Source organism: Calypte anna, chromosome 1 (genome assembly GCF_003957555.1).
Source record: "Calypte anna isolate BGI_N300 chromosome 1, bCalAnn1_v1.p, whole genome shotgun sequence".
In the NCBI taxonomy this organism is placed as follows: Eukaryota; Metazoa; Chordata; class Aves; order Apodiformes; family Trochilidae; genus Calypte; species Calypte anna.
In genome coordinates, this window is record NC_044244.1 from 65186599 (window position 1) to 65258687 (window position 72089).

The 72089-nt window shown below is 38.0% G+C and overlaps 2 protein-coding genes across 2 annotated transcripts; both read right to left on the minus strand.

The window, feature by feature from the left end:
* Nucleotides 1-4451: 4451 nt before the first annotated feature.
* TBC1D15 (TBC1 domain family member 15) lies at nt 4452-39678 on the minus strand. The gene is made up of 17 exons (XM_030449349.1): nt 39424-39678; nt 31811-31909; nt 31481-31555; nt 30615-30753; nt 28069-28279; nt 22554-22656; nt 21420-21617; nt 19750-19878; nt 18161-18264; nt 17769-17863; nt 16281-16397; nt 14251-14351; nt 13449-13548; nt 12971-13068; nt 9164-9280; nt 8532-8618; nt 4452-7843 (listed from the first exon to the last, which is right to left on the minus strand). The coding sequence occupies exons 1-17, from the start codon at nt 39448-39450 to the stop codon at nt 7637-7639; spliced, it is 2007 nt and encodes a 668-aa protein (XP_030305209.1). The 5' UTR covers nt 39451-39678; the 3' UTR covers nt 4452-7636.
* A 10813-nt stretch (nt 39679-50491) lies between these two features.
* Nucleotides 50492-63503, minus strand: RAB21 (RAB21, member RAS oncogene family). The gene is made up of 7 exons (XM_030447890.1): nt 63029-63503; nt 56566-56625; nt 56271-56378; nt 54710-54773; nt 53860-53914; nt 53348-53436; nt 50492-51967 (listed from the first exon to the last, which is right to left on the minus strand). Exons 1-7 carry the CDS (start codon nt 63173-63175, stop codon nt 51828-51830), a joined length of 663 nt encoding a protein of 220 aa, XP_030303750.1. The 5' UTR covers nt 63176-63503; the 3' UTR covers nt 50492-51827.
* Between the last annotated feature and the right edge of the window lie 8586 nt (nt 63504-72089).

Genomic DNA, 72089 nt, shown 5'->3' on the forward strand with positions numbered 1-72089 from the left:
AAATCTCATTTTACTTCTGGCTCTCCCAGATCACCAGCAAGTCTTTGTCTACAGGTGTCCTACAGGAGGAAGGAGAACTTTCAAGTCATCAAGTGACAGGACCTAGAAAGAAAATGAAGGTATGAAAACATGAAATAAGCATAAAGAAAGCTGGACTTCACAAGGATCTAAAAATTAACTTTATTCAATATAAGGTCAAAAGCCAAAGAGAACAGATAAATTTATTACTAATGCAAGAAATGGCGACACAAGCAGAAAATACAAGTCTGAATACCTAACCAGATCACAATTTAGTCGGTAAAACGAGGACTTTGTGAAATAATTGACAGGTGGACTAGCCAAAGGAGCTTCTTCAACAAGGAAAGAAAAATGTGCAGATGGTTCTCAGATTACCGAAGACATACACACCAACTCTGAAGTCCATTTTTCTGAGTGATTACTGAAAAATTTGATGAGAATGTAGACTTTAATCACTAAGATATGGGAAGCACCGGTTTTCAAACAGCCAGCAAAACAATCTCAAGTTCTAGTAGCACTGAGGAGATTTTAATCAGCAGCTGCTGGGAAATTATATCTACCAAATGAGAAACAGGTTAGGAAGATCTGGGAATACAAATACTAAATTTTGATACAAGATTTGGAAGAAAATAATGAAAGGAAAGGCTCTGGTATATTTTATTTGCACCCACAGAGAACTGGTTGAAAATATTATGCAGAAAGTGGACTGTAAGAATAAACATCAAATTAATGCACAATCTTCAGCAAAAAAAAAAAAAGGCTTTGAGAAGAGAGCAGAAATTGACAATTTCAGAGGACTTCAAGAAATTCAGTTGTTACAACCCTCAGTGGAAGGAAGCCTAGAGCAGAAAGGCAATTCTTTCCTTGCTTCAGGAAAAAAATAGTTTTATAGAAACATTAATGTTTAAAAAGACCCTGAAGATCATTGAGTTTAAATGTTAATCTAGCACAACCAACTTCACCACTAAACGATGTCTCTAAGCACCATATCTGCACATCATTTTAATACCTCCAGTGATGGTGACTCCGTGGCTTCCATGGACAGCCTGGTCCAGTGCTTGACAATCTTTTTGGTAAAGAAAGTTTTCCTAATATCTAGTCTATATGTCACCAAGAAAAACTTGAGGCAATTTCTTCTGGTCCTATTGGTTGTTGCTTGGGACAAGAGACCAACCAGCACCTCACTACAGCCTCCTTTCAGGGAGTTGTAGAGCATGGCGAGGTCCCCCCTCAGACTCCTTTTCTTCAGAATAAACAACTGCAGTTCCCTCAGCTGCTCCTCATAAAACATCTTCTCCAGACCCTCTGCCAGCTGTGTTGCCCTTCTTTGGACACTCATCAGGAAACCATTTCACTATAGAGGAAGGGCAGTCTTCTACTACACTTTACTCCATTAGTTTGTTTTTACCTTCAATTCAAGAAAGCTCTTCAAGACCAATGCCCAAAGGTGGCATAAATCCCTGTAACCTAAAGGACACGTGGAGTGTTTTAGAAGTTTCTGGTGTTACATCTCATTGAGTTATGACATGCAACAGAACAGCTGAATGCAAGTTGCTTATATGTAATGCAACTATTTTTTGTAATAGTTTGCATTGTGTTTTGTAAGTTTGCGTTTAGTTGCAATACAGCTACTTTTTGGTATCATGTCTAGACGAGCACTTCAAAAGTGTCCTTTTCAATAGCAAGTATTTATTCTTTCCTAACATGATCTCAGACATACTCTCGATGACATCAACAATGGCTGTCATCACACCAAATGGGGCCAGGCTGAAATTTCCTCATAGGTGGTCATTTGGTGCTGTGCTTTGGGCTTATGCCTGAAACATCATTGATAACACACCAAAGTTTGGGCTCTTGCTGAACCCTGCTTGCACAGCATTGAGGCTCTCTCATTTCTTCCCCTGGGGTGGGCAAGAGGTTGAGAGCAGACCAGGACAACTGACCCAAACTGACAAAAGTGACCAGGGACCTGCTGGAGTGAGTCCTGAGGATGGCCACAAAGATGATCAGAGGGCTGGAAGATCTCTCAAATGAAGACAGGCTGAGAGAGTTGGGGTTCTTCAGCCTGGAGGAGGTTCTGGGAGGTGATAGCAGTGGTCTTCCAATACCTGAAGGGGGCCTACAGGAAAGCTGGGGAGGGAGTTTTTACAAGGGCATGTAGTGATAGGATGGTTTAAAAGGGAAGAGGGGAGATTTATGTTACACAATAGGAAAAAAATTCTTCCCTTTGAGGATGGAGAGACACTGGCACAGGTTGCCCAGGGAAGTTGTGTCTGTCCCCTAGCTGGAAGTGTCCAAGGCCAGGCTGGATGGGGCTCTGAGCAACCTGGTCTGGTGGGAGGTGTCCCTTCCCATGCAGGGGGGTTGGAACTAAATGATCTTTAAGGTCCCCTCCCCAACCCAACCGTTCTAAGATTCTACATTCCATACCATATCCCACTGTACTCAGCAAAAAAAGATCAGGGAAAGGAGAAGAAAGCAAGGACAGTTGTGGTCATGGCATTTATCTTTGACAGGAACCGGTGCCTGGTCTGCCTTTTTTCCTTGCAGGAGCAGCATTTGCCTTCCCTGGGAAACTGCCCTTGCCTCAATCCAGGAGCCTTCTTGCCCTCCTGTTTTCTACACATCCCATGGGTGAGGGAAATGGGCAAGGAGCTGACCGGAGTGTTTGGCTGCTGGCCAGGGTAAGCCAGGACACACAGAGAGTACAGAAGTAACCATCACTTGCTGAACTGCTAAGCTTGGCAAAAACTTCAGCTCTACACAATGGAGCTCTGCAATCAATAATGTCACATATGTTAATAATATGACACATACATAAAAACAGTCTACGAACTGATGCTCAGGTAGGGTACACACAGCCTTTATAATGAAAATATATACTGTAATTGAATTCCTTCAAAACATAACCCATTTAGAAAACTTCATTTATTGAAATTACACGGGCAGTTTGAAATACGTGTTGGATTCAATTGTGTAATTAATTGTGAATGAGGCAAAAAGTGAGGTCCCACAATATATTTGTTTGCAATTCATGAGGAAATACAATTTGTGCCAAAGCTATAGCGATTTACCTTGAAAAATAGCAGACATTCTTTAAAAATATTTAAGATTAAAATCCCCACTTGAATTAAAATGAAACTGAAACTTGATTCATACAAGGCCTGCACTGCAATACATCACTTAATTGCACAGCAGACATTTTCAAGTCCCACTAAATATCACATATGAAGCACAGTTCATCTTTTCACACCACAAAAAAGGGCATTTGAAAGCATCTTCAAATAGAAAACCATCTTAGAAATCTGTCTGTCAAGTGCTCAATTATGTACCTGTATCTCTTCACCTTATCAATTCTTCTTTGCAGTCATGTCACACAACTGCACACACAGAACCAAGGGTAAGGATTTCCTTCTTTAATCCACGACACTAAAGAGCAGCTCATGGAACTTCTCTCTAAGAACTACTCTCTTTTTAATTTTTTTTTTTCGTTTGCTGGGGGGTTTTTTTGTTTGTTTTTTCTGGGTTTTTTTATGTGTGTGTTTTTTCTTTTTTCTTTTTTGTTTTTTTGTTTGTTTGTTTTGCTTTGTTTCACAGAGATGGCACCATGCATTGACTACAAATGTTCAGAGAACAGATTTGAAAAATAAATTTTAAGATAGTGAGCCAGCCACAGACAAAATCATGTTACAAGCCATTCGTTTACAGCCCATGGACCAAACCTTAGTTTTAAATAGCATCCATACAAGAGTATGAACTAAAACTGAGTGTGAGGAAGTCAACACATTTCTTAAACAAATTATTACTCCTGCACAGAGCCCACTTAAAAATGGAAGTGGAAAAAAGTACTTAAGTTGAAGCAATTCACAGAAGCATTTTTAAAATTTCACTAACCTCTTTTAGCACTGTCATTTCTGTTAATAAGGAACACTTTGAAGACAGATTTTTACCTACAGAAATCCAATACCAGGTTTGGTAAGGGTCAATTTGCATCACACCAGGAAGCATGAATTGTACAAGCAGTACTAAAAATTGTTCATGGTCCAAATTCTGAATGCCAAATTGGCAATAAAACTATTTTGAAGTTAGGCAAGATGCTAGTAACCAGAAATTGTTTAGAAAAGTGAATTAAAAGTTTCTCACTTATTTCAAGCTACGACAGCTCTTAAAAAGTGAAAGCTATAAGAATACCTTTTAAGGCTTTCTGAAATGTTTCAGCAATAGAGCTTTAATTCAGTACTCAAGATTATATCTGAAAGTAGTGAGGAATCGGGTTTCTCACTGCTTTGGCTGACTGTGGCCAAAGAATTTTATAGGGTAGTATGTGAGGAAAACCTAGAGAATAACTGAAGAGGCACCTTTAACATCTTAAATTTGTCCCCTAGAAAACCACAAAGTTTTCAAGTCAAAACATATCAGTGACAAAACTGGCATTGTTGAACATACCACCTTAATTTTAATTGAATTACAGGTCAAACCCAAAACATTGCTAATACAATCAACATCACAGTGTTTCCACATCTGGTTATTAAGGCGATCAGGACGTGTTATAACATATATATAGCCTTTATATTCCTTAGGAAAATTATCTACAAAAAATTAATACAAAACCTCAACACTAGACTGTGGATTGAAGGCCACTGGCTACAATGAACAGGACAGGCACACATTTGCTAAATGTGAAACGTGAAATGTGAAAACAGCTGAAGTGGTGATTACTATGGGAAATGAAGTAAAGCACCACCCTTTTGTTTTGTTTTTTCTTTCACCTCCCAGTATCAAAACCATTCCATAAATATTCACAATGGTCAAATCTTCCGTGAATTTTCAGTCAATTCTCCTCTTGTGTCCCAACAGAAAAGCTCTGAAGAATGTACTTTCAAAACAAAATTGCCCTAAAAAAATATAAAAAAAAATGTCTCAAGTAAAGACCTACATAAATGTAATTTTTACCTTAGAAAAGGTAACACTGGAATACTGCTACAATTGAGAAGCATGAAGTTTTAAATGCTGACCCCTAGAAGAAAGTTACCTTCAAGTTAAGTATTAAAGAACAAAACAGGTTTGCAGGAACTAAACAAGTATTGCCTTTTTACAGCTTGACAGCTGTAACCAGAAAAAGCAGAGTTAATTCACATTAGTTAATTCTAAGTAGTCTAAATAATTCATGTACAAATGAAGTATGTAATTACATATACAGAACCTCCAACCCAGGGCATTTTTTCAGCCATCATGATCCCAATGAAGGCCTCTCACAGTGTTTCCAGTCTCATTTTAAGACTAAAGCCATCCCTAACAATCAGGAATAATTTAGTGGAGAATGAGGTTCCTCTTGATTCCAACTCTTTGCAAGGCTGCCTGTCAGCAGGAAGGGTGCATACAATGAACAAGGGACATCTGATCTTACTGCAGGGAAGCAGAGCAAGCCCACTTACTCCAAGCCTTCCACAGCAGCTGCTCACTGTTAACTCAGGAACAACCTTCTCATCCATGACATCTGAGCACTTAATACAAAGGGGATAGATCAACAAGGGCTGGTAGTACTTCTTAACAGCCATAGCTGTAATTCTAACAGAATTCCACTTAAAATATTTTTCTCAGTAATTTGAATATTAATATTCAGTCAATAATATTTTCTTCAAGATCTTCAATATGCTGCATATCACTTTTTGACGCTGTATATCCAGAATAACTCAGAAACATTCATAGCTAATTGACAACTCACTTGTTGCATTTGTTTTTATTTCCCTCCCCCCTTCCATCCCCTTCCATAGTTTCATCTCAAAATAATTTTGACAAAAACATTTTGCAAGTGCACTTCAAAGCGAACTAGAAATACTGACTCACCTAGTATTTGAACCAAAGTGTCAATTATATGAAGTTCTTACAGCTTTATGTATTCTGTGCCACATTAAATGACCCACTAAGAAGCACAATGTTCCAGTGAACAAAGACACAATGCTTCACAGTAATTTCCTGGATAGGAAATGAAAGGCTACAGATACACTGAGCTGTGAAACCTTGACTTTCACCATGCAAGACTCTTCTTATTAACTGATGAGAGATAGCACATTGGTGATATTAAAAACAAAATCTAAACTGATTCAGCTCTCCATTATTAGTTCACAACTGAGCCAAAAAGTCTGATTTGGTCTCAAATCATTGTAACAACTTGATTGATCTATTAGAGCCTTTTTGTATTTCTTGTATTTGCTTTAGGTGGTACAAGAAACATTTGCAAAAGTAGACTGCTCCAGAAGAGAACCACCAAATCCCAGCACATCAACAGCCTAGAAATAAAAGATATGTTCCACTCTGCAATAAACAAGTATTCCCACTGCTCTCCATTACTCACAAAATATATCAATGGACTAAGCACTGTTAGCTGTCCCATCTATCTCATGTACTTACATCAACGAGACTAGATATTTTTCTCTAAAAATGATTTAATTAAAACACTAAATCAGCTTTGATTTTTATTTTTTATATATACAACAGTTACCAAATAATGAATAAACTGATTCAGTTCTGTTAAATTTCACATAACGTCAAAGGACATCAGCATGGAATCAAATAAACTCACATTGCCTTTTGCATATACAAAAAATGCATTAATGATAACTGTGATTATTATTTTGGTTTGTGGTTTATGGGGGTTTTATAACCTGTTCATTAATTCTCCAAATAATCTTGGCATAAAAACAGTGTAGAGTAGTTAATTCATCAGTTCATATATTGGCAAAGATAAACATTAGTAAAGTGTGCAAGAAATCAATTGCAAAATTACCTCAAGTGGACTGAACGTATTTACATGAAAGTTATCATCAGTTTTAAAAGTCCTTGAAAAAGAGCACAGGTTGGAGCTGTGCATTAATTTGCCCAAACTGATTCATATGAATGAGCAGTCAAGTTTATTCAGATATTGAAAACGTGACTCTCCTTTTAGTATTCACAAACATTTGTGTATATAGTGTATGCATCTAAATATATATATGCTTATATAAAGTGAAGATATGTTAATGTAAAAATATACTGTTCAACCACTCCCAATTACACAAAATTCAGTATAAGGACATTAAACTGTATAAGTTTAAATTTCCATTTCAAATCTACATTCAACCAGCAACAAATACTTAGAAGTATTTTTGTAAACATTTCATGGGGTAAAACCCACTCATTTACAAAATGATCCTTCTTTAACACATCAGCATCTCTTCAGCTTGAAAATTTTGTACAGCAGCATTAGCTGGCCTATTGTGAACCTGCTCAAATCCAAGAGCTCACACTCTCTTTGACCACAATGTCTGAAAGCTCAGCAAATGCAGATTTCTTTAATTCACTCTTAATTACCATCCATTTCCAGTTCACCAGCAAAAAGAAAATGCACTTGGCTACAAAAATATTAAGGAATGTTAATTGAAAACAAAAGGCTATTTTGGTAGAAGAAACTACAAAAATAGTTGAGTCATGTTGTAAAGCTTTAATGCAAGAGCATTACAGTACAGATTTTCTTTCCAACCTTAAAGCTTAATCAACACTGAATTTAAATATACATCTCTCAAGTGCTCAAAAAAAACCTGCTCAGTAATAAGTCTTTCTTCAGTTTAACCACCTGCAATTATGCAGGTGCCAGGCTCTGCATCTCAGGCATCTCTTGGGTGCTGTCTCTCGTTCCATTGGCAGCAGCTACAGGTGTTGATACACTCTGATACAGTGACGTTGAGCAACTCGGCACAGCTCCACTTTCATCTTCTCCAGTATCTGAGTCTGGTGTTACAGAACTGCTTTCTATCCCTAGGATCTCACTAACTGCTTGAGGCAATTCCTAGGAAAGAACAAGAGGTCAAAAAAGGACTAACTGTAATTACAAAAAGGTTAAAAAGGTCCTCTACCAGTCAGTCCCCCATGCCCAGTAAGTAATCAATCCTCTGAGCTGTACCAAAAGCATTTCTCTCAGCCATAGTTCCATTAAAGTTAGTTTTCTGTATCTGCTTTTTGAAAAGACAGCAAAGAAGACAGGCTCAGGAATCAATTCCTGATTAAAAATATAATCTTAGTTACAAAAAAAATGTCTAAACATCTATAATAATTACACTTCATATTACTGAAATTATTGAAATTTTACTGTGTGAACCATTACTTTCTGCCTAATGAGACTGCTATGCTTTCAGTGCCACGCACCTTTCACCTCATCCGCACAGAAATTCAAATTACTTGTACTGCAGTTATGAGTTAAGAGTTACAGTAACTACAAGTTGCCGTAGTTACAAGTTAAGAGTTAAGAAATGGCAACTAAAAGGCATGATCCAACTTTCCACTGTAAACAATGTTACTCTCTAAAGATCAATCACTCTTACTTATCGGCTTTTCTAACACAGTTGCTGTACAGATGCAGCACATGCTTTATCATACCCCGGTATTTAGTTATTTCCCAACACATACATGTACAATTGCAGACAAATACATAGTATTATAGTCTATAAATACAGAAGATATATGCAAAATATCTTTACCTTGCAACTCATCATCTGCATAGAAATTGCTTCTGCTTTGCAAAGTATATATTCCACATCAATTTTCATAGACAGATCATTGACATGCTAAAAGTATATTCACAAAGATTAGTTAAGTGTGATAAACTGTAAATATGTTTTACTGTAATATACATTAATACTGCACTGCTAAAAAGTATCAGCTTATAAGCTTGTCCTTTAAGCTATGAAGTGCTAGACATACTCAATTTGCTTTGACAAATGGGTACTGAAAGCTGCAGTATGCAAGAGCTGGCCTTCATCAGTATCCAAGATCTGATGGATCCATGTACTTCGAAATCTAACAAATTCTATAGCCCTCCTAGATACCCACAGCTCACATTTTTAAAGAGATAACAAGATTACAGATGAAAAAGCAAAAAGAAAGATTAAACATATTAAGCAGTAGTCTATGGGAGAGAACATTTTTCCTTTTCTAAATGATCTTAGCACAGAACACAGACATCAAACCAACCATCTTAAAAGCACAGACACTTAGTTCCCAGTAAACCCTTTACAATAGAACACATCTTTCCCCCCAATATATAATAGAAACCTATCACATTAACTAAAAAAGCCAATTAATATTTTAAAAATCCATAAGGATTCAGTACCTTTAATATTTCATTGAAGCCATAGTGCTTCTCCATTATTTGCTGTTTTTCAGATTCTAAGATAGCACAACAAAGGAGAAGATGAAAATTCTGGCAAGGCAGTTCCGTCCACATGACCTGTTAAAATATGAACACCACTTTTGAAATGCTTATGCTCTTCCTCTGAAAAGAAAGACAGTTCGTGGAAAATAAGTAAGCCCACAGCTGAGTGGTTTAATTAACAATAAGCTATTTCTGAAGGCAACTCGAGCTTGCAGTCTTGTGAACATGTGTGTTCAGCCTCAAGTCATGTGAAATCCTCTTACTCAAAATTAAGAACTACACAGAAGCAACTAAAACTAGTAAATTGTGTGACTAAGTGTGTCTGCATTAGGAGTGAATTGGTAGAACTGTGTCATGCTCAGCAATCCCTCAAAAAGATTTTATCAGTTATAAATAAGGTGCTGAAATTCCTCTAAATCACCCTACTACAGGAGCCCAAATACATGTACATGTAGGTATTAGGCATGGGCAGGTGTTACTTTTTGTCTGATGAGATGTTGGACTTTGGTGCCCAAGAAGCCACAGATAATCATCCTCAGGCTACCTGGGACTGAAATGTGCATCCAAAGCATTAATACCCTATTTTAGCATGTTCATGAGAGCAAAATCTTGAAAAAAGTATTTGATGAGAATGTGTATGGTTTGCACAAAGCTGAAGAACAATTCTGATGACAAAAAAAAAGAAATAAATTGCTTGTCTAAATTACTCTGGCAAAAAAATAAAGGGGTTTGATCTATAGATTTACTCTCAAAAAAGGCAGGTGAAAAAGCAGGTTCATTTTAAAAAAAGAAGGTTCAGTCCTAGTTCACTAGTAAAAAGATTTGTTGCTTTATTATTGATATAACACAGCCTTCAAGCTCAACATGACCTTACTTGAACTTGTATCACGAGTACATGTAGCCTATAAGAGGAACTGCATAAATCTGAAAGATACCCAAACCATGTTCACCCAAAATAAAGTGCAATTAATATTGAATGTTTCAAATTAAGATTCACTTCTATTAGTCCAGAATTAAAAATATCTTTTTCAGGTATTGGATATTCTCTTAAAGAATACTTTCAACTCTAGGCAAAGGGCTAGAATATAAATAGGCTGCTAAACTACATCATACAAAATGCCTATAGTCTACACACAATTACTTTGTAAGGTTTTTTTTAATTTTACCTGATAAGAAAAAAATACGAACTTCACAGGGATGTGAACATCAATTTTGCACATAAAGAGAGCAAACTACTGCCTATACATTCCCAGCATGCTCAGATTATCATGGTACATGTACCATGAATCATCTACAACAATCACTAATGAAGCACATCAAACAACAGGCTGCCTCTTGGCATTTAATCTAAAACAGAACATAAATGATGAAAAAATAATAATGTAGTACATAGAGGAAATCAACCCAAAATATAGAACTGTGTTGTGTCTAATGGTTACCTTTTTATAGATAGTAACAGAATACTTAACTTTCATATCTATAGTTTCATGCTACCCTACTGGAATATCTGCTTTAAGAAGCATTTGCTTCAAGCCATAACTTAAGTGGAAGCTAGATGCAGCTTCAAGGGTAGAAGAAAGCCTGAAACACTGACAATGATGTTCACAAATATTTTCTCTTCTCTGAGGAAAATTAGCAGCCATCAACCATTGCTAATATCGGCTTCAAAAAAGCCCCATACATTTTGTCACTATTTTTGATGCAGCTTTCAAAATCAAGAGCAGATCATGCACTTAAGATTATGTATGTGAATGTGTAACAGCAGCATCACAAAGTGAATGAAAAAGAAAAATAGTATTTAAATTAAGACTATAAAAATAATACCACTTAAGTGCAATAACTCTTTCCCTCCTATTTCTTTCTGATAAAGCTGTATAAATAAGGACACATTTGTTCTACCTCAGCAATCATGAACATTCTTAAGTAGTACTAGCATATATGTCAAGTAATTGATCACTAGGTCATCCTGGTTTTATACTATGTGAGCTGTAGCAGTATAACACTGGAGGTAAGAGTGACCTAGCTGTGTTGTTACCAAAAATTTCAATTTTTTTTCTACCCAGTCTTCTACAACCATCTTGATAATGAAGCAGCTCACTGTATAAAAGAAAGACCAAGGTCTTGCTGGAATTACCAGGTAAGTGTCTGCCCTTCCAGTGTGAAGGAGGAACTGAGCTGGTTTTAATTTTGGGGTATGTAAACAGCGGTTCAGCATTCTGTCTAACTGTGCTGAGTCTGAGAGACACTGCTTAAATGTACTCCAAATAACCCCACCCACAGACAGAGAAGTTTAACCTGCATTCCTGTTTATATAAAAGTTGTTGCATATAGCACTGCCAGTATCTGCAATCACTTCATTTGTCTCAACTGCTCACACAAGGGGGAACACAACCTCTCCAGAGCATGCACTGCCTAGCACACCCTGCTGCACCATGTTGTGATTATGTAACCACTCATTTTTTCTACCAAAATCTGATTATTAAGGCCTCAGTAAGTTGGAAGGCTTGGTTGTAGCCTCTACTCTAGCTGATGGGGACTGGTATGTCACAGAATAGTTTGGGCTGGATGGGATCTAAAAGATACGTAGTTCCTGCCATAGGCAGGGACATCTCACACCAGAGCAGGATGCTCAAAGCCTGGAACACTTCCATGGAGAGGGCACTCATATCTCCTGTCTCTAAGGTGACGTCTAATAACCATTCTGGTGAGCTATCTTTTTTCTTACAAAGAAATCAAACACTTGTATTAAGCATACATTATTATGTGCTAGAAGGAACCTACAAGGCTATTGTATATCAAAAGGTTTCCATCACCTTCCTAAGACAGAAAAAATACACTTGAGTTAGAAATATAGTGTGTTTCTGTTCTGTATGCACACAAATAAAGATACAATAGAAAAGAGGTGATAAAAACATGCTAGACAGGGACTATAAACTGTAAATAAAAATACTGTTGTCATCAATTTAAAAAGAAAAATTAGTCTTTAAAACATACTGAGAAGATGACATTACACTGGGGAGGGGGAAGAAATGAAATGGGTAAATTTTTTCCCAAAAATCACAATAATTTATACCTCAGAGTAAAAGAATTCTTTTGGGTACCTTATTTATGAATGTTTTGCATAAAATGTTCAGTCCCCTGTAAGTGACACCTCAGTACTCTATGATAGCAAATTCAACAAATTAATGATAAAAAGCTAAAAATGTTAAAACTGTCTAAATATAGGCCCTCCACTTTTGGGGACTCTGTTTTCATTAGTGGAAAAAGTGAATAAAATCAACTCGTTTTCATTATACCAGAAACAACAATATTTTTCATTATAGCACAAAACTTATGCATCTTAGCCCTCCTCTTTTCATGACCCTTCCATTCCCCAGGACAACTCTATGTGATGTAGAAGTACTACCAATATCAAGGATTAATCAGACACACATACAAATGCTATTTTTTCTTGCATATGCTCTTTTCCATTAAAAGTTAACTGATAATCTCCCCTTACTACTTTCATTCAAGAGCCTAACCTCAGGGATCCTGTCCAAAGCTTTTTGGAAAAGTACCCACCAGCACAAGTATTTTTCCATTCATTTCCCAAGTTGTTATTTTTGTTAAAAAGACATAACATATGCTATTGTCTTCTCATCATTGAACTAAATTATTTTTTTTTAAAAATCTATTAAGAGTATTAATCACATTGCAGAATGACCCACGCTTTTTGTTCTAAAGACCAAAGACTGCTGGAGTTTGTGTGATGCAGTATCTTCTTACCTCCCAGAGTCGAAGAATATCTTGAAAGCTAAATTCCCTTTTAAATCTGATAAGAAGCCATCGGAAGCAAAAATAAAGGTAGCCTGAGTCTTGAGATTCTAGGAATAAGAATGTTACATTTCATAAACACACAATTTGTTTTAAACAATAGATGGGGGTGTGAGTATAGGGGAAAAACTATTACGAAAACATCACAATATACAGGTACATAATCACACCATTGATTTTAAAGATGGTTGCCCCTTTTCAGAATCAAATGTATTTGCCAGAAGATGGCATATATTTGAAATCAGTAACAACATCATTCTGTTTTTCTATAGACATGGAACAATTATTGAAAAAAATTAGGTGTTATTAATTTACAAGTCCCTGTATTCGTATAATATTACTACTGGAATTAAGTCTGCAGTCTGGGAAGCATATCAATGTACACAGAATGTAGCACATTGTTTTAGCTAATGTGCATGAATACACCTACCTAAATAACTGCAAAATCCACTGTCTAGTAAACGAAGCAAAGCACTCAGTTGAACTAGTTGTGTCTTCATACCCTGCATCTGTTCTTCAAAATTCTGATGCTGGATGGAATAAAATATTAGGACTGTCATTTTTATTATAACTTTGAGATTTACAGGAATTTTTAATTATTAAAAAACATTTTGCTGTAGCAACAGTGGCTCTCATACTTATGGTATTTAACATATGAGTATTCAACTATATTCCTACCTAATGAAATGTCAGCTTTTTACTGAAAGGTTTAAGTGAAGGAGTGAACTGTATTTCTTTGATAACACTTTTGTACGTAATAAATGATGTTTTATACTGGCCTATGCTCTGTACCTCCTAATAGCACCACTGCACTCAGACCAAAAAGGTCACTCTCTTTACTGTCATAGCAGTCACATACTCCTTTGCCACATGCACAACTCATAAGAGCTTCCATTTCTGGAAAGCCTAAATTGTACTAAACGAATACCAAAAGGTCAAGTATGACAGGGAACAACTATCTTGAAAAAACTCCTGCTAGGGGATTTGTCTGTGAGGGCTTTGAGTTACTTTGGAATTTCTAAGGAACTGAATTTGTCTATATAGTGCACACTGACAGTGTAACAAACCCACCATAACACCTATGTCAATTAGAAAAAAATACATTTACTTCAAACATAAGATTATTGCTTTAAAAGAATTTAAGAAAAATAATGGAATTCGTGAAATAAAATTAAACCTAAATACAATCCATCACTTATCTGTTTATATCAGGTAAAAAAGCCTTATTTTACCATTTGTTCCATGTATGTTACAAAGCACCAAAAGGCATCTACTTCATTCTCCATAACATACAAGACAGGTGAAAGCAAGTCGCTCATCCCCTGGACATAACCTTGATGGAGAAAAAGGAAAAAATTGCAAATAGGAGGGTGATTAAACTCAGCAGTTAAACATTAAGTTTTCCAGTGTGCTGAAGGACCGGTGAAATGAAAGTCTGCATTCCAAGATTGTACAAATACTGTAATTTTCCAACTCAACCACCAGTAAAGACATCTTGTATTAATAATAACCAACACCCAGCAGATCTAACAAGATTTAGCAGCAGTTTCTGCCAGTCTAAAGAGGACATAAAATGAACACATTGTTTTAGTAGTTGTTAAAATAGATTTCTGGTAAAAAAAAAGTTGCTATTTAGAGTTCAAAGGCACATATTGATATTTTTAAGAAGATTAAATATATACCTAGCACAATCACAAATATACATTCATATTTATTCTTCTCCTTGTCTGCATTTGGTTACTTTCTTCTATACCTTAAAAATCTTTTCATGTATTCCCACTTTTTTTTTCCTCCTCAACTGCAGATTTTCTTTTGAAACAGATTTGAACAAATGCTGAGTTTTAGTCCCAGGAAAATATACAGTACAATAGGTTGTATGAAGAAAATTTCACAGGTAACACATCTTTTTCTGGCACTGCACATACTTTAAGGATTCCTGTATTTAGAGAAGTAGGGATTGTTCAGCTTGGAGGATATTTTAAATACATTAAAGCCTAAGACCATACATGTACCCAAGCAGCCAACAATGATTTATTGCTTTATATTTATTTATTATTTATATTGATTTATAGTTATTAAACTATAGAATGGGATTGAGGGAATTAATGTTTATGAGAAGCACAGAACAGACTCATACCCAGATGTGATTCAAAGAAGTACTTCTAGGTTTCTGTGCCCAGAAACTCTGCATTAAGTTCATATGCACTAGAAAGCATTCACATGCCTTATGAGCAAAGCTTCCATGTAAATTAACAATAAAATGGCATTTTAAAGCATATAATTTTCATAAACAAAGTTTTAGTTTATACATTTATTAAATATTGTATAGTTTTTAATGCTTCTTCCAGCTTCCTTGTCTGTAATTAACAACCCATTTAAGAGGAGCAGAGGACAAGGTATTTTGGAACTCATGTTCCTCCTTTCTTACTCTTCCAACTACTTTACCACTGATGCTCAAGTCAGATTATCTACTGCCCTATTGCCTATGATCTCCCTAAGTAAGAGTACAACTATCAACAGTTTGGTTCAAGACACAACATTTCTTAATTAAACTCAAGCTTGAATGACTCAATTTTTTAATTATTCAATTATAATTGAATAACTGAGAAGAGGATTGGAGTCAGTGACTGCAAATATGGAGCAGAAGTGAGAAGAAAAATAGAACAAGGAATAGAAAATAATTGAAAGGATATCAGAAAACTGTTTTGTTCCCCAAACACTTAATTATATAGCCAATTAAATGCATTAAAAATACGCTCAAAACAGTTTAGAAGTATCTTAAAAAATAAAAAAAATCCATTAGCACAGACCAGAGGAATTCCTTCAGAAAAATATTGTATTGACAGTTATTCTGTCCCCTTCCCTATCTGGCAGTTTGTGACATTATTCAGGCCTCTCTACAGCTGCTGTTGAAGGACTGTACCAATGCCTGAATAGCTTAGAAGCCCTGAACAGATGTAATGTTAGATGTAATATATTTTCATTATTTTTGCCTGTTTATAAAACAGAAGACTTATCCATTGTGTATATTTAAGCCATCTAAACAAGGTTTTACTAGAAAGGGCAGTAATCATGTTTTAATTTCACTTATATACCACTGTACCTTAATGAAATAAGATGAGAAACTGAATGGGGTTATCTACATTATTAAAAAAAAATCTTGAAATTTAGTCAACAGTTTGATTGTATTAACAGGTTTTAACATAAGCACAGCTGCATCAGAAACTAAAAAGGCCTTTACAATCAGAAGAATACAACTTACCTAAGTCAAAGTCATACATGCAATAGGTCATCAAAATATCATGAAGTAAAATCAATCCTGAATTATCATCCCCTTCGTAGAATTTATTTGTTCGATCTGTCCTGTTTACATCTTTTTCTAAAACAACCAAACAAAAAAAGTTCAGATTTAAAAAAAAATTCAAAACAAGTTCTACAACAAAGGCTGAATCTCAAAATGGGTTTTTTTAAGATGCAAATTTCCTCCTCAAACACTGTTGCAAAGCTTTGAAGTGTTTAAGACAACTGCATAACAATGTCATTTCAAAATAAGTAGTATTTTAAAAGAAAATCCTTCCTGCCTGCAATAAAAGGCTTTGCTTATAAACAGGTTTTCAGGCTTTTTGCTTTTTTTTTTTGTTGCTAATACTTTTCATGGAAAAATACCTGATTATAATTCAGTGAAATGTTTTCCTCTTAAGGGTTTAAGATTAAGAACAATTTTATGGCAGTTAGCTACGCAACACCATTTATGAATACTTATACAATGCAACATAAGCCATAGTAGGAAAATAACCACACAATCAGCTCAGAGCCACTATGACTGCTCACCTCAACATGTTTATAAACTCCACATAACAAGTTCCTATAACTGACACTGAGCTGAAACTGCCTCTTTAATCAGGCAGTTTTCACACCTCGAATGTATTAAGCACAAAGCATACTCTTCAATCATGCACAATTCAAGACTGATGGACTGAAATAAGCAAAATTTTGATTCCACTTTAATAAAAGCAGTATTTTGTAGATATGTATGTATTTCACAACATAAGCCCAATATTCAAACATTTAAAAAGGAAAAGAACTGATTCAAAAGAAACAAACTTCAGCCTTTTTTGAACTCCAAATACTATTATTTTTCCTGTTAACACACACTCTAAAAAGGTAGTTTACTAATCTACTAAAATTAGACTTTTCTACACTTTCAGCTTGCCTGTTGAATAACTGGCTGAAATAAGTTTAGTCCATGATTATATAACAAAAAAAATATCTTATTCTGTTTTCTGAAGCAATTATTTAGTAATCCTAAATGGTGGTGCCCCGATATCATTACCAAAGAGAACTGACATTACAAACAAAACAACTTGATGACATTTTAAAAATTGGGTATGAAACTCAGGAAGTACATATATAGCCCACTGTAAGTACCTTTAAAATATGAACAGATATGTTTTCATGTCTTTATTTTAATTACATTCCCAGTAACATGAAATAACACAAAATAAACAACCTGTTGTTATTAAGCAAACAAAGTTAAAAATCTAACCATGCCACAACACCTGTGAAGCTCTGAATTACCCTGGTTAAGAAAATTTTAGTATTTCATATGAAACAAAGTTTAGACACAGCTGAAAACACCAATGTTAGCTTTTAGTGCCTCTTCATACAGGTTACTCAAAAAGTTAAATTTTATCAACTTCTGCAGTGTGTGAATTTGTAAAGTTAGGCATGTTTCTAAATCTGAATTTACCTATAAGACTCCGGTACTCTCTTAATCTTGAATTTCGTTTTTCCTGTTCATCACTGACAGATTTCCACTGCAGTTTCATCCTGAAATATTCGTCCCTGAAGAATAAAAAGAATTTTGAAAACAAAACATGCTCCATTATTCCATTTCTTTCTTTTTCATTTAAGCATTCACTCATTCATTCCATTTGTCCTGCGGCATAAGAAGGACAAAACTAGTCTCTTTATATAAGAGTCTCTTTATATATCTTTTTTCCTTAGTTATTTTTTTTTTTCATTCAATCTGTTGCAGCTGTCTTTTAAGTTTCTAAAGACCTTTCTACATCATTTCCCGCCTCAAGAAAAAAAAGGAGCTTTTAAATTTATTTTGTAAAAACAACTCTACTGTACACTCACGTTTTCTTTTTTTGCAGATTGGATCTCTCTTCTTTAGTGCTATTCCAAGGAAAATATCCCAAAAGAAATTTCCATGCTTCTTTCCTTATAGTATGGCAGAGACCCTATGGAAAAACAGATACGAAATACTAAGAAAAGCCTACTTGGATTTTGTTAGGAAATGTTCCTCTAATGATACAACACTGCTTAAAGTAACAAAAGAACTTTTATAATAAGCTTCTTTTTACATTGTAGCCAAATCTTATCTGGTAAGTATCACACTTAGGGAAACATGAGGAAGATAATATAATTTAGCAGGAAACTGCAGAAGCACTGGATTCCTCCTCAGAAGACAAAGAATAACTTCACTAAATATATTTCTTCCTATATTTTTCCTTCACTGTTGAAAATAAAAACCTTATGGACATCACAGACTTCAAGAAGCAAAAAAAGTACCTTTAAAATGTATGTATTTAAGCATCATGCTGCTTTAAACACCAAAGTTCTGATCTCACCACAATCTGATCCTGAGGACTACATTTCCATTTATGTGTTTTTTAAATAAGTATTTTCATCTAACAAGACATGGCCAATATGCAGATCAGTCTTCCAAGTAATCAAAAATACCAGCATTCACTCAAAGACACTAGTTGTCAAAAATATTTCCAAGTAATGCTATTTGTAGATGACAAATGTACTAGCTGAATCATATCCTAATCTCAACAACAATTTAGTTTCTTTCAATATCTGCATGGGATACTGATAGGAAAGGTCTTAAGTAATTCTCATGATTGCACAAGGGTTCTTAATAGGGCACCACAAAAAATGTATATAAAAGAACAATCATAGAAACTGAAAATGCCTCAGTTTCACTCTACCCCCTTCAGAGTACATTTATTGATACAAATAGGTCTTGTTTTTAAAAACATTCTTTTTCTCAACTGTATACTTACAAACATACAGCAACAGCTGCACAAAGAATGCATTAAATCACCTTGTTTCCCACAAAAACAAACAAACAATCAAACTAACAAAAAAACCAAAACAAAACAAAAAAAAAGGAATACTAAACATCAGGTAGAAAAGCTACAGGACGTAATTAAAGTTTCCAAAATTTCCACCACTGAGACTATTCAAATGTATATTGCAAAAATGTTCAGTTCAATAAATATCAGTGAAAGTGGTTAGGACTGCTCTGATAGAATGAGAAATCCATAAAAACTCCTGAAGAAGCTTCTTTTGGAGATGGCTGAGAAAACACCCTCAAAAGTAAAAAAATAAACCAAATACCCTAACACTGAAACACTAGTCTTTTCCTGAAAGGCATTTTGATTTCTCTTCTTTATCCCTTGAGCCTTTGTGTTTTCAACTCATTCATTTTAGCCCTTCTCCACAAAGATCCCTCTCTGTGCAGAGCATTTTATGACTGAAGGATTATTGAGGCATCTGATTAGCATGAAATCACAAATTATCAAGTGTCTCCAACAATACATGCTCAAATTCCTCCATGAAGCATTATAAGGCAAACAGCACAACCATGGTTTGGGAAGGAAAGAAAAAGGGTCCAGAAACAAGCCATGGGTCCTGATGACTTTAGAAGAACAAGTTACCCCTTTGAATATTGAATGTTTTATGTAGTCAACATTTAAAATTCTTCCTTCAGAATCCATATTCCTAGCCCATTCTTCAGCTGACACAGGCTCTCGTCTGCTAACTTCAGGCTGTCTTCCTAGATCAATCTGAAACACACACAAATACATTGTATGAATCCTACTGAAGCAGTTTTAAACAACTGAGCAAGTGCTACCTATCTTGCCAGTTTCTTTTATTCAGCAAACCACACTTCCACATGTGCACACCTCAGTTCACAACTAGGGATCTAAGGTTGTGCCCATGTTAGCAAGTCGTGTGGTCCAACAAGGAGCAGATCTTCAGAACAAGACAGCATGCTGAGAGCCTCTAGACATGTACACATGCTCAGATTTTGGAGGATAGATATGTTTTAAATAACATTCCACCCTCCCCTCTGAACTGGCTCCCCATGGACTAAAGGCCTCTAAGCAAATGGAACTGCATTGGGCATGTGCAGTACAGCACACAGGGTAAATTGTGAGCACTTCAGAAGTGCATTCCTGATGCACACAAGTGTATCCTCGTAGAGCATTAAAGAAAAACTCAGGCTCAGAGATATTACGCCCACAAAGACTGCACAGCACGACTGAGATCTATTCAAATACAGTGTCACTTAAAAAAAACAAACCAAGCAAAAAAAAAAATCCAAGACTGTATGTGCTTTCAGAGCTCCTAATACATATCCAAGTTACAGTTTGTGGTTAGTACCACCCAGTTCCTAAATTGCACATTTAAGGACAGTAGAATTCAGTAGACAGTAATTCCTTACTTTCTAACAGTATTTTCATAATGTCAACCACCAAGTCAATTTGTGTTTCAACTCATTAGAAGACTTAGACATTCATCATATGAAGACATACAGTTCAGTGTAATTTTTAGTATGCAGTATTCATTATACTTTTCCTCATTGATAAATCAACTGATTTAGTGCTAGACAGCAAGTTCTTAGAATTACAAAGTTCATACAGCTACCACTAAGATATCAGCACCATTATGAACTCAGGAAAAAAACATTTGTAACAGGTTAACATTCTAAGAACATGTAAGCTGCCTAAACAGCAAGCAAAGGCATTTAAAAGAAACTTTTTCCACCCAGTGGTAAAAGACACCAAGGGGAGCTCAGACAAAGTGATAGATTATCTAATCATCTTCATTCTACCTTTGGTTCAAGTCATACAAAAATCTGTACATTTATACACCCTAGACATTAATCAACCAGTTAAACACTTTGTTTTAATCTTCTTAGCTCTCTTTAAGCAAACTGAAATGTTACAGAGATTAGCCAAGAAAGTAGGCTATTAACCTGCACACCCCAATTTTATCTAACATAGCTCTATCTGACCACAGGGAAAACACTTATCATGAAATGGGTCACTTTTCAGGGTAGAGACTCTTAAGATTATGATAATCCCCAATACAGTAATGACAAACTTTCTTTAAAAGCAAACCCATATTATCAGGCATAAAAAAAGATGCATTCTAGAAGGAGCTGCTAAGATCTTACTCCAGAGACTAAATGGCAGGGCAGCATGAGCCACAACTGCTAGGCATTAACAGTACAACTCACCAAGCTTCAGGTACTAACATCTCTTTAAGATGTGCACAAAAAAAATCAATGCGTCTGTATCATATTTATCTACACACTCACTCGTGTAATGACTTCAAATCCTGGTTCCTCCTGCTGATTTATCCTTAGCCCTGGAATAGCATCACTGAGAAAGTCTGCCATTTCTGATGGTGGTCGTCTTTGATGTGAAGGGTCACTTAAACGGAAACTGTCAAAAATATAGTTTGTGACTTTGGAGAATCTTCCCATTGTTACTGTGTATGGATCCCTCTTCAATTTCTGTGTTATAACAAGAAAAACACGTAAGACACAAAAAGCTTTGTTTAATTGGAATTCTTAAAGGAAGCAAAACGATGCATTGTAGCTGTCCAAGTTACTGAAATTTCACATATCAGTCTTTTCATACACTAAATTCATTATACAATTTACAAAGTTATGTATTAAGATATTACTGGTTTAAAGATTGGATAGCAGTGTGTTCAACAAGCCTGATCTACATATAAAAACAGAACAGACCTACAGTTCACTTTCCAGTGATTAATGCCACAAAACATTTTCCTTATGCCTACCTTCTCTACCTTCATAGAGGAAACACACCTTGAATCATCACATATTATGAGAGGAATCTCACACAGAACTTGATTTGACAACCAAGTCCAGAAACTGATGTAATTCACTCATGAAGATTTTCTTTAATTAAAAAAATCAGTAGGTCAAAACTCTCAAGTAGCTGGAAACTCTGCTGCTTTCATGAGTCTACAAACTCCACTAAACTACTATAAGCATTTTTAACATTAAAAAAAAAAAAAGCAACACAATCTGTTAAGGATTACTGTGCTGCTGCAATTCCAGCATGCCTTCAAAACCATCAGAAAACATCTAAAGTATTTAGTTAAGAAAAATATAGAAGGTACTAACCAGCATGTTTTGGTAATTCCTGAAATTTTTTCCTTCTTCCCTTTTCTAAAACTATCTGTACCCAAATGGATAGATTCACAGATAATATTAAGCTGAATAGACTTGCTGTAGTATCACAGGGAAGTTAAAAAATCATTGGAACATAGAAAACACCTAGCAAGTAAACATTCTAGGGTAAGCATTTGGTTTAGGATACAATCAATGCTTCTAGAATGGCAGTGATTCAGGGAATATTTGTGTGACATGATAGGGTGGGGTTTTTAATAGATTTCTTAAAAAATCAAAGATAATACATACTTGTAATAATCCGTATGATGGTTCATCAAAGAGATTTTCAAAAGATTGAGACAGAGACTTGTTCTGAGAATTCACAAGAAGAATTCGTTTATCCTGTGGAGATCTAAAATAAAATTTTAAAAGGGTTTTTGTAAGTACCACCGGTTTTTCCTGAAAAAGAACTGTTTTAAGAACATGTACTGTTTTTTGAAGTCACATTTCAGGTTTTGTGCAAAGAAAGAAGGTTTAATGCAAGAGTGTTCTTAGTTCCTGGCACAAGTTCACAAGCTAACATACTACAAAACAGGATTTTCACTTTTCAAAAGATCAGTCATCATCATATTCCCTCTGAACTATACTGTTTCATCCTTCAAAAAATCATTATGGCTTTTAGAAATTTGAGGAATTACTCTAGAATGTAACTTTTGTCATCCACATGTAAATAAACTGTCCTTCAACTGTAGTTTACTGTATTTGACAATGGACAAAAAAGGAGCAGTGACACAAGAAAGAAAATTCAGTAAGCCTCAATGATCAGCCTCAACACAATGCATGATGAAAGTCCTCTGATGAGACCAAAGTTGTTAAAAGAGATCATGCCACCATACACAGATGAGGAATTCTTTCTACCAATTAGTAAATCTTACACTAAGACACCCTGTAAAACATTACATAAAGAAACACAAACTGCTTTTCAATGTACAAAAGTACATTAATAGACTTATAACCAAGAGTACTACAGCAGTTACTGTCAGAATAATTCCAAGACTCATACTGACAGAAGCTTAAAAAACACCATAGTCATTGAATTGTGAACAGGACCACCTCAGTAAAGCCTTGTAAATGTATTTCTTTGTAGTCTCCAAACCCTAAACGAACAGAAACCTGATTTAGCCTAACTCACTCTACTTGTATATTCTTGTTCTTTAACATAACATAACATTTGCTTCTCTGGCAGGCTTGCACAGGCAGATAAAAATATAACAAAGACAGTGGAATTGTATTGCTCCTAGTATTTCACCTGTCCTTTTGGTCTTCCCCCACCACCACCCCCCACAATCCCATCTTCTCCCCTCCTCTAGCACAGATACCCCATCAGTTCATTAATCAGCTCCTGCATAACCAGTTTACAACACATGACAGAACAGACAGAGAACACCTCCAAAGCCAGGCTGACATTCAAGCCCAAGAGTTGGTAGCTAATTTCTTACTTTCTAACAGTATTTTCATGATGTCAACCACCAAGATGACAGTCAAGCACTCTGCCATCTGACTAAGCCACTGAACAGACTTTATAAAATACCTCTCTCACAAAGTTAAGTCCACTACTTCTAGCCTTTGGAAGAAAAATTACTTTTATTTTTTTTAATACCAGCATCACCTACCATGTTATTAAAGTCAAAGATAAGAACTTTAATAACCCTTATCTCTCTCTCCTGTTCCAACAGGATAGGACACCGTTAACACTGACGGATATGAAATGCAACAAAAAAATCTCATTTTGAGACAGCCAGACACCACAGACACAGGGTCTGAGGCAGCAACAGTTAATGAACCTCAACTGGCTTTTGCTAAAAAGCAGCGCAGAGGCAAAGGCTGCATCATGTACCGTTTTCCTTAACTAAAAGAATGAAAACTTTGTACCAAATCTCCATTTTAATTACACATTCTATCTAAACAGTCAGTGGGTATCAACAGTTATCTGGGAGATAGATGTTTCATTAAAAACTTGTTCAGAATGCTGTGAGTTAGAAAGTGTCGTCGAGACATGTGGTGTTTTCTCAGTATTACAATGGTGCCACTAAATTAGGAAGCATATGTAACAAATTACAAATATTTTATTCAAGTTTAGTCACTTTGCACACACTGGTATCAGCAATGACACGGCATTTTATAAGGAATATTGTTAGAAAAGGACAAAATTTTTGAGATAATAGGAACAGTGGAAGCAAATACCTATGACAGATATTCTGGAGAAAAGATAAACTTTCTGCCTTAACATCAATAACTCAAATATTACAAACTAGAGGTTGAGATAACAAGTAATTATGCTGCCAAGTGTTTGCTTATGGCATTCAGAAAGACAAGTAAAAATATTTTCCTGAAAAAGGTTGTGAGCTTAGATATATCCTGCACTAAAGCATAAATAACAAGTAGGAATCAACTGAAATATACAAAGACTGAAGTCTGCCATTTCTATAATTAATGTGCCATATTTGACCTTCTCTTTCCTTAAAAAACAAAGAAAAAACAAAACAAAAAAACCCCATCATGCTTCATGACTAGACCACATGACTAGTCCCTTAACTGGAAGAAAGGAATCTAAGTAAGAAAAGTAAAACTGGAAGTTCCTCCTCAGCTCAATGCTTAGCCAAATTTAACTTCCATATTTGCCTCAGCTTTTTACTTTGAAGTTCTCAAAGCATCTGCTGCTGCTTTAATCAATACCTAGAACTAAGCAGCTCAGACAAATCCTGAATGCTTCAACTTCATCTCAGGTTTCCCTGTCTCACCCTACATGGAGAACTCCATCTGGTAAGCATTCCTGGACACCCCACTGCACAGCTGCTAGGTCAGATGGCACAAACCCTACACCACTGCCTTCTCTTAAAAACAGACAAATGAGACCATGACTGCACCTCTTCATACACTCTTCCACACCTGACAGCTGCATTTTTCCACTGTACCAAGAGGAATGTCCACATCACCTGGCAAGTCCCTACAGGTGACAAGAACTAAGAATCCAGTGGGTCAAATAAAGAACAAATAGTAAATGCCCACTCATTCACTGCAGAGTTCCGAAAAAGACAGCATTTGAAACAGGAACCAAAATCTCTACACATTTCATTTTCATTCAGTCACTCAATAAACAAATATTAATTTTACACAGCAACGTGAAGTATAGCTATTTGCTCAACCCAATAGAACTGAAAATAATGCCTGTTAGTAATATCCTGGGTAACAGCAATTTGACAACCAAATATTAGACATTTCTTTGTGTCTTCTTTATTTTTCCCCTTAAGAAGCCTGCAGACAGTGCTACAGCCAGTACCATTTCACTAGCTGGCCACGCTAACCCTGCTACCTTCTCCAAGCAGCTGACAACTTCTTGTTATCACAGACAATTGACACCACATCTTGACACTGTCAAAGCCTTCCATAAACCACTTCAATGAATGTACAACCCTTATGTCCTATTGATTTGCTCTCCAGACTACAAGTATGACTTGTAGCATTCCCTACAGACTACAAGCATTCCCTCCTTGTCAAATGCAACTCTGACCTTGTTGATGTGAGAAGAGCCCTCAGTAAGGATTCCCACAGCCTTTTCACTATCCACCTTCAAATCTGTCATCAGATTACTCTGTTCCAAGTGAAGATAACGGAACACTTTTGAAAACAGAATACTTGTTACATGGATGTTACACCTCATTGTTTCTACATGCTCTACCCACTCTTATTTACCCTGTTGCCTTCCAAAATCGTAATTATGCCTACATGGTGAGAATAAATGAGAAAATTTTATTCTGCATTTATGCTATGTCCATATAAAAGGCTTTTATCCTAGTGAAAAACATGGAGGTAACACAACATAATTGTGCAGATGTGGCTCTTAGGGTCATTTAGTTTAGATCTTGGCAGTGTTAGATTTGCAGTGGAACTTAATCTTGAAAGTCTTTTCCAATCTAGATGATGCTATCATTCTATAAACACAGAAAAAAACCTAAGAAATTAACACCATGATAGGGTCTAACTATGTTTACACTCCTAAACCACACTCTAAACTATGTTTACACTCCTGAAGTTGATTTGAAGAGTAAAGATCAAATGGAAAACAATTACCAGAGCAAGAAATTACAAAACATAATTGTCAGGGAAAACATTTATATACAAATTGATTTAGTTAGCAGTACTATAAGTTAACTCACACACTGATGTCGATACTAACAGGCATTTCAGACAAAACAGATGTCAAATTTTGACACAAATTATCCCATCTAATAGAAGTCATGCCTGACCAACCTGATCTCCTTTTATGATCAGGTGACCCGACTGGTGGATGAGGGGAGGGCTGTGGATGTGGTCTACCTAGACTTCAGCAAAGCCTTTGACACCGTCTCCCACAGCATCCTCCTGAAAAAACTGTCAGCCCGCAGCTTGGACAGGAGCACCCTGTGCTGGGTTAGGAACTGGCTGGAGGGCCGGGCCCAGAGAGTGGTGCTGAACGGGGCTGCATCCAGTTGGCGGCTGGTCACTAGTGGTGTCCCCCAGGGATCAGTGTTGGGCCCAGTTCTGTTCAACATCTTCATTGATGATTTAGATGAGGGGATTGAGTCCATCATCAGCAAATTCACAGACGACACTAAGCTGGGGGGGAGTGTTGATCAACTAGAAGGCAGGAGGGCTCTGCAGAGGGACCTGGACAGACTGGAGAGTTGGGCTGATTCCAACGGGATGAGGTTTAACACGGCCAAGTGCCGGGTCCTGCACTTTGGCCACAACAACCCCATGCAGCGCTACAGGCTGGGGACAGAGTGGCTGGAGAGCAGCCAGGCAGAAAAGGACCTGGGAGTCTGGATCGACAAGAAGCTGAACAGGAGCCAGCAGTGTGCCCAGGTGGCCAAGAAAGCCAATGGCATCCTGGCCTGTATCCGGAACAGCATTGCCAGCAGGTCCAAGGAAGTGATTCTGCCCCTGTACTCAGCCCTCGTGAGGCCACACCTGGAGTACTGTGTCCAGTTCTGGGCCCCCCAGTTCAGGAAGGATATCGAGGTCCTGGAGCAGGTACAAAGGAGGGCAACCAGGCTGGTGAAGGGACTCGAGCATAGACCCTACGAGGAGAGGCTGAGAGAACTGGGGTTGTTCAGCCTAAAGAAGAGGCGGCTCAGGGGAGACCTCATCGCTCTCTACAACTACCTGAAAGGAGGGTGTAGCCAGGTGGGGGTTGGGCTCTTTTACCAAACAACTTTCAACAAGACAAGAGGGCATGGACTTAAGTTGTGCCAGGGGAAGTTTAGGTTAGATATTAGAAAGAATTTCTTTACGGAAAGAGTGATCCGTCATTGGAATGGGCTGCCCACTGAAGTGGTGGATTCTCCGTCCCTGGAGATATTTAAAAAAAGACTGGATGTGGCACTCAGTGCCATGGTCTAGCAACCGCAACGGTGGTTCAGGGGTTGGACTCGATGATCTCTGAGGTCCCTTCCAACCCAGCCAATTCTATGATTCTATGATTCTAAGTGCTTCGAGAAGGATTTAACTTTAGAGTGAGTGTTCACGAGAAAGTTCTCTACCCACTAGAGGGAGCTACTGAGGCATTACGGAGATAAGACCTACTCCATCATTTGACCCAGTCTTTAAATCTTCACCCTACAATTCAAATGCATGTGAAACTACAGTTTCAGTGACCTTGAAAATGTATTCTACTAATAAAAAAGAGGGAGACAAAATGCATCAGGAAGCATTAATCTGAAATTCATTAAGTAAACCAATAATCCAAATTTTAAGTTAGAATTAAGAGTTTTCTGATACTTACTCATTCAGCACAACATGTTTTTCAAGGCATTTAATCAGTGGTTTACTATCCCCACGATGAAAGTGAAGAGCTGGAAGCTTCACATCATCCTTCAGACAGAACACCAAATAGGACCAGCCCATGCCCTCTTTGCTTTGTTTGATTGATTTTAGATCTGTCAAACTAAACAGGAAGGACCACTTGCTTTCTCCATTTCCATGAGTTGTAGCATCTTAAAAACAGAATTACCACATGATTTTAAGTTTGACTTCAAATGTTCACAATTATAAATGCATCATTCCTGTCATTGTTCCTAAAAAAACAAACCCAAACCTCAGCATTGCTTCTGATAATAAGATGTATACTGTAAGTAATATAACTGCTATTTCTTGATTTCTTTTTCTGTGTTTTTGTTTTCTACAGACTTCTAAAATAACTAGCAGGTCCATCAGACTCTTCCACTGAAGTTGTGCCTGAAATTTATAAAAGTGATCCAGCAGTTAAATGTACAACTGCTTTATGAAATTCCATCAGCAAGCAGAATCCCACCAGCATCTTCCACCAAGTACCATTACTTATTCAAACTATGATATACAATATTGTATCCTGTATGTTGCACACAGTATTAGTCACATGTAGTAAGACTGCTAACAGAGTAAGGTAGAAGGAATTGAAAATCTCACCCATCCCTCTCTCCCACACTGCGCAAGCATGTACACACTCTGAGCAAGACTGTTGACATTCAAAGAGATTTTTACTTTACCAAAGGACAGAAAATTACCAGTTGCTGCATGGAAATTGGCACACCCCCTGCCCTGCCCTCAAACTACAGCAACAGGAAATAAACAAGAATTTGCAAAGAGCATGATAGAAGTCACTAGTGCTCATTGATTGTCCTGGTTTGGGCCAAGATAGAATTAATTTTCTGTCTTGTAATTTTACTTTCAGTACTTACTAAGCAGCTGCACTCGCTGAAATTAACAGCAAGTTTCTCGGTCAGTGTCTACTTCTAGGACTGATAAGACTCAGTGTTTATAGTTACAGCTAGAGAAAGTCATGCAGAACCAAGGACACTGCTCAGTTCTGTGGAACATCTTGTGTTCTGGAAAGAGAAAGAGAGTAAAGGGGTCACACCTGCAACCCTCCTTGGGGGAGAGGTGGGCAAGACCAAAATTAACCAAACAGTATTCCAACCCATACACATCATACTCAGTATAAATTTGAGAGATCATGAGGGTCAATCCCCTTTGCCCTTCACTCTTCCCTTTGGCCCTTCTCCACCTGTCCCTGTTTGCTTCAGCATCCTATGAGGATTCCATTCATTCATCTACCTGTGGTCCTGATCCATGTCAGCCTAAATCTGTGTGTTCCTGACTCCAGGAGTCCAGCCTGGACTTTCCCAGGGCTGACCTGCAGCCTCAGGGGTCATATGAGAGTTATTAAGGAGGAACATGATACCTTTTTTTCTGTATATTTCTATATATTTTTTTTTCCTTTTTTATCATTACTGTTTCATTAAAGCTGTGTAGTTTAGTTTCCGTAAGTCTCTTTCCCTTATTCTCTCTCTTTATCAGGGAGGGGAGAGGAAAATAGAGACCATCTGTCATTCAGTTAATTGCTGGCCCAGCATTAAACTGTGACATTGATAAAACACTCGCTCACTGAAGATGTATTCACTTTGTATGAAGATACACTCCAACAGATGAAGATGAAAAACCAATACAAACCAGTGACATAATAAGCCATCCTATGTCTAACAGAGATGCTGGTTTTAGCTTTCCATAATGCTAGCACTACCCAAACACAGTATTCTAGGAGCAGGAATGTACTTCACACAAAAATATCCATAAACTTAAGTCCAAAGCCTTCACTCATTCATGGCATGGAAGACATTTTAAACCATCAGATACAAGTGAAACAAGTACAGTGCTCTCCAGTCAAATGCTGAGAAATAATACAAGGAAAATAAGTATTATAAACACAAGTACTAAGGGAAAATCAGAGAAAAAAATTTAGAATCACTGTATTTCTTCCCCTATTTTTTTTTTTACAACATACCTGAGATACTGTAGTAAACATGATGTTGCTAAAATTATTTTGCAAGGTAAAAAATGACCATATAAAAAATACCCCTGTACCACATAACTGTACATTCCATCTCCCCCTGCTGCTGCAGTATGGAAAGACATTTTAATAGTAAACTTCTTACTTTTTCCTTTTCCTTTCTAACATGAAATCTAGTTCAAATTCCATTTGTTTGAAAGAAAGCCCAATGCTTTTAAATAAAACTGATACATCATCAGAGTAAGAAGTAAGATTTAACACTTACTTCTCAGTGCAATTCTCTTGCAATTTAAAGAAAAAAAATAGAATGAAGGCAGGTTGCAGGTATTTTATGGTGAATTTTTTTATCACACTCAGATTCACCTCTCTTCACAATTAACTCCCAGCTTATCAATTCCTAATAAAATGCATTCTACTGCACCTAAAAGGCAATTCTTCAGTTAGAAGTTACCAAAAAGAAAAAAACAGACCAAAAAAACCCCCCATACTTATTTTTTAGGTACCTCCATTCGAATGAAGTTTCCTCTTAAAAGAAACCGTGGTGACCATGTCCCATTCTGCTTCGTAACTACTTGGACAGTCACTTCCACGGGAACACTTTTCTTTAGGAGCTTGAGTCCACTCCACAACAGAACTGGAATCCTGAGGGGGGAAAAAGTTACTATTAAAACACATAAGGCATGAAAGTTGAGCGAGTTTCTTAAATTTAAGAAGAAGAATAAGATTAAAATTATCTATTGTATTAAAATCCTAAGAAACATTTTAAAGTTTTAAATGAGAAATTTGGACTTATGACTGAATCATAAGAGGTCTATTTACTTAATAAATTCAAAACAGTATTAAAATATCCTAGCTTCTCTTGCATACTCTAGCAACATAGCAGACTTTGTATTTAAAATTCAATTCTTTCTTCTTTAGTCATATCCTCTTAATACTGCTTAAATATCATGTCACAGAATCTTGCAGTTTCCATAGACATGTATTTTTATTTTGCATTAAAAGAGTACCTTTTCTGGTTTGAGTCTAATTAAGAAGAGTGACTCACCAGACCAAAACATACTAGATACAGGGTGACTGCAGTGACCAGTGACTGTGATACATTTATTTGGTTTTTACTGTATTTACAGACAGTCCTTTTATGCTTTATGTATCAAACCAATACAAATTACATACAGTCACATACACATGTATCCCAGCAACATGAGCTAGGGTGCAGTCCACAAATATGATACATACATGTAGTTATTAATATCAATTACATTGATATAAATAGATCTTTATTCCAGTTATGAGATCATGCATGCATAAATTACCACAAAATAAACTCTAGAGAAGCTGAGTGAAGAACACTGGTAACTATCAAGCATACCTTTCCAGCACAGAGGATATTAGAAGCATCCAAAGTATCGTCATGGGGTCTCCAGTCTACTATTACTTCATTTTCCTACAATAGAAAAAGTCATAAAAAAAATAATACTACACAAAAAAGTATGTATCCCTGTTTACTCATGGTATGATTATGTACAACTTGTATATATATTTATATATACACACAAATTATGCTGACAATATCAAACACTTTGTGATGTCTGTTCATTTACAAAATCCTATACATAAAAAGACATTTAAGATTTGCCAAACATGTTACATGATTTGCTAACAAATATATTAAGTTTCCATAACTGTATCATGCAAATACCTTTTCTATGACACGTAATACTCCTGAAATTAAGTTGTCCTGGTCATCATTTTTTCCACAGGATGAATGAATGAAAACTCCTTCTTGCTCATATACAACCTGTAACAGAACAGGTAAAGAAATAAAACACATGACTTCAAAACTGCTTCTCTCTTTTGATGCACTCATTATCCATTTGGCTAACCTGCCTAAGTAGAAGTGAACACCTCTATCTTGTTAGGTAATTTGTTACCTTTCCTTCCTCCCCACCCTCAAAATCTGAGTCTTTGACTTACCTAAAATGGAATTTGTTAAATTTACCCACTAAGCAATATACAATTTTAATTTACTTTCCCAGTAAATAACAAAACTTTAAACTCCTCTCTTACATAGCCTACCTTTCCCCCACTTGCCACTTATACATGTTGAAATTACAACCATCATTTAAAAATGGACCACCTGCTGCACAAAAGCTCAACTCCACAAAAATAAAGAACTCCAGCCTTAGATCAAATAATAGCCCAATCCCACACTCAGGGTGAATGACAAAGGTTTCACTTCAAAGGTAGAATATATGACAGCCAGATAAGAGACGCTCGTAGGAGTACACACTGCCCATTTAACTTTTGCATTTAAGCATTTACAATACTCTTCACAGTAGTCTGATCATGTTAAAAAAAAAAAATCATAGAATTCTTTCCTGTCAAAATTCTGTAAGCTCTTCAAAGCCACAAGCTAGGCATTAGGCTTAAAAGCTCTATAATGTAAATGGATTCTGGTTTAAACAATTCTCTAAGAGAATAGTGAAAAGTCCCTAATATACCAAAGAGATTTTATGGAAGTGAAATACATAAAATAGAAACAGTAATTTTTTTATAAACCATGTTAACTTTACAAAGATGAAAATGCTGCCTTAAGAAATACATATCTTTAACAGCAAAACCTACTAATTTTTGATGTAGAGACAGATTTGGTATCTCTTTGATACGAAAACATCAGTGTCTCTTTTTCTCAACTTAGCAATTTGTCACTTTTCTAAAATCATCACAAGTGCAGTCAGGCCAGTAAACTAAAAAATTTAGGTGTTCAAGCTTAACTAGATAGACAAGAACACAGAGCTTGAAAACAGCAATAAAAATCAGTTAAATCATCCTTTCTGTTGTAGATTTACTTCTTACATTTCTCTTCACTTTACGGCAAGTGAAAAATTTCTTGTGTCCTGTTTTATCACAGAAATATCACTTGGAAGAAAACTCCAGAGGTCATTTTGTTCAATCTCCCTCTTGAAGCATTATTAACAATAAGTAACCTTTCAAATATTGGAAGCCTTCTTAGCTCTTCTAGATTAGTATTTTTCTTTTCTATCAAAAAAGATCTTCCCTCTATTTTTACCAAATTCCTGTTTTTAGACTCAGTCTCTGTTTAAAAAAGGCAACTTTGGAATTTACTTAGATTTTACCTTCTAGCTATTTGGACATGATCTATCATTACAATTAGTCAGAAGTATGAACTGATAAATCACGGGGACAGCTGTTCCAGCAAAAACTATCAGTATCAGGAGTTACACTATTAGAATTGCATTTCTGACAATGTTACTATCACAAAGAATACCTTCCCAGTCTAGAAGATAGGAAATTATTTTCCATCCCTTAATCTCTCAGAAGAACAAATGTTCACTTTCATGGGAAAAGACAGAATGGCTCCAATGCCACGGCTGTCATCCAACTGAATAATTCTACATTGTTTTGCATAACAGATTTGGTTCCCTACCCTGTTCTCCACCAAAACAGGAAATACAACTAAAGTGAACATGTGCTCAGATGTTTGGAGGTTATCTGTAAAACAGAACATCTCAGAATGATGTTTATTTTTCTTCCAAGGCTACTTGGGAGAAAAACTCCAAGTTTGAAAGGCCACAAGTCCAAACCATTGGAATCTATTCTTACCCAATACCAGGTGTAATCTTGTATTAATTTTTTCCAACTGTTATCAAGTATTTAATATGGCCAAGCTTTATAAATTCCAGTTTTAAATATCATTGAAAAAAAACACTGAGTCATACATAGATGAGAGTCTATAATATGCAGTATATAACTAATTTACAGAAGATTACCTAGGAAGTGCTTTAGCTGCTTATCCTACTGCAAAACATTTTGGAAGCTGCCATCTGTTGAATTACCTGAAATATTGAGCTGCTTTAACAGTTCTTTGTAAGGTAACTCCATAACTGCATTTGATTAAGCTGGTTTTGAGAATATGATTTTATAATCATATACTTGAAGATTAGCTACACTGGATAGCTATATTTCACACAATGTTCTTACCAAGCTGAAAATTTAAAAATGCTACAAAGTATTCTTATAGCACCTTACAGTAAAATACAGTTTGTGCCAGATTTTTGTTTTCTGATTTTATAGCAGTTGCAAGCTATTAGTCAATTCAAGGCCGGAAAGTGACATTAAAACAGATGTACAAGTAATAAGTACAAAGGAAAGTATCAAACAGAAAGATAATATACCAATTGTTGGATTTGTGTGAAGAAACATCCCTCAAGAGACAACTCCTGTAACACTGTGTAGTTCAACCATGCATTATCATGTGGCTCTCAAACATATTTGTTCTGTGCCTCCACAGCCCAATAATAAGGAAAACATTTGGTCCATCAGCATAGTTGGATCTCATAAGCATCCAGGAAAACACACATTTCAAAACCAGGCAACTTCAGTGTACACTGCCACTTGTCTGAACAGCAGATTACTGCAGAACACGCAAGATTACTATCTTGAAATGAGATGTGGAAAAACAGTCAGTAAACACTGGAGAATGATCAGAAACATCATTAAAACAGTAAGGTGTGTATGCAAAATCTACATAAGATCCTGGTACAGCAGAGACAGTAGAAGGAACCAGATATGAGCAGGGCAAGATAACGAGCCCACTTCCCCCTTATTAGCAGTCGAAGTAACTATAACACCTCCAAACTGTACCAAAATCTTCATCACTGTTACCTGCCAACACCCCTTGTGGAGAAAAACTACCCAATCTCTTTTAACTCCTGGTAACTTTTTGGATTTAGTGACAGGGGTCTGTCATTTAGAAAGGCTTCATTATCCACTGTGTGTAAGAATGCAAAGGTTTTAAGATCATCTGTTCAGTTAGGTTACTATGCTTCTCATATTATGAGACAGAAAAAAAGTTACTGGCTCACCTTGGTTTTGACTCATTAATATACAAAAATGGTCTCCTTTTCAAAAGTGAGAAGTAGGTGGAATCAAGCTCAATCTTTCATTTTCTTTTTTGTATGATTAGAGCTACCACTGTTCCTCTAAGTTTACATAGCATGAATAAGCCCATCATTTAAAAAACCAAACAAGTTCGTGTTAGTAAGTGCACAACACAGGTGACTGGATAAATTGATATATCTCCAAGGTTTTAATCAAAACACATAAGATATTCCTCACCCCAATATTACACGCCCTTCCACCTAAGAAACCTGTGCTCTGCAGAGTCAACAGACTGGACATGGAAATAAAACCCTAGGGAATTAAAGCAGCCTATACTGTTTAGATGCTCAAGGCCAAAAGGTGTTCAGCCAGGAAAGGTCTAACTACAGACTAAAACACTGTGTTTCTTGTTAAACCTATTAGCAAACATGTAACAGTCCACAGAAACACATGTTCCCCAGGTTTAGATGTTATTACACACATAAAAGCCAGACCCTGCAATCCCACAAGAAAAAACACAAATGAAAGGAGTGTCAAAAGCACACATCAACACAACCAAATGAAATGAAGATGTAATGCGACAACAGCTAAACAGCTTTGAAAATCACTTTATTTCAAACAAATTTTCATTCTGTCTTCTGGCTGTACATATATCAGAATTACTCAAAGGTTTTCAGATACCTTACTAGCTTAAAGATAGTTCTATGCAAAGGTTTCCAGATTAATCCATCTATAGTAGCCTTAAGTTTCTCAAATAATTCAAACCATAAGCATAACTACCGAAGGAAACAGTATTATAAAAGCACTCAGTTGGCAACCTTTTTTCTGTGAAGACATGATAAAGAATGTAGGGGGGAAAAAGCAGTTTGTATGAATTGAGTATTACTTTTTAATAATCCCAAAAGTTTGAAATAATATGCACCTAAGAAGCTAATATTTATAGGTCTTTCCTGCTTGGCAAGCAAGTCTGCAGCATGACTTTAGCCACGTTTATTTTTCCAGTTCTACAGAATGAAAATTAGGCCCACTGCCTATTTGATTCAGAATCCTACCAAAAGATAAACATATATTAACATTTTCCAAATGCTGCTAAGCCACCTTGACCTGTTGACTTGTCTTTTTTTTCCGTAAGTGCTACAGAAGTCAAGACAAATTCACAATTCATTCTAATCAGTCATTAAAAACAGTGTCCCACAGAGACCAGAGTTACTATATTTCATATAATGACAGAGGCTCTATTAAAACAGTGAAACACTGAAGACTCATGAAGTAATCATTACCTACCCACCTATTACAAAAATCAGAGGGAAGTGGCAGGATGTAGGCTTAGTTTGCATGTCACAGCATATACTAGTTGGGGTTCTGGAAAACCGCTCAAGTGTTTTTATTCCATGTCCAGCAGAAAATAATGTTCTCAAGTCCTACTGTTGTAGGAAAGTAATACTTTCAGAGAAATCAGTTCTTAATACTCTAAGGACATAGCATGGACAGTGCATATCTCTAGCGTATTATGCTGCTTACAAAGCGCAGTCAAAAAGCCAAGTTTATAGCTTTTTATTGCCAGAGAGCATGAGCAAAAGGCCTGCACAATACCACAGAACACAAGCAAAATTTTGGGATGAAATGCTTCCCATTGGGCTTTGCACTACCAATTACTGAAAGATGGCAACACTACACCCAAAGATGAATGTAGACAGACAACAAAAAAGAGATAAGATCTGGGGCTACCATGGAATAGGGTGGTTCTGCTCTCCTCACCCATGTATTTTTTCCCATCCTGCCTGTGCTAGGCATCCTAAGTACTAGTACCATATTTGCAGGTTCTGACAGAGGGTAAACAGATCAAAAGATGCAATGCAGAAAGAAAAAACCCCAGGCCAATAAAATAAATCCAACTTAGGCAATGGTTGTCCTGAGGGTTCTTGCATCCACAAAACAAAGCATCTTAGTTTAGAGCTGTGCTTTAAATTGGAAAGAATATAACTCAATTCAAAAGTCTGGATTACACTGCCTTAATTTCCACCTCCCTCCAGAATATCTGAGGTTTCCCCAAAACTTACCACTCATCCACTGCAAAACTGTCACTGAGCATGTCAAAGTCTCAACTACATCAATAGTCTGCTTTCAATAACCAGATACCAGCTGATTTGAGTGGTCCCCAACGTATCAAGCTAACATTAGTTGGCCAAAACGATCTTCTTGCTCCACAGAAGATATTCTAGAACTGTTAAATTTTAACCAAATATAAAGCCATACCCTTATGTCTCTTCTTTGCTGAACCTATGGCTTGTTTTTATGACAGTAAAGTTTCATATCCTGCTAGCCTTAAAAGAGTGAAAGTCTTACAAACAGCAAACTTCTAGAGTGGGGCATAAATGCCTTAAGCAAAAATGTCGCGTCTGTACCGATTTGCACTGTGTTTATTCCACATGGAGTGAAATTTCTCTAGTTTGTGAGCTCTTCTAAAATCCTGCTGCCATCCAAAGAATGATTTGTGACCCAATGTGTTCCCTAAAGCAACAAAAAACTAACCCAGGCAAAAAATAAGCAGACGGGATTTTTGTATTATTTCAGCTTGCTAAATCAAATCACTGAGAGCTCAAATAAGCACAGGATCCAAGCAAGCAGAAGTGCAACACACAGGTGCAAAGACCTAGGGAAGTATGGAACTGCTCCTACTGAGAGGAGTAAAACATGAAAATCAGCCCAGTCACTTTACAAAGTCTGAGAAAGCACAACAGTAGGTTGTTTTTTTCCTCTGTATCAAAGAAGATGTAGTAAAGAAGGCTGCTGAATTAGAAGTTGCAGTAATAAGGTTCATTAGCATTATGGACATGGAATATTTGAAATGGAGTTTTGCAACCTCTTACAGATTTAGTCTCACGCAAACAGAATTTTTTTTTTTTAAAGGAACAAATCCGTAGCAATTTTGCTAAGAACTAACCCACAGCTGCTTTAGCCTCTCATGTAAACTATGATAATATAGCTGTTTTCAGGAAAATCCTCCTAAAGAAAATGCTGATAAATCCCAGCTCGGGGGGGGGGGAATTACCATAATCCAATGAAGTGCTGGACTGATCTTAAAATGGATAAAAAAGAAGAGCATCTTGTCTCTGTACACCTGGAAACTGGGTGTGTATAGATAAAAGAGCTAAGAGGGCAGTATGGCGACCTTTACTGCTGTTAGGTGCTGTAAATGTAAAGAAGTTGCAACAATGCCACATGACCAAATTGCCTGTTAGGCCAGTTCTGGCTGACACATGATAGAGTAAATCGGCACAAGCAAAATCTCTACAGAACTTTTCTGCCAGCTAAATGCACTCCCGAGCACCCTCCTGAGAATCACAGCTATGGCTAATTACACATGTTCTCTTATGCCAAGATCAGCATGAGGTCATTTACTGTTATAGGGTAGGAAAGTGATATTGAAAACTATCACTCTCTAACCCTGGCTACATACAATCAGACACTGAGATTTTAAAGTCTTGATAAAGGATCCAGGAGCTTAACATTTCAAAGTAACACTTCTAGAAGACAAAATCACTGAATAAAAATACTCGTGCAATTGTGTCCACAAGGACACAATTCGCATCTGTTTCAGGGGGGAGGGAAGGGAAGCTGAAATGGTTGCCAATACCTTCCCTCCTGTAACATCAAACCAGGACATTTGAGTCCTTGTTAAGCTCTACGGATTCACTCAAGAACACAAGGTAAGGATGGGCGGCACGTTAAAATCTTGACATGACTAAATTATCTGGTATGGCCACGTACCCTCCCTGGGGCAGGAATCCGCACACAACCAAAGGCCAAAGGCCCGTAATGTCTACGAGTACCTCAGGGACACACGGCCACGTAGTCGGGACGAGTGCCGTTCCTTCAGCCCAGCCTCAGATCCTGCTCCGCGGAGAACAACCCCCGGTTCCGGGACTGTTCATCCCCAGCGCAGGGCGGCCTCTTCCTACGCCGAAGCCGACTCTCTGCGGAGCCCAAAGGCGACCTGGAGCAGCACGGAACGGAACGCAGCCCGAGCCGGGCCGCGCTGGGCGGAAGGCGCTGCCAGCTGACACCACGGCCGCCCCGAACCGGGACCAAGTCCCACCCGGCGGCCGCGACCCACTCCTGCGCGCCGCCGAGGGCGGCACAGAGGGCCCGCGTCCTCCTGCCACCGCCAGGCCCACCCGAGGCGGGGGACTGCCCGTGTCCGGAGCAGCGGGCCCCGCCCTGTGAGGGGATCCCGCACCCACGCACGGCGGACAGTCAAGGCCTCCCCGTCCGGCCACGCAGCGGCCCGGCCGCCCCTTCCTCTGGCTCCCGCCAACTATGACGACCCTAGGGCCGGACCATAGGGGAGGGAAGGGCCGCCGTGGCTGCCCGCAAGGGGCTGGGGCCCAGCCCGCCCGCCTCCGTTACCTTGCCGCTCGGATGCGCCGCCGCCATGTTGCCTACGAGTGTTTATGATGACGTTGCGCTCCTCACGTGCTTCCCGCAGCTCCACAACAACTCCCCTCACAGACTCGCAGGAGGCCGGACCGGGCCGGACCGGGCCGGGCCAGGACAGGAGAGGACAGGCCACGCAGGCGGAGTTGGGCGGAGACGCCACCGCCCACGACACTGCCAGCCCGGGCAGGCCGGGCCCAGCTGTGTGGCAAGGTTCGGCCACGGGGGAGGGGGAAGGGAAAGGGAAAGGGGGGGGCGGAGCGGAGCAGCAGAGCCCCGCCACAACCGGCGCTGCCAAGAATGGAGGGAAAATGGCGGGGTTTGGGTTTTTTTCTTTTTTTTTTTTTTCCCTTTCTACTTTTTCCCCCTCACCTAAAGGCTGCGCGCTTTTTCCTTGGCGTTTTCGCTTGTTTTGAATCTCCCGCTCGCAGCTGCCTGTAATAGTAGTAGTAACACTATTACTAAGTTTTTTCTCTCAGTTTTTCCACCACTAAAAACATGCCAGTTAACAGCCAGTCTACCTGTAGGCTCACCTGTGCTTCTCTATGCATTTTCCCTCATGCTTCCAGCGTTCCCAGTTTTGGTTGTACAGACAATAAAAATAGAAGAACAGAGTGAGAGTTGAGCAGAGTAAGATGCAGACTCCAGATGTGAAGTGACTGAGCAGCAGCTCCTGTACAGCCCTCATGACAGAAAAAGGATTTTTCACTCCATGGGTTTGTGTATCTATACACAAAAGCAGAGTTGTTTTGCCAAACATGGAAGTATGACTTGAAAAGCAAAAGTGCTCTTCAGAAGAAGAATGGAGAAAATGATCCCTTAGCAGGTGACAAAGAAACTCAGAAAATTTTTGAAAGAGATGGAGCTCTGAAAGTATGCAGGAAATGGCGAATTATTTCTAGACTGATTTCCTTAGGTATTTAATGTAACTAAACATTTAATTTATTATGACTGGTTATTGTTGCCAGACTTCCGGTAATCAGCATTTGTAGTAAGGAGCTGCAGCTCAAAACCCTGACCCAAGAGACAAAACTCCTTAGTTATTCCTTAAGAAAAACAGCAGCTGGGGCTTTGGAGCTGGACTTGGAGAAAAGAAGAGGTATAAGACAGGTGCAATTTTAAAAGATTCATTGACCAGCAAGTATCTGAACATTTCTTAAGTTCAATGGAGCCTTAATGCTTATATAAGCATCATGGAGTTCTGCATAAGCATTGAGCAAAAAACATGGAAAACTCATGACCTGACTAAAACCCTATGTTTAAAACATTCCTGATCTTTGGGTCCAGAGTTGAGCCCAGCCCTACTCAACATGCAGTTGAAGAGATTAGAATGAAGAAAATAGGTTTCTGCAATCTTAAAACATAGACTTTAAAATCTACATATAGATAGGGCCATCATTTTACAAATGTATAGGTACACTGCAAAAGCAACATATAAGTAATTTTGGAAAAGATCTTTACAGACAAACATTGTATGGCTAAGGAAGAATGATTGGAAACATACGTATCTTTAAAGATACTTTAAATCTTTGATTACCAGGAATTTCCCAAGAAGCACCATAACAGAGAAAAATCTATGAAACAAACCCAATATGAGAAGGTTTCACTACTGTTATGTAGACAAAACAGGAAACAGTGTAGCATTACCTGAAAGAGCTGTCAATTAAGTAAAGAATTAAAAGATAAATCAATTTCTGCTGGACGTAAGTTAATGCTTGCATTTGCAAAGGCAATAAAATTTTACTGGAAAAAACTGGAACATACAGTACCAGAGTATGTGTGCAAAGTTTGTTGTTTATACAGGGCAAAGGAGTATCATCAACTTTTTGTTTATTTAAAGCATTAAAGTTCAGTACATTTGTTTCTTATCTGGACTTAGGACCAACCAATCTTTGGGAATCATCCACTACTTCCAAACATAGCTCCTAAACACAGGTTCAGTTCCACTGAATTGCATTCCTTAGTCGACCTTCTTTGCCAGCCTGTGCACCAGAACACTCAGATCCTCCTCTGCAAAGCTGATTTCCTGGCAGTCAATCCCGAGCAACACACACAGTACGCTACGTTACTTCAGTTAAAGACTTGAGTGATACACACCACCAAATTCCATAGGGTGACACAGGAGGAGTAGATTCCTTTCCCTTCCCTATAAGGCCATTAAGAAAACAATGGAGTATCCTGTAGCTATATGCTCAGCCCTTCACACACCACACTGATGAGAGCACACTACGAGGTATTCATGTTGGTGAACTACTTAGCTTTGTGGCTCACTCTTCAGTAGATTTTAAGTAGCCATCTGCTCTAGTAAGGAATCTGCTCCCTCAAAAAGGCAGCATCCCCTTAGCACCTCAGCCAGCACCAAGCCTGCAGCCACAAAGTGTGCGTGGCTTTCCTGTGCTTTCTGATGTTGTCATAGCTGCTACTGTTCACCCAGCAGAGTTCCAAGATCCAGTTCTCTATTCAGAAGCGTCAGCTGCCCCCATGCTCAACCAGGTGAAAACCTGGCCTGCACAAGACAAGCACAGATTCTGTCAAGTCCTTCCATCACAGGCTTAATTTGTATAAACAAAAACCCCACAACAGAGAAACAGAGATTAACATTCCCAAAATATCTTTCCCTTCTACCTCCTGCTCACAGAAATAGGATATGTTCTAAGCCTTGCTTTGACAGATGCAACCCAGAATTTTTCCAGGCTACTTCAGCTTATCATGAACGGTTAGTACATGAAGTGCTGTCCCGGACTCTGTGTGCAGCAGGAGACCCAAGAGGAAGCTGCAGACCAAGCTTCTCTTGAGCTTCTCATATTTTAAGAGGTATTAGTCCTCTGCATTAATTATACTATAGACAATAAAGCAGATATCCCAGGATTTAGCTGTCACATCCTCTTGTTTTCCACATACAGAAGGAAAGGGTAAAGAAAGAATCCTCTTTTCCTATTCCATAATTAGGAGAGCAGAAGAGAGATCAGGCTCTGGCTGCATGTATTTAAGTCAACCAAGTAAGCCTAGGGTACTGACCTACAGTCAGCCTTCCTGTTTAATCATTAACATGTTATTTTATATAACTATTTAGGTTAGACTCAGGATGGGGACACAGCCACTTCAAGCAAGCAGCATGTAAACATGATTTAAAGAGCAGAAGAGGGCTTAGCCACCTGGATGAAAGCTGCACTGTCCATTTGCTCTCAAGGCCAGAGCTCCTTAAGCACCGTGGTCTAATTTATTTGTCAGTAAAAAAGTAGCCACTTGGAAAAATTAGGATCTTTTCTACTCACTGTCTCCATCTCAATGCAGAAACTGAGAAGTGGATATATTATAGCCTTTCTAACCTATTCTTCTAAGAAAACATAAAAAAAACAAGTCTGCACAAGGAAAACATGCAGGTATAGCAACGATCCACACTTGGCTGCCTTCTGCCATGAGGTTAGGCAGGAGTAGGGACAAAGGAAATACATACACACAGGCTGAAATTAAAAGGTAGGAAATCCCTTTCCCCAGCAACATTTATTTGTATTTATAGTGTCAAGGCATGGAGATGCAGTAAGACATGAAGGCAATACACTGTATGTGGAGCTTTCTTTAAGCATTTGCACTGTGTCACATTTTGTCTACCTATTACCACAACTGGGAGGTCTTGTTTGTGAACCTGCTATTTTCTTATCTATGTATATCAAGTATTAATAGTACTCATATTAAATGCTCTGCATTTGTCATGCAAGGAGAGATGCATGATTGCATCAGTCTCCACAGAGACTAGTTAGAAGCTATTTGAGAGAGTGATGACTAAACAGAAACTGATCTCTTGTTTGCCCATTGGCATTGACTAGCATTACCAGAGCTAGGTATGCAGAAAGCAAAGTCAAACAGCAGTAACTCCATTACTACTACACATGCATCACAACACCATCAACAGGCAACCTTTCCTAGAAAGAGCAGGAAACTAATGGAACGATTGTTTTAGGGTGGGAGTATTTCATGTGTATTTCATCTTAGCATGGGGTTATTTCATGCTGTATTTCATCCCAGCTGTTCAAAAAGCAATGCTTAGGATGGGTCTGTGCTGCTTACAGAAATTCATTTCCTTCTTTTAACTTGCCATTATAATTGACTTCGGAGATTGTTCCATTTTTCAAGCTGAAGTCCCTGAAAAAGAATCCGTGTCCCATGATGCCAAAGGATGGTCAAGTAGCCTTGAAGGCTCCAATCAGAGTACAGTTTAGTGTAATTTTTAAGCCTGAAACCAACTTCTCTGACCAGTATGGGTACATCTTATGGTTGAGGATTGTTTTGCTATTATTCTCTGTCTCAAAAATAATAGGAGTAGGCTGTCAGTCAGAGGTACATTAGATACTCTGCTGCCTCAATTTTAAACTTTTCACCGCAGGACTGTGCCTGCAGGGATTAACTACAGGCATCACACTTGCTCCTCACCATTTAATATAGCCCCTTTAATGAGATGCTGACAAACTTCTGAAACTACTTTTACACTAAAAACCTCTTGCAAATTTTAGTTCCTTGAACAAAAAAGTCTCAGCACATAAAAAATACAAATTCTGACACAAAGTAGGATATAGCTACTGACTTTTTAAAGTGCAAGTGACTTTCAAGTCGCTGGCTGGTTTTGCTAACAAGGTCCATCCACTTCTAATCCACAGCATCAGGTGAACAGCACTTTTCACTAGTAAAGTGAGCACGTATGTTCTTGGTGGAGACAGGACATCAGGAGATCACAAACACAAAATTGATGGAAAAAGCCCAGCTTTGAGCCTTGGTTCCATGTCTGACTTGTTTTTGCTTCTTCCTTAAGGAAGCATGCCCAGGGTTAGTATTAATCTGGCAAATGTGGTTCAACAGAACCTGCTTCTTCCTTATGAACTGCTCAAGGCTCCAAGGACCACTTTTAAGAACCAAAGATGCATTTTGATGGGTCCCAGCTCACTGTACAACTTGCAGGGTATGTGCTAAGAAATGTTACCAAGTCTGCTTTGCCATCTTAAAGCCATCTTTCAGCACATTATACTCAGATAGGTTCAAAAATTTGTTACTGTATGTATAACATAAAAAGCCTACAGTCTGTTTTTAGCAAATCTTTTTGTGAACAAAGCCCCTGCCCTGATCCTTTGGTAATTTTCAGAGCCACTTTATTACAGATGATTCATTAAGTTTCAAATTGTGACTTACTAAGATGTAAGAGAGAATTTTCAGATACAACAGTAACATGTACTTTCAGCTGTCTTTATTGTAATGATTTTCAGTATGTATTTTTTCCCCTTTGTAATGAGCCATTCTCACACACATTTTCCACTTTTAGTACTGATAGAGTTGCAGCCACACTAGAGAAGTTCTTGGTTCCCTAGTTGATTGATCATTTGGAATTAATGTATCACAGAACTATCTTAATGTAAGTCCACTGGTATATAAAATGAATTCTAAAGATGTATTGAAGATGTCCAGCTGCAGTGATACTCTGGGAAAACTAATGTTGTGAGGCCTCTGCTAGATACTAATTTTTTTTTTTCAAAACCTTTTATCCACATTTGCCACATGGAGCATACCTACAACATTTGACAACATCAAGTTACCTGATATTAAAAATGCATCCTTCAGTGTGGCTTTTGCCCTGTTAACATTCTCTCAGGGCTAAAGCCTATTCTATTTGAATGAGCCTGATAAGCTCAATGAGAAAATCTCCACTCTTTATTGGATGCAGAGGGAAACAGTAACAAAGGATAAGGACAAGGCTGAGGTGCTCAACCTCCTTTGCCTCGGGCACCCATCCCTACTGGCATCACAACCGGTTGTGTGTATATGTACATATGTATTTGTAATTTTGTTATTTTATGCCTTGTTATTGCCTTTCCCCTCTGCTAGCAAATATGTTTCAAATTATTTTCAGTATCCAGCTTCACATCTCCAGTCTTTAATCCCTTTGTCTTTTCTTGTTGAGGGGGGAATAGAGAATAATCCTGTCCTTGGGTTTGTGGTCTGCCCAAACTGCTAAGCTATGACACCCAGTCAGCACGGGCCCTCCCTAACAAACCTGATCTCCTTCTATGACAAGATGACCCAGCTATTGGATGAAGGACTCTGTGGATATTGTCTATCTAGACTTTCAGAAAGCCTTTGACCCTGTTCCCCATAGAATTCTTGTGGAAAATCTCACTGCTGGTGGCCTGGATGAGCATACGATGGGATCTCTCTATAGCTACCTGAAAGGACATGGTAGAGAGGCTGGTGCTGGTCTCTTCTCACAGGTAATTAGTGATAGAACAAAAGGGAATGGATTCAAGCTGCAACAGGGTAGGTTTAGACAGGACATTAGGAAAAAATTTTGACAGAAAGTGTGGTCAGACACTGGAATAGGCTGCCCAGGGAAGTGGTTGAGTCACCATCCCTGGATGAGTGTAAGGGTCATTTAGATGTGGTATTGGGGAATATGGTTTAGAGGAGAACTTTGTAGAGTAGGGATGATGGTTGGACTTGATGATCGCAAGTGTCTTTTCCAACATGAATGTTTCTATGATTCTATGAGGTTATCTAATGAGAAAAAACAGATCAAGTCAGTCATAATGCCTGTGTGATCAAATAGCCCTGACAGAACTTAAATCTTTAGTTATGAAGCATTTCCTTTTCTCTTTCCACTACAAAAAGCCCAACTAGGCAGTTTAAGATTCCTGTTACAAAAAAAAAAGAGAAACTACTTTTCCACTGTAAGTCCAGAATTTGTTGACCTTTCAGAACACTGTTGGTTAGCTCAATTTAGCAGTTTCAGCAGCTCGAAGAAAGATTTGTTACGTGAGTTTGGATCTACCACAGGATGTCAGCTACTTAGCAACATAAAGTACTCCTTGCTCTCTCCAGTCCTCCCAACTTGGATTTCTTCTAAATCCCTTCCAATATTCAGGAATCAGGAGTTGGGTATCAGAGGTAGCAAGGCCTCAACAATAAACTTCCAATATTATCTCTTCACTGGTTTGGAGGCAAGATATGATCAGTTGCTGGGGGACACTGTTGCAGTACTGCTACTCATCATCCCTTGTTGTCCTACTTTCAAATTGTATTGCTTCCAGGCAACCTACTATATAGCACTAAAAACCCTTGCAAGAGATCAGTAGACTAGAGACACTGAAAAAAATGACTTGTCAAGAAATAATAAAAGCTCCTCTTAAAAAAAACCACAACCAATGTTCTCTAACTAGAAGGAACTGGGTATTACTGCTGTAGTACCTATTACTGTCTAGAAGAGCTAGAGAAACAAGCAGATAACATGTATGTTTCCCTCCTTGTACACAGAGATCCCCATCATGAAATGTTTCCTGTAGTAGTAATCCATTAGCAACAAGGATCAGTGCAGCCAACAAGCAGAAATGGACAGTCCTCTCTTCATGTTCACCCTGCAACTGCAACAGGTCACGCTGCTTGTCTGGGTACTCAAAGCAGGAGGAATAGATGGAAACAATTATTTTTGCAGTCTTTCAACATCCTGGTATTGAATAAATACAATCAAAGCTCAAAGCTGTCCAGTGACATACAAATGTCTACACAGGCCCTCCCTACAGTCAGATACATTACTGTAGGGCTGTGGCACATGCCAATCAATTGGAGGTTTTTGCCAGGGTTTTGAAAAGAATTGAGAGAGCAGCTTGAAATAAATTTTCATTTTGAAAGTACAGCAATTTATCATTTTAATTAGATTAAAACATACTTCAATCCAAAATATTTTCAGTTATCTTGGACAGAATACCTTTGTCATAATGGTTACAGTTCCATGTTTTCTAAGCCAACTCAAGAAACAGATTTTCCACAACTCTCAAAATAATTTCTTCATCTCATTCTGCTCAATACAGTGGCATAATGATAGCTCCAAAAATAGAAGATGGAAGGGTGTACTTTGCTATTATTAGACAGAAAAAGCCTAAACTCAGTAGATAGCTACATCACTGAGATTCAGATTGGTCCTAAATAGAGGAAAAATCTTGGTGTTGGGCAGAACTCCCAAAGAGTAGCACAAGCAACAGTGCCTGGCACAGAGAGCTTGTTGTGCAGCTGTCTTTGTTGAGCTTGTGCAGTAATTAGTGCCAAGGATTTTGGGTCTTCTTCTGCAGCTTGACACAATTGTAGTAAAAGTCTTCCTCATCAAAATATATTACCTGATTTCTCAGGAAAAAAAAAAATCCTAAGACTTTACATAAATTAAGACTAACAAAGTCAGTTAACTGTAAAAAAAAAAAAAAACAACCCACAATTTAGCATAATCTAGTCAGATTTCAACTAACTCTGTATTGCATCTGAAAGCCTAGTCAAAGTTAGTGGTATTCTCTTCAGTAAAGCCAAAATGGTATTTCACAGAAGGAAAAGCAAGCCAGGAAATAATTTTAAAGTCTTGAATAAGACAACTGCCATTGCTGAAGAGACACTAACAACCCCACCAAGAAAAGCTTAATGCAGCACATCACTCAGCAGCCTACTACCAGCACCTTCAGTATTTTCTACTTGCCATTTTTTTCTACTTCTCCTTTTACCCCCACAAAAAGCAGAAAAATGAGAGGTGGCTGGCTCTAACTCTCTTGTACCCATATTCTACCATACACACCACTTAACCACTTCCAGCATGTTGAGATTCCTGATCCCTATTCATACTCAAGCAGGATTCCTTCTTACCTTTCTTAAATTGTTTTTTTCTGGCAGCATTCAACATGCTGTCTCTCCAAATGAGGTTCAACCACCTTCCATGACCTTCTAGCAATTTTTTTTCATGTGGCTTGGGATCTAAAGTAGAAGTTGAATTACTAAGTTTCTTCAAGAACTGTAGGCAGAGATACAAGTTATACACAATGAACAATAGAAGTGTCAAGATAAAACCGGCTGAGATACCTTTTTATGCAGTAGTAATCAAGAATGCCTGTCCACAATGTATGAACATCAAAGAAAAGCACCTCCTTATGCTTTTTAAGGCAACATTTACTTAACTGCATTGAGACCAACCAACACAGTTCAGCTGCATATTGGATGGCCCAGTCTTGGACCCACATGCCAGATGACTGCAAACCAGACAACCTTATCATCCCCAAGCTTTACAGATAGTTATCTTCAAGTATGCACAGGTAAATTTATTAGTGTGTCCTTGTCTACATCCATCTGCTTGGTCTTTTAAAACTTCTGAACCATAGTCTTAAGTTCAATAAGACAGTGTCCATAAATAATCACTAATAGAGATCCACACTGCTGCTGTAAAGTTTTTTGACTTTTTCAGCAAGTGATGAAGTTACATAGATAGCTCAAATATTACCAGTAGCAGCATCAAGGCTGCAAGCAAGTTGTTTCAGAAAGGCATTTGTATTCATATACTATAATACAGAAATCTCACTAATCTTTGTCATGATTTGCTCTTGAAGTATGCTCAATGTTGATTTCCATGCAATAGCATGTGTCTGGCTGGTATTACCTACCCCACAATAAAAACAAATGTAGTTGTTCTCAGAAGAATGGAAAACAGCATACTTGTTTCAGCAAGAAGAAATACATTTTCCTAGAGACATACAAATCAGATAATTATCTAGATTCCAGCAAAGACTAGATCCTTGAAAACCAAGCCACACAGCGGTAATTCCAGGGTAACCAAGCTGTGTTTTCCTATGTATTTAATGCAAAGAACACTCTAGGTATATTCAATAAAGATACTTTTTCCTGGAACTGTGGTATTTTATTTCCTAACAACCAAGCCTTAAAAATCCATCACTCTCAGCAATCCATATTTTTACTTACGTGTTGGAAACCAACTCCCGACTTTATAAAACTATACTAAGCTAATACAAGCTAATATAACTAAGCTAATATAATGATATCCTGCTAAGCACAGGTTTAAAAGTTCCATTAAAAAAGTCCAATCTGTAGCTTAAGACAGGAGGGCTTCCAGAGAGCATTTTTCATGCTGTACCTTCATTAAAAAAGCAACTTCTGATAATTTATTTTTAAAATATATTGCTAATAGCAACCAGAACCTTTTTAATCACAAAATTGTAAGCTTTCTTACCTCCACCTAAGCTTTCAGTATTAATCGTTTTAATTAAGTCTCTTTAGTAAGAATTTAAGAGTTAGTATCAACATGGCTTTGTAAGATTTTTTTTAATTGACAGAAGTTACACAAAATGCCCCTACCATAGAATAAACTCAAGAAAAACTCTTTAGCTGTAGGCAGAAAGATATGTTCCACACACTGCTTCTATTTCAAAGTAGTCAGAAATACAGAATACAGAAATACATTTCTTTTATGTAAATGTCTTGTATAAATTTCCAGACCACAATTGCATCTTCCCACTTCAATGAAGTGAAAGTACTTCTGCTCTGGAGAGAACCCATATGTGCTGGTAGAGGTAAGCCCTCATGACTCATCTATTTATCAAATCTGGTTGAGGTTGGGTTTTTTTCTGATCTCTGAAAAAAAAAAATTTTGAATAAAAAATTTGGAACTTCTATTCTGAGGAAATGCCAGTCTTAAACATGGAGGCTCACCAGTTTTACTTGTTACATCAATATTTTATCACCTAGAAAAGTGACTTGCATCTAACTTTATGTATATGAAGGTACTGGGTTTATATCAAACTGATCTGTTTCTCAGCCTTGGCAGGGGTCACTGTTAAGTTAGATATAATGCAAGAATGTTAACTCAATGGCACTGCCATTTTAGATTCAGGCCAACACTCTGTGCAGTCAACAAACTGCACTATTAGAATCTTCACTATCATGAGCAAACCACATTTGTTCATCATGCATACAACCTCATCAGAATAGCACACCAGTAAGTTTAAGTATCTACACCATGGTTTAGAAAGATTTAAAAAATGCACCAGGGCCAGTCTGTATCAAAGCCATCTGTTATTTCAGAGAAAATAAAAAATCAGGTTGAAGACAAGCCACCACTTGCACATCCGACTGATGAGTTCCTACTATTCCTTTTATGCATCAGAACATACCCACACCATTCAGTGCATTCATACACAATACTAATGCTACCCTTCAGAAAAAGGAAGGCCACGGAATATTCTGTCATAGACATCACCTTTACTGTTTTCCAAGCATGACAACTTTAGTAAAAAAAGCCAGAGCACAAAACATTTTGAAGTTTCTGCTACCACCATTTGTGTTCCTTTGTGATAATAGTTTATACACTTAGTTTCTGAAAACCCTCCTCCCAAAACTTATAGGGGCTTCAAAACACTTTACCAGAGAAAGAGCAAGTCGTAAGTTCAGTCTAATATCCCCAAAGCTACAAATAGATCTGGCAGGTTTCATCTTTCACTTAATGACTCCAAATCAGAAGCAGTTCTAGTTAGTGTTAATTCGTTTGTTAACTCAAGCCCTGTAATACAGGGGAAAAATTATGCTTGTTAACAGTTGATAATGCTGTCCTGGGACATAAATTGATTAATCCAACTTAAGAGTTTCCCACACATCTGGTTAACTGGCTACCAGACAGCTGAGGGTCAAAATGGCTTTGACTTTCTGGGGATATTCTGAAGCCAAAATAATTTCAGAGGCAAGATCTATGCATGCAACCATTTTAGCTGGGAGCCAAATACCTCAACATTAACCAGCAGCCTAAGGAAGCATTCACTTGCCAATGAGGTGGTATTCTAAATACTGCTGCTTGCCAGAAAAGGATAAAAAAATGTAGCTATGAATGTGGTAAAAAAAAAAAAAAGCTGTTTTCAAATAGGGGAAATAAAATGAGCAATTCAACAATACACATGAAAAGCTTGCATCTTTCACTGACTTATTCACTTCACAATCACTGACAAGACTGATGTACTTTTTTCTGCACCTGCAATTGTAAAAGCAGATAAAATTTCTAATATGTAATTTACAATGTATTTGCCAGCTTGGCATAAAGGATGAAGAGAATATCAGAGTAGTTGACAATTATAAGCTTGTGAAGGCCCAGCAAAAACATGATTTCAAATATCTGCTAACTTAAAAAAAATTAATTTGCATTTTAGAAGTGATACAATTCAATCTACCACAAAATACAAAGAGCTGCAAAAACATATACCATTCCAACAACAGTGTATAAGTTATTAAATAATGATCTGATTTAAAAGAATATAAATGAAGCCTTTAAGTAGGTCTTTTCTACATGCATTTTATTCCTCATTAAAGAAAAATATGTAAAAAGGCCATTGGTAATTGCTTTGTTAACCACTGTAGAAAATGCCAATTCTCTGGTCACAGATGCCACTAGTTTAGCGCTTAAGGTCTCTGCCGTGTTACATGTGATAATTTTTAAATACTGTTAATTCTATTACTCCATTGGTAAAGAATGCGTGACTTGGAATATGGCAGTCTTCATACTGAGAGGGCAGTGATGCACAGTTTTATAATTATCCAGAAGAACAGCACCCTCCACTGCTCTGTACTTGAGGCTCATCATCAATGATCTGTACACCACGCCTTGCTATTCCTGACTGACTGGAACCATTCCCTCTTGCTCTTTCATCCACTTGAGCAGTTTCTATCATTCCTGTAAAGGAAGAAACGTATTAGGTGACATTCTACTGAATTGACACAAGACTTAGATCCTAATCTATTTGCACAGGGACAAAACTTCAGATCTCCTATTTATTATAGAAACTAAGTACTCTGGTATTACATGGCATAGCTGCAAGAACATACTTAAATCTTCTTAAAGCACCAAACATCCAGAATCACAGGTCTTTTCCAGCTGTGGCAATTCTAAGATCAGTGTCCAACTGTCAACATCCTTGCCAAATAAAATATATCTATCAATATCTGTATCACACACTAGAGTATGTCCCAAAGTGCCTCATTTACATGTTTTTTAAATACCCCCAGGGATGGTGACTCCACCACCTCCCTGGGCAGTCCATTTCAATGCTTAACTCTCTCAGTAAAATTCTCCTCCAATCTAGTCTAAACCTCCCCTGGTGCAACTTCAGGCCATTTCTTCTAGTCCTATTATTATTTGAGAGAAGAGGCCAGGACCCACCTCCCTAAAACCTCATTTCAGGTAGCTGTAGAGAGCAAGGTCTCCTCTCAGCCTCCTCTCCTCCAAACTATACATTCCCAAATTCCCTCAGTCTCTCCTCATAGGACTCTTTGTTCTCCAGACCTTCACCAGTTTTGGTTGCACTTCTCTGAACTCACTCCAGCACCTAAACGTATTTCTTGTAGCAAAGGGCCCAGAACTGAACACAGCAGCTCCTGTGTTCAGCTAAGGGAGACCTTAGATACTCATGTCTGAATTTAATGATTTCAGGAGCTAGAGTTACCCATATCATTCTGTCAAAAAAAGAAAACAATGAAGAGCAAACACCCAACATAAATGCCACCCCCCCCCCCAAAAAAACCACAAACAAACAGAAAAACACCTCAACCTACTCTTCAGACGTGCAGAAGTTTAGCTTAAATTCTTGTCTAAGTACACAACAAATAGGACAACTTCCCTTTGATAAGTTTTATCCCACATTCCATGACTTGTACCATTTACATAGACTACTGTGTTAAATTTTCATTGTTACAATTTCAAGTTTATTATTTGCAATTTTTGAGATTTTTTTCATAGGTTGAAAGAGAGGGCTTGAAACATGCAATAGTGAGACAAGTCACAAAGTTTGATTTCAAGCTACTAATTACACACGCTGAGTGAAACCACAGGTGCTCCAAAGAAGTTGAAAAAAGATATTTTTGATACACAGCAATACTGTATCCATACATCAGGGTTCCATAGTTGTTACAGTACTGGGGTGTCTTGCAGTAGATATAGATGAAGTCAGTTCTTAGTAATAGTTTAGATTAAGTCTTTTATATAGGGTTTTAAGCATTATGAAGCCCCCAGTCTTTTGTGAACAAGCTCTTTACCAACAAACTAGATAATACCTACTTTTACAAAGGTCAAGAAACAGTTCTTCAATTCCTTTGTTCTGTTTAGCTGAAGTATGATAATGTTTTGCTCCAACAGATTCAGCATACCTGTAGGAATAGATACAGAACTTAAATGTACTGAAGCATTCAATCTTCCTGAGCCACTTTACATGTGCCAAAAAGATGATCACAAGGGGTTTATTATGAGTTTGACACATGCTGATTTTATGTAAAAAGGGAATTATGTGGTTAAAACTGCCATGATTCATGAAAGTCAGTAGATAAAATAAACAAATTTTCATGTCTAGAAATTAACTTAAAATGCAAAAGTTTACTTTGATCCTGTAAAACTCACAAATCACACTTGAGTCAGTAAAGACATTCCAGGAATCAGATACCAATAGAACACTTAAGGAAGTTGCCTGCTAGGCACTGCTGGTTTATGCCTGCCAGTTGTTAACAGCATCACAAGATTATTACTCCAACATAATTCTGCAATGACCGTTGCTATAAATAATTGGCGTGACTTACGTTTCTGCTTCTTGCACTGAAACATGTCTTTCTTTTTCCAAGTCTATTTTGTTACCTGATGGAAACAAGTTATTCAACTCTTTGTACTTCAAAATTACCAAAGAGAAAACAGTCACATAAAAACATTGTACCCCATAGTTTTGCTACAAGCTGCCTCAGTCAAGACTGACTCTCACATAGCACATTTTTATTTAAGAATCCCTTTCCACTCAAGCATTCACAGGCAATGAAGTTTATGAATTCTACCTCTGTAGAGGCAGAGAGATCAGGATAGCTAGACACTTCCATATAAGCCACCAATCTGGCCTTCCATTTTAATTTTGTAATTAAGCAGCTCGTCTATACTGCAGAGCTAGTTTATGTAGAATATTCACACATCTATCCTGCTCAAAGTGTTTTAATCAGTAGCTGATTTTAAGCCTAAACCCAGTAGTTCTCTTGCATTGTTTGCATTGATCTACCCAAGCTTTAAGTCTCATTCCACCCACCAAATACTTGATTATCAAAACAGACAAGCATCTAGTCTATGCCTCTGACAGCAACAAGAAACCACGATGTTTGAATACTTGCAAGTATAATACATATCTGAGGTTTGTCTTTGTTAAGACTACAGTTTGCAGGTGTCTCTACCACGTACTTCTGACAAGGTATATCATTAAATAGATTGTTTTTCCAAACTAGCTTATTTTCCTTAGTGTGATCTACTGAAACTTCCTATTTCAAATTCAGTTGGATTTAGAAGTTAACACAAACTTAATACCTTCCCAAATCAAAGCAATGTTTTGAAGATGCTATTTATCAAAATAAACATTTCTGAGTCAATCACTAGAATCACATTAAAAACACTTACCTACTATACATAAACAGATTTCATTTCCCAACATTTTTCTTAATTCCTTAACCCAGTTTTTTACCTGCAAAAAGAAGAGATATAAGTTTATTTTCACATGACATAGTACTAACTTGGGCACTGTGGAACTGACCCATTTCCTTAATTAACTTTTAAATCTAAATGTGAAACAAACATGTTTAAAGCAACACAGATTGACAAAAATACTCTTCACATAGTTATGAACAGCTCTTGTTGAGCATGTTTTAGTTCACAGTTGAAATTAAGAGCAAAACTTAAGACAACATGGTTCAATTACTCCAGAAATACAACTCACCACACTTGTGTTAGTCCCATTCAAAAGAACAAGTTCACAAGTTCACTGCATTGGCCACGTTAGGTCAGGCATGAGATCTTTTATCAACAGGCACTTACTGACAGATCACAAATGGTACTTTAAAGGCAGAGGTACCTGAACTGACCTGTTCAGGTTACATTATAACAGATTTTTTTTCCTGAGAGAACAGATGGGACAAGAGTGTTGAAACAGCTGATGGTAAGGAATCTGTGATCAATTCTGTTGTCATGCTTTGTACTTGTATGATCACTGCATTTGACCTAGGGACTGCTATTTTAAGGGACTTTAAGTTGTGAAGAGAAGAAATCACTTGAAGAACCTAAAAATAATTTGTGTACATGATACCAATCATGTGTGCTTAACTTTTGCAAATCAACCTTCCTTCCTTTTCCTGAGAATTTAAGTGTTTTTAAATCATGAATTTTACTAAGTAGGGCTTAGCATGAAAAGACAAGTTGTAGTACTCACAAGTCATCACAATTCTGTAGGTGGGGGGCAAGCTTTTAACTGCTAGCACAAGTGTTTACTTGCTCAACACTTAGACTATTTTAAGTGCTTAAGCCATCATGGAACTACACCCTCATATGACTTCCATTGCTGCCAAACCAAGCCTTTCCCATATAACCACCATTTCTCACCCCTTGACACAGAAGTCCTAATGGTTTTGTTATGAGCTTATCAGTGACAAACCCACTTCGGAAGGCATCATCAGTTTTCAGGTTTAAGATCACCTGCTCAGACTGTGATCAACTGATAAAACTAAAATCATTTACTATCAAATTACAGGCTCTCATGAGGATTTGAAGTCCAAATACTTTGTACCACCAAGAAAGTAATGTTTCCACCATCATGTATTGCAATTTCAGAGTTCTCATATCTGTAAAAGGTCCCATCACTTAAAATATTAATAATTTGATTATTACAGAAGAGATGAGTATCGCATACTATCTCAACAGTATAGTTTATGCTTATAACCTGTCACAGGTAACCCATACATTTAATTCTCTCGTGGTCTTTGACAAACCTTGCTAGAACTCCAGTAAACTGAAAAGCCAGCTTTCAAAAGAATACTAATAAAGTGTATACTTCCATTATGTATTCTAAATCTGCAGATCTAATATATATTACAGTTGCTGGAAACAGAAGACTCTCATTTATACACTCATCTACCAGATTAGCTTTCAATCCGTTTACATCTTGCCCAGGTAAAAATCTGTCCAGTACCTTTTGAAAAGAGTCTTCATCTGTTATATCATATACTAGAATAGCACCATTAGAATCCCGGTAGTAGATGGGCCCCAATGCGTGAAATCTTTCTTGACCAGCTGTATCCTGCATTTAAAATATACTTGTTAGCATTTAACACAAAGCAAACAAAATACTTCAAGAAACTTAACAAATGCCTTGAAAATTTACTTTATTAAATTCCTAACATTAGAGTTCTAGCAAGCAAGCCCAAGTAATTTTTCAGGAAAGTATTTGAATTAGCTAGGTGAGAGAAAATAGGAAAGTAACATACCCATATTGCAAGGTTTACTCTTTTCCCACCAATATTTAGCTTCTTCGTAAGAAAAGATGCCTGGAATACAAAACAGATTATAGGTAGGTTTTACATACAAATGCCTCATTTGACTTCAGATTAACTTACTAATAAAAACATCTAAATCAATAAATGACAGATTTGTGTATCAAAATACTCTTTAAGCCAGAAGGATGAGTCAGTATTAAGCCAGTTAGTAATTTCACTAGTTTTCCAGGAATGTATTCTAAGTAAATTTGACTTAAACCACTCATTTACTACATCTTTTTCCTGTTGTTCTGAATGCCTTGGGAAGGATAAAAGTTACATGGAGTCTGAATTCATGATACTGGTACGTCTAAGCTGAGCTCGATGCATTTCACAAGAGAAAACGAAGTTTTGGTAGGAATCAGCTTAACAGGATTTCTAGGTACTAGAAAAAATAAATTGCTTGATTTTATAGAAAAAAGTCTCAGAACACTAGTGTTCAGTAAGTTCCTTCTTCTCCTTCTTTTCCCCTTTTATGTCACAATATGTTTGAGGGACTTTTTTTTGGTCATGGTATGGTTTGGGTTCGTTGTAGTTTGGGGTTTTTTTCTGCTATTGTTCCTGAAAGCTCAGCAATACTCTTCCCAGCTAACACACAAAAGGAAAGCAAGTGGCACAATAAGAAAATCCTCAGAATAGCATACAAGCTGCTCTAAGAATTACACTACATTAACTTTTGAAACATTTTACAGGACCAGAGCATACTGCAAGACTAGCCTAATTTTAGTAATTCAAGTACATGTCTATTCTCCAGCCCTGCATGATCCACATTTCAAACACCACTTCTGTTACCAACAATGTAATTCAGTGACTAAAAAGGGGTGTAAGCTAATACAAATTTAATAGGCTAGAACAGGGTGTGAAGGAGTTGATACATTAGTAACCTGCTCCAGTTTCTCTGAAGACTAGCAGGAACACCTCAGCATCAGACAATTCAGTTGCCAAGGGTTACCTTCTGTCTTTTTCCTTATATTACACTCAGTTTTACTTTCAGCTTTGCCTAAATCTGTGTTTAGATAACAACAAGTACTCAGTGGTATCTTACATGTTCAACCCAGGTTATTTTAGCCTGGACTGTAGCAGCTCAACACAAGCTCTCTGTATGAGCACGGACCAAGCACTGAATTGACCACAAGTTGTGTATGCAGGAAGTGCCATGGGCCAGATAGGCTGCTTGGACTAGCTTACTGCTTAACTACCTAAGCAATCAGCAGGCACAAAGACCACCATGGTAGTTCAATTTACACCAGCCTAAACACCTCTGAAATTGCCTCTCTGAGATGCTGCCTGTATTGAAGTCATTAATGCTAGAGCAGCTCCTGATCTTGAGGTACTTCCCCAGCATTATCTCTGGCATCTGTTCAACCTAAGGTGAGATGATTCAAGAAACTTTCCTTTTTGAAGTAAAACGTACTTTCTTCCAAAACTTTCCACAAGATCTGACAAATAGGACAAATAGAAAGAAGACAGATCACAAGAAAGAACCTTTCAAAGAGCAAATGGCAAAGAAATAATCATTATGACCACTGTATTCAACATAACTACAGCATCAATGCTACCCTGCAAGACTTCAGTGAGGTGTCTTGTCAGCTTCATAAAAACTTCCAGAGGGCATGTTAAAAGTATTTTTCATGCTAACAAACAGCTTAGCAGCAAAGCAGCAAATCTTACCAGGAAAACTATTTAACAAAAAACACAGAAAGTAGTTTACAGCCTTCTGCTATCTGTCCCTGAAGATTAGTATCTAAGTCTCCATATCATAATTTGTTCTACTGCACCATGGTCTCAAAGTCAGAAGCTTAGACATTACTTAGAAGTTTTAATTCACCACCATTCAAACCATATTAGGAGAAGGTATGGTTAGGCTCAATTAATCAAGCTCACCTGACAAAAGCTTGCTGAATTACAAGATTGGAAACCAGTATTTGTAATGTAAGTAATGAGCAGAAAGCTTTGTGAACATGCTGAGTGTAACAGCCAATACTGTATTACAGAATAAATGTTTCATTCTTCATTATCTTCATATACTTGAGGATCACTTTTAGCAGGCTCCTTTCTTGGATAACTTTGGTGTATTTACCACTGGTAAAGTGCATTTTACATCCACTGAGGCAAACACCCCAAAGATAAAACATCTAATAAATGCTTTTTAAAACCCCCTCTTCAAGTTCCATTTGTCTGCTGGAAAAGCAAGGTTACTTCTCTTCACTAACTCTGAGGTTACAGACAAAACAAAAACAAAAAAAACCAAACCAACAAAAAAACCACCAAAAAACCAAATCCAAAACCAATAATAAAGCAAACAAGTGAACAGCAAGACTATAGCTTTTAGAAATCTGGGGGAAACCCAACATGGAAGGAAGAAGGAAGAGTCTTAACCACTATTTTGAAATAGTTTAGGAAAAAAGTCAGTTGCCAAGACTCTCAAAGCCTTTGAAATCAGTGCTCTGGACAGCATTACGTTGCTACATATAAAAAGAGGATTCAACAATTTTCTTAATTTCTCAGTAATTTACTATAATGAGTAATACAGATTTAAGTCTAAATTGTGACTCAATGTAAAATCAGTAAACTCCTGTCTATATTATTGCCATTACGGTGACATCATTTTCTCCTCAGACTTCCAAAAACCAACAAGTACATAGGACCACAGTTATTTCAGAGATAACTCTTTGAAGTAAGGAGCTAATTTCAATATTTTGAATCTAGCATCTTATGACTGCTCTAAAGAATACTTTGAAACTTAAAAGGAAAAGATAATTACATTGTAAGAGCCAGAATTCTATTCTCTTTATGAGCCTGCAGAAAATATTTTTCTTTTAATTCTTTCTTCTAAGTGAAGAGTTTCACATGTCCCTGTTAGAAGCTGATAGAGGGGCCTGAGTAGAGCATAAGGAAGACTGAGATGGAAAAGATTATCTTGCAAGTCACTGAATAAGAGCAGGTATATGTCACCTGCCTCTTGACTTCATCTTCAGAGACAGCGAGCTAGGCATATGAATAGTGCATATAGCACTGAACTTCTCTCCATTTCTATTTTCTCTCCAGCTATTTTAGACAGCCAAGACATCTTTTCCAGGTTAGGCAAGTCCACCAAAGTAATCAGGATCTGTATAGTATGATTAGCACACCAGAGGCTCTCTTGGTTTGGATATGTTACAGTCCCCTACATCTGATAGATTCCTACACAGAAGTTGTATTTGTCTTGAGTAACTAACAAAGTTTATACCCCATTTTTGTCCTGCACTGGCAGAGCGGTTGGACTTGATCACCTTCAGAGATCCCTTCCAACCCCTGACATTCTGAAATTTTGTGATTCTTATTCCAGAACAGTTTACTTGATAAAATAATTCTAAGATATAAATTGCTATCAAGATGAGAGCACTGCCCTCAATATTTCAATCAATAGGAACTAATTCTAATTGTCCCACCAGCTTCAACAATAGGTCATAGACTCTATTTATTGCCTGCAAAAAATTCCTACCTTTTCTGCATCAGCTTTTCCACATTAGTGTAGGTAATTCTTTTCATATGTGAATCAACTTATATGATTGACCTTAATTTCAATTTGCAGGTCATCAGTATCCTAAGTACATGACTTCAAGCTAACAAATCACTGCAACACATCCTGGCAGCCTCCTAACCTCAGTGAAAGGAAGTTCCAGTTCACCATTTCTCTCTAGCTAGCTTTTAGGTAACAGAGCCAGGGGAGGGAAGACAAACTGCTCCCCTTCACTAACAACTTTGTTACAAGCACGAAATAAATTCTCCTATTTGGGTGTTCATAGGCTAGCTTCACAAAAAAATATTTAAGTGTTAAAATTCAGATAGGAAAGTATAGGTATACATCAGATAAAAGATTCACACTGACCAATATAAAGATACCCTGTGCTCACCCCCATCATCAGCCTGTCCAAACCAGGACAACACTTCAGGATGCACATGCCAACATCACCAAAGTTTCCAGAAGAATACTGTCTCTCCACCACTTTTGTTGCAGTCAGATTGGAATAAAGCAGTATGAAGCATTTTTGTTTGTAAGTCAGAGATTACTGTGGATAGGAGAAGATCACTAGCTACCGAGAGGAGAGGTTCCCTATGATTCCCATCACTTCTTCACATCACTGTGGCCCACTTGGTGAATCTAATTTTTGCTTTACTAGAACAAAAATCATTTGCTGCAATACTTTGAACTGATGCCATGAAACAAAGCCACCTTATCAGATTGAGTCTTTAATCTTAAATACAATTAAAATTAGGATGTTTTGCATAAATGTCACTTAACTGCTTAATCAGATACCCTGGTTTCTCCTTGTGTTATTTTTAAGGGTTGTTTTAATTTGCTAGTGAAACAAAATTATTGCAAATTTCATCTAGAACTAACTATAAGGTAAGAAGTATTATCTTCATTACTCTGTGTCCTTGTACCCTCCAAGTATGTATGATGTACACTAAGACCCAACAACAAATGATACTGTATTTGGCAATCAAGAAGATGTAAATGTGATGAAGGAGGCCCAGAACAAAGAAGCAAATTAGTTGAGAAACAGTGCAGTTAAAAAGAGCAGGTATCAAACAAGAACCTCATCAGAATGGAGAAACAAGATGACAGTATCAAGCATAAGCATGTTCTTCCACTCTTCTACAAGCACACAGTCTCCCTCTTCACACAGTCAAAACCAAAAAGCTCTCAGATTATAGTATCTAGATAAAGGTCCGTTTTATGATATCTTTGACCCAAGTTTGTATTCCAACTCACTTTTTGCTTCTAACTTTAGTTTTTTTCACTACAAACTTAAAGAATATGATTACCAAAAAAATATTGAACTGCATCACACAACCAACTACTCAACTCTACTCTTCCTGAAATGGAATCAGAATTCAGCTATATATGATAATTTCAATGCAATTTAAATGATTACTTGATACTACACTTCAGGTTAAAATTACAACTGCATTTCAGATATCTACATGCTTCTTGTCATTTCTGTCGTGTGGCAAATACCAATCACCTCTATGGCAAACAGAGGTACAATTACCTTGCTGTAAATACCACACACCATGCCCAGTAAATCTAACAGCAGAGCATGAATATAGGATTCTCTAAGACAGGCTTAAAGTATGTTGGGTTTTTTAGCTCTTTATAGAAAAAATGGAACAATATTCCACTTATGAAACATTCACTGTATTGCTTCTATTGCACCTCTGATAGTTTCTTGTTTTCAGTATTAACTTCCACTACTAAGTAATTCTGAGATAGGCAATACAAAAAGATCTTCCCCTACCTATGCAGGAACAAGGCAAAACTATAAACTACCCCAATTTTTTTTTTCACCAACTCTGTATTCCATACCTCACAGAACCTCAAAACCCACTAATGGCCCATGTGATGTCAGAGTTTGTTTATTTTAAAAAAGTTTATTCAGAGCAGTGTCTAATTTAAATTGACAAACCATACTTTCATATACATGCTCAGAACTGCTAAGAAAGATGCTGTGCAACTGCAAATAAAAAGAAGGAAGGAAGCCAAGACATCCAAAAAAACTTAACATACAACCCACAACATTAAGTTTAAAATGTATTTTTGGATACCAGGTACCATTTAAGCATTTTATTTTGTACCTTGGCATGCATGCCATTCAGTGCCAGCAGATAATGAGCATTACTTTCAACCAGACACCCTGTCATGTTCCATAAGTGGAATATCACCTTTTAGTTCCTTATAAATTATCAGATATTACTGCTGAGAATCAGGCAAAAACGAGATAATGTGGCAAGAAAGTAAACCTTAAGAATCTTTTCTGGTATTAAATCATAAGCCTTAATCTTATAAACGATTTTGGGAAAGCTGTTCTCTTTAAACACTAGTATCAAGGCAGTTTAAGTATTACATTTGAGAATATGAGTAAGACTATAATTAAGAGAAACGCAGCACATATGAAAAAGTAATCAATCCACTATCAATGGTTACAATAACAGCATCACTTCCAAATCATGCTTCCAATGAAGATCTAACTGGAAAAAAAAAAAAGTCAGCATTCAGAATGAAAACGAAACCTTTAAGTACTGAAAGCGTAACCAGGTGTAAAAAGAACCAGCACTTTAGCACTTCCAGCAATCTCGGCAGGTCCGCATTTAAGGAGCTGTAGTGGTCAGCGAGGCCTCCGTTAAGCAGTAAAACAAGACGACAAACACCGAAATATCGGTGCGGGTTACAGAGCAACGCTTCATGACAGGCAGGGACAGTCCGGTAAGCGCGATGGGGCGGCCAGGGTCAGACCGGCACCAGCTAGCAAACCTAGAAGCTATGCAAAGGAAAGGGAGAAGAGAAGCAGACCCCCACACCTCGCTCTAGCCTAGTAACTCCGGGTAGGGGCTCCCCGCCCGCCCGCCCCCGGCCCGGCGCGGCCCGCACCTGCAGGGTGGTGATGTGCTTGTCGTTGAACTTGTTCTCGCAGTAGCGCAGCACCAGGGAGGTTTTCCCCACGCAGCCCTCCCCGAGCAGCACCACCTTGAAGGAAAAGCTGCGGCCCCCGGCCGCCGTACCGGCCCCCGTCGCCATCTACGCCGAGCCGAGCCGGGCCGCTGCCGCCTCACATCCAACGGTCAGCACCCCCGCCGCGGGGCGCCGCCGCCGCCGCCTCTGCGACCCACCACCACCTTCGTCGCCGACACCGCCTACCGAGACGGGGACCCGCAGGGGAGCGGAAGAAGGAACGGCGGGACGGGGAGGAAGCGGGAAGGCGCCGCCGAGGCCCCGGGAGACGGGGTTCGAGGTGAGGGGCACCGAAAAGCCACAACGTTTGAAGGCGGCCGAAAGCGCCTTCCCTCTAATGGCGTCTTCTTCCTCCTACGTCACGCGCCGCCCGGTCACGCGCCCCTCCCGCCACCAATAGGGAGGGGCGGAGGCAGAAGGGGGGAGTGGGATGGGGGGCTAAGAGGCCCCACCCAAAGGCGGTGGAGGGGCGGGGGGCGGCCCCACGTCAGGCAGAGCCTCCTGAGGGGCCTGGCTGGCTGGCTGGCTGGCTGGCTGGCTGGCTGGCTGGCTGGCTGCGGAGGGGTGGGGGGTGCCGAGCCGAGCCGGGCCTCGGCTCGGTTCGGTTCGGTTGGCTCAGCTCTCCTGTGTGAGTGAATTGGAACTGTAAATCGCGAATCAATTGTGCCCGCCTGGCGGCGTCTCTGCCCCTCACTCAGGGGCTTGTGCGGCAGGAGGAGGGCGGGTGAATGCCCGCCTGACAGCGGATGGGCTTCTTCCCTCACCCGTAGGGATGGCTGGGGAGGAGGTAGCTGTTTGCAGAGGTCCGCCCCGGGGGGGAGGGAAGGGGAGAGGAGGGAAGGGAAGCTCCTCCTCGGGTGTATCCCGGCGCAGCTCCTAGATGTTCTCCCCCGTGCCCCGAAAGGCTCCGTGCGGGCAGTGGTGAGGCGGTCCTCCAGACCCGAGTTGACACAGGGCTTTACCGTATCTAGAAATAGAGAGATAGCGACCCATGCATGTGGGAATTTGCTTTTAAATGTCGCATTCAGGCTTCCACGTGCCGCAAGATGTCACTGACCAAGCATCTCTCCTGAGAGCAGGAGGCCAAAGCCTCCGACTGACGGATGATAAACCTCACAAGTACAGGTTTTGTTCAAAGTTTCAGTGGCTCTATCCGTGTGAACTGAGTTGCATGAGTATCTAAATGTTTGCAAAAACTCTCGGTAACAAAATGCTTTAAAACAGATGTGGGTGCAGGTGATGAAAAAGGCAGCAAAAAGATGTTTTGCTGTCAAAGTCCGATAGTGTTTCCTATGCTCAAGAACTGTGTAACTGCTTGGTAAAACTGGATATTGTTCCTTAACTTAAAGCAATCCTCACAAATCAATCCAAACCAACTTCTCTCTAGTGATCACTTAGTGGTTAGAAAAATCATGCTTGTGAAAAGGCATCACAGCACAATTTCCTTTTTCTCTGTCAGCTATTATAAATGATCTGTTGTGTGAGAAAGAATAGACGAAAAAAAAAAAAAAAGATAATGTGCCCAGGAGAACAAAGATAAATCTCCTGAAGCAAGAAGCCTTATTACTAAACAGCATTAGATTCACGAAATGTATTGGCATGTTAGTATTCTTTCAGGCTGAATACAAGGAGGTAGGACTGTGTTCTGATTAGGGTTGCCAGAGACAATGGAAATCAATTCTCATAAGCATAAGGTGCTTGCAGGGGAGCTGTGTAACTGGTTGCAAAGGTACCTGTGAGGCACAGGGCTGTGTGGAAGGCTGTCTTGAAAGCTGTTAGCAAAAAACCCCTTCCTATTCTTGTAGCTTTTTACTGTTTTCAACAAAAGCAGGTTCTTTGCATGTTCTTTTTAAATGCACAGGACTGTGCTGAAGTGTACAGCTGATTTGTAGTTTTCAACTTTTTTAACAGAAATTATTCATGGATCAGTTCTATCTTACTTGTTAAAATGGAATCTTCAGCATGGGTGATTTTTCATGGATCTTCCTTAAATTGAAGTGTATTATTATACTGAATACTCAGATGGAAATACAGGCTATCTTCCAGAGAACCAAAGTTTTGAACAGGGCTAGAGCAGAGACACTGTCCATGAAGTCCATGTGCTGAATGAGCCTGACAGCATAACTGTGAGCACTGTTTCTCTGATAGAGGGTACAGCAAAGTGTAAGACACCACCTGAAGACCAGTTCCAGCAGACTGCATTTCTCCAAGAATTCCCTACCATGGTGGAGAATCAGTTGTGTCTTCCCACTGGCAGTAGGCTGCTGTGAGTAACTGCTGTATTCCATCATTTCTGTTTACTCCTCTGTCATCTGGAATGTGTGACTACTGATTTTCCTATGTGAAAAGACCTGTACCTTCCAGAACTTCAGCCACTGGTTCTAAATGAAATCAAAAGGCTGATCTGGCTGACAAAATTCTGTCAGAACTGCCTGAAGTATCAAATTTCACTGTAATCTGATATACATGACTTACTAAAATCTGCAGCATTAACTGCCTGTGATAGTTATCAAGTTACTTTATTTTAATAGTTAACTTCATTTGGGGAGTGTTTATTTCAACCTATTTGAGAAGAAAATGCTGCTTTTTCATTTAATATGTTGTGATTCTTTTTACATAGCTTTTTAGGAGTATTTTTACAGACCATGTTTTAACTGTTGCTGATGACATCTGCATAAGATGTCTTTTGAGACACAATTTCTATTTCACAAAGAAACCACAATAGCATGGATGTTATCATACCAAAACAAACTGCACCATTGTATTCACAGCCATGACCTTTTAACTTTTAACTTAAGTACATGTAGTACAGCAGAGGTACACTGCTTGGTCAAATCTTCAATAGCATGGACACCTTCCATGCCACCAACAGCACTCAACGGATTTCTGGAATAATTATGAGTCTCCTGTACATTTTAAAAGGTTGCAGTTGTTTTGCAGATAATGTTGGTCTTATATTTTGTCTCTTGGAGAAGATATCTGATTTCAGTTTGTTATAGTTGCAGTAAAATGCTTTGATTTTATCAGGTTTGCTGATAGGAAAAGAAAGATGTTACAAAATCTCAGCCAAATAATGTACAGTTTTATAAGATCAAAGGGCTCCTTCAAATTGTACAGATGCCCGTAAAAGGAAGAAATCAGAATAGGGTAAAACAACAACAACAACAACAACAACTAAAACTAACTAGAACAAAAGAAAAGCATAAAAAAAACCCAAAAACCCAACTTAAAATCAAGCTAGTAATATAATATAAGTACGGGTAGGCAAGAAATGCTCACAATGACTGTATATTGTACATGACTAATGCAAACATCCAGTCTAGATGGAGAGACAGTGAACACAGTTCTACCAAAATGGCAATCACAGCTAACATCAACCTATCCATCAAAAATACACTAGATATGTATATCTAGGGTGAGATCAATAATTTGGTTTTCTAGAATTATGATAATAAACTAAGTACATGTTAAGAAATAACATTGTAGTAATAAGATGTGGTCTGCTCCAAAAAGAAAGGTGAGTATTCATATTCTGAAGGTGAAGAATAAAGAGCAAAGCAGATGAACCCAAAGAGAAAAGAACAAATAATTCAGAAAGAATCTTGGACTTTTCTGAAGATTTTTTATGCACTCACTTTTGAGAGCCTCCATGTACCTTTGGGATGTACTTCACAGGTTAAGTAATGTGCTTGGAGGTTTTGCCATCATTAAATCTGTTTGTAATTTATAGCAACAAGTGGAAACTCACTTCTAGCTAAAAAACTATGCCAGGAAAAACTGTTATTTTTTTTCTTGTAAAAGGAGAGAGTCTTGACAAGCAGCACTGCAGAAGAAGTACAGATAGTGGAGGTGGTGGGTCTGAGCAGATCAGGAACAAGAACAGTAAAATAAGGTTAGCAGAACTGGATGACTTGTGATTTTTGGCATAGTAACAAAGAGAAAATCAGTTTAACAGAGCTTTTCAGGAAATGGTCTTTATTTAAAATTAACTAGTGTCCAAAGGATAGTATGGAAAAAAGAATGACTCTTTCTTAGGTAATGCATTTAGATAAATTTTCCCTAAACCTGGATGGGAAGGAGACGTTATAGGCCCCAGAAGACCTCATATAGTATTTTTATATGACTATTTTTATATGCCTATTAGCACTCTCACAGAAAAGATAATTGCATAAAACAGGTCAGTTAGTCCCATGCCATGCAGAGAACAGTAAACATTCTTTGTACCAGCTGCTGTGAAAGTGTCACTCACTATTCTTTGGTTTCTCTAATTTAGATGCCCGAGTAACAGAGTAGCTGTGCACTCCAGTCCAGGAGCTAGGGCAGGAAAACAGAGAAAGAAAAGAATCTGGAATGAAGAAAAGTGGATACTTTAGATAAGGGTGGAAAATAAACAGGAATATATTTAACAGGAGAGGGTTACTATTGCAAAGAACTAGTGGTGACAACCACAAAATGGCACATGTGCAGTTGTTATTTTTGGACTCATAAATTTTATAAAGACATGGGTACAGGCTGATGCATATACAATACTGTCACAATGCTTATTCACTTCAACCTCAAATACCAAACTACGGCCACTCTAGGAGGTTCTGCATGGATAAAATCATTTAAGGGAATGTAAGTGGTGTCACAGATTTAACAGTAATTTTCAGTAACTTTTATTCCATTTAGATTTAAAAAAATAGGATTCAGCAGTTTCAGATTTTTTTTTTGTGTCAAAACCCCCAGTCTTTATAGCAGTATCTATTACACTTATTAGGATTTTGTTGTTACACTATGTACAAATGTCAGCAGCAGGTAATTGTTAACACCTTTCATTCTTCAGGACAGTGCTTAAACACTGAGTATGTACATAACCACATCTGCTGGAATTCAGGCTGTTACTAAATGACTGCATTGCTTTTCGTTCCTCAGTACAGAGTAAGCTGTTGCATTAATTAATTTCTTCTTTTCAGTTTGGCCATTTACAGAACTCTTATGTGCTCACTTTTCTCCTGTGGCAGATAATGGTTTGGTACCACCAGTAACTCAGGTTTTAGTGTAAGTACTAAGTGAGGACATGGAAGGTTTGCTTTTTTCAATAAAAAGAATATTCTCAAAACTCACTGGAAAATACAGAATATCTCTGACCTGATACAGTGAAAATAACCAAGGATTAAAGGAAAAAAAAATCTGAGTCAATGTTACTTTCACTTTAAATGTACCATATGTCTATGAAAATATTGAATTTCTCCATCAGGTAAGAAATTTGTGGCAAAAGTCACAGTTTAGGTTGGAGAACATTTTTAGTTGGAGAATTAGGCCTTGAGTATTTTGTGAATTTGGGCCTCATTCTCCTTCTAAAAATGCTATTACAAGCTCACACAAGCTGTGCCCTATGCAAGGCCTCCCTGCCTGCAGTTGCATGAAGGGCTGGAGGCAGGGGAACACTTTGTCCATGTATGATTTAACAGTCAGTAATGCAGATCATGTTGTAATCAAGCTAGAGCAAAACTAGTGCAAAAACATCTGCAAGGAAGAACTGGGCAAAGCATCTTTAAAACTACCCATGCATTTACCCTTGTCTCTGCTCTCTTTACTTGGTAATACCTTAAATATGAAGATAGTTCCTCATCTCACATGGAATAGCAGTTTTTCATTGTGGAAGAAAATAATATCCAGTAAAAAACTGGCTTCATGAGAGAGAAGAGAAAAAGGAAAGGCATCTAACAGATTATATTCTTATTTCAGATGAGTTCTGAACTCAAATGAAGAATATGTGAAACCACTCCATACCAAACCTATCTGAATCTGAGTGGTGTATCACTCATAAATCTATAGGTAACCCAGACTGAGAATATTTTTGTTCATTTATTCTTTTTTTTTTTTTGTTCTTTTTACTTCAAACTTTAAAGTAAAAGAAATCAAATTATGTTTCCATTTTATCTTGTGATAATGGATTCAGGCACTTTTTTTGCTTGTGTGTGTGTGTGTTTGTTTGTTGTTTATTTCTGGCATAATTTTCCACAGGTTAGATCAATTATAGAGCCTCTCAAGCAGACACAGGTAAATTCAATGTCAGGTGTTGAAACCTGATTCTTCTTTTTCTTGTGGCACATACAAAAGACATAGGATTTCCAGCATTCCAGAGCCTAACTGCACTCATGCTTCTTATCCTAATGCATGATCTCCTTTAATTTTAAATTGTATTAGGGAAAGGTTCTTAATGCAATAAAAAGATGCATTTACATTGGGAACACCCTAACTAGAGGCATTTGGCAATTTGGGGGCAGACTGAAACTAGTTTTGAGAGAGAATTTGGTTGTAGCAGCTTTCAGTGGTGGAATGATTTCAGCACTTATGAAGTCAACAAATGGAATTATAAAATATCAGGATAATGCGTAATTGCTACGGTTCGAAGTAACATTAAATTATTTATTTTGTTTTTGATATGAGAGAACAAAGTCCAACCAGCAAGGGTCGGGCACAAGCATTAAACTTTTATTTGGGAATTGGCACAAGCAAATGATAGAACCCCGTGAAGGTATGGCAAATATGTTGCCAGGCAAAAAGAGAGAGGGAGAGAAAGAAATGGGGGAGAAAAGAGTGAGAAAGTGTGAAGCAAAGGAAAGAATGAGAAAGAAAGTCACTACCGGGAGTCCGTCTGTCTGGCGAGTTTCTTGTTCCTGGACAGGGCCCGATGCAAGATGATGCTGGGTCGGTGCAGAATGACAACAACAGAATGGGGGGCAGGGGGTGTCTCCTCATGTGCCCCTAAATTCCCGCCATTCCAGCGATCCTTTGTTCCCCGAGGAGAGCTGTCAGTCGTCTGAAGCAGGAGCCAGGAGCCCTCAGTACCGTCAAGGTGTTCCCCCCACCCTAGTCAGAGGGCAAACACCTGGAGGAGGTTTCCGCCCAGCACTGAAGGCTGTCCCTGAGGAATGTCACCTCCCAGGCGGTCGATTGCCATATCCTCAGGAAGGAGGAGGAGAGGGCCTGGGGAGGGGTGTGACTCCAGCGGCTTATCAGTTCTTATCTCCTTCCAGGCACCACTCCAGTCACCGTTATTGACTTTAAAATTGTCTTTTGAGGCAAAGAAAATCCCCATCAGTGGGATGTCACAGGTGGAATCTCACAGTAACGCTGCCAGAAAAAGTGGACAGTGGTCATTGCTCTTCTAGTACTGGGGTGAACTTTGCAGAACTCACTGCAACAAGAGTCCTACAGAAAGAAACAACAGAGCACATTAACTACTGTTGCCCTCATGATTGATACCAGCCCAATACTGGTAAGAAGCAGTGATCTTGGACATTTTATGGGGATTTTTGATGCTTTTACACATGCATAGCTCTGCTGGGTTGTAAGGATGGAAGGTGATTGATGTATTTATTAAAACAAACATGCTGGGAGCCCAAGGGCTTTTATGAAGCCTGTAACTGGGCTAACTGAAAAAGAGAATTAAGACATTTGTATATGCTAGTGGGGTACAGAGCTCAGCTTTTATAACAAGAAGCTTGTGCACAGGTTTTTACTTCTGCATTAGGTGCCTGATGTCACTTCTTGGGGCCAACATGAGTTTTCATAATGTCCTTCTAGCCTCTCAGTTTTCAGCTAGGTCTGTATTTGCAAAGTCGTTACTAAACTAGTTACTGAGATTATTAGAAGATACTAACAAATATACTTTAAGCACCAGAAGACTTTCCTTACTGCTGACATTTCCTTTAACTGCACAATGCAGTCATATTTTTATTAAACTGCTGTCATCCTTGCGAGTAGAATGGGTTTGATGAACCTCCAAGTCCAATTTGAATGGTGATCACATGGCAGTGTTTAATTCTGATTTATGCTTGTTTGAGCAGAGCCATAAAAAGCTGTTGCCAAAACCAGCTGCCAGGCAAGAGGTGCAAACAAGTTGTTTAAAGCTTCAGAGGAGGCTCTGCAAGTCCAACCAGGTAGCTCCCACCAAGCTGACAGTTGTTTCCAGGTTGGTAATATTCCCCTTTCCAAACCTCCTCCCCTTGACTCAGGTCAGACTGGTTCTTCCACATTTCAGCCTAACCCACTGTTAGCCTTTTCATTAGGAACAAGCACTTATCCCTGCTCTTAAGATAGCAGATCCCAGTGCAGCACAGACCAAACAATCCTTGCTCGAATTTCTACTTCTTGAAGGTATGCTTATTCTTATTTTCAGACTCATAACATCTACAACATTACTACTTGTCACGGTCTGTAACTATTAATATTTTATATTGTTTGTGAGGAAATATTAGTCACTGCATGTACACATCCTACAAACTGCAAAAGTAAGCAGCTTTATGGTTGGAAAGAATTAGAACGATTTATTTCAGGGAAAATTACACCACACTGAAAGGAGCCTTAGGACGGAATTAATAGTAGGAGAGAAAAGCAGGGAAATCAGGTTTTTAAACAAATTAATCACCCCAGGGAAAGGGCTATAAAGAAAAGAAAGGGGACAATTAGTGTTCTGGCCACCGGTGTCACTGTTCCTTCTCACCAGTCTCACTGGTGCTTGCCGCTCTTTCGCTTGTTTCCTTCTGTTCACTTCTATTTTCCCCTTTTTCTTCTGAGTTCTTATAGTAAAAGGTTCAATTTTACAGTAAAAAATGATTTATGGTAAAAGTATAGTAACTTTATAGTAAGAAGTTTCTTCTTTTCATCAATTATTGCTAGAGGTTGTAAATCGATAGTTGCGGGTCTTCCCTTTGTATTCAGGTTTTCTGGAATTCTTGTATTTGCTACCAATTTGCATTAGCTGTCTGACTGCTTAACAGGAGTTGTTCTGATCAGCATTTTGATGAGACTGGTCTTGATATATTTAAAGATTGCAAACAGGTAAAGGTGGTGCTGGTGTACGGGGGCTTTTGCTGATGAAAATAAGTTGGATACATCTTAAATGCTGTAAACAAAAATAGCTGAGCCAGGGTTTTACTGATTCAAGAGGCAGTTTTTCTATTTTCATTGTATCTGCATGATACTACTT

What these genes read in the sequence shown, in the direction of transcription:
- RAB21 (XM_030447890.1), bottom strand. Translation starts at nt 63,175, where the DNA reads ATGGCGACGGGGGCCGGTACGGCGGCCGGGGGCCGCAGCTTTTCCTTC. An exon ending in AGCACATCACCACCCTGCAG is followed by an intron (nt 56,626 to 63,028) that starts GTGCGGGCCGCG and finishes TTTGTATTCCAG; the next exon opens with GCATCTTTTCTTACGAAGAA. An exon ending in ATGAAGACTCTTTTCAAAAG is followed by an intron (nt 54,774 to 56,270) that starts GTACTGGACAGA and finishes TTCTTTTTGCAG; the next exon opens with GTAAAAAACTGGGTTAAGGA.
- TBC1D15 (XM_030449349.1), bottom strand. Translation starts at nt 39,450, where the DNA reads ATGGCGGCGGCGCATCCGAGCGGCAAG. An exon ending in GAAACTTCATTCGAATGGAG is followed by an intron (nt 28,280 to 30,614) that starts GTACCTAAAAAA and finishes TCTGTTTTTAAG; the next exon opens with ATGCTACAACTCATGGAAAT. An exon ending in TGGATTTTGCAGTTATTTAG is followed by an intron (nt 13,069 to 13,448) that starts GTAGGTGTATTC and finishes TCTTATTCCTAG; the next exon opens with AATCTCAAGACTCAGGCTAC.